The following is a 69920-nucleotide window of genomic DNA, read 5'->3' on the forward strand; positions in this document are numbered from 1 at the left end:
CGTCTCGACTGGAGCCGATCGCTTCCACTGCAGCCCCGGTCATACCGACTCGGGGCTTCACTGCATCCATTCAGATGCAGACCTACAAGGTACAGCGGTCGAAGAGCGCACCACCATCGTCACGGATGCGTTACTCAAGCGCTGGGGACCCATCAGGCAGAAATTCGGCTCGGAAGGAAGCTGCGCTGTCCTTCCCGATGCCCGGACCTCGGCAGCGAGAGATGCGAGAGAACTCGGATTTTATTCGCATTGCAGTTATGGAAATGGCGATGCGGAGGAAGGGAAAGTTGGACGACCAACGGCCAGGTCGTGCGAGATGGGCACTTCCGGCAAGGAAAGTCCCTTCAAAGCCTTACGAAGTCGGCGTGGACGGTGTCCCTACCAGATGGATTGCAGTCACATACTAAATCGCTGAAAGCAACTTGGGGTGAAGTCTACATCTCGAATCGCGGCTGCAATACAGCTTACGGATCGCCTGCGAACGAGTATACCGGAGGCAACTCGACGCATCTCGAACCCTTCTGGGCCTTTTGAAATCCTTCGGCACGCGAACACTACCTGGTGTCCTACTTAGTGTCGAAAACAATCTTGAAGGGCTCAGCGGACCCGCTCATCACATAGAACTTGACGAACGTAAGCCGGTCCAATTTCTACAGTGGAGTTGACTGCTGCCCGATATCGCGGAAAGCCATGTGCGCGATAGGAAATGGCAGCGTCACGCTATCATAATCCATGGACGCGAAAGACCGTTGAAAAGTAGCCTCGCACAGACGGAGGATAAACCCCGCCGAGTTTACTTTGGCCCTTGCAGCAATCGGGACCCTGAATTCACAATCCCCGCACTTATCACCGCTTCGTTCCGATGACGAGACAGGGGCTCTTGATTAGGGCTCGACACAGAGAAGAATTTTCGAAACGAAGAATGGCGAGTGTTTATTCGATGAGATCCCGTTGTCTCGCACAGGAGTGGCAGGGCAATCCACTGGCTCGTCACCAGTTGTTGGGCACTTCCTGGCCGGACAAGGCCAATTTCCTAAAGATCGACCAGCACCCGACTCATTATTTTGTCATGTGAAGGGCTCACGAGACATTTACTGTATACTGCACTTCTGTGTGGGAGAAACATTTGTGGACACCCACGTCCATGCCGTGGGGGTTCATGGGGGTTTATACATCAAGCATGTCACTGGGAGACCGACACTCTTCACTGACTTCACGAAACATGAAACTTTTCTCATGCGCTTTTTTTATTGTTGACGTGGCATATTGTCTGCATAGCGAGGGATTGGGCTTTTTTTGTCGTACGTTCGACAACCAGGTTATTAGTACTACTTCCAGGTCGCAGCACTTGAGCCATTCTTACCTCCATCGATCTGCAAGGTATTTCCCACAGAAGCCCTTATCATTTCTAGCATATCTTCCATTTTTTGTTACACAGTTGTTTTTGGGACATGAGATATGGTAGCATTGCATTGGCCTTGTGTTGAAGCAGGGGTTTGAAATATGGGCATTTTCAGAGAGCATTGGGACATTAGGATACGATGGCGCACCAGGCGGGATAGGGATGGATCACTGAGCGACGCAGAGCCCAGAATGGCCTGTGATTTCGTTTATTCTATGGAAGATGAAGGAATCAATAGTGGACTTTGGAATCCTGGACAGAGACGATTCGGTGCATCGGCGGTTCGGCATGAGGGCGATAGTCCTTTAGACCAGGCGCGGCGCAGTCTCGCCCGCTTAGCCGCTACTATCTCAACCACTCCACCTTGATCGCCAAGTACCAGATCGTTTACGAGAGGAGAGAGAGAGAATTGGGTGCAGCAGTATACGCATCACCGAGAGACCTTAGATGAAGGCATATAGAAGATGATTATATGAGTATGATACCTAGTAATGATGACAGAATACCTTCCGTCTTAATCGCGCCTGTACACTTGTGCTGTTGGTGAAGGGCTATACCTGTTGTCCAACCTACTCTTCAGTATCGTTTGAGGTGTGCAGCTTGTCCTACAAAGCGTCCTGGCGTCTGCACATCACAGTCTGTGCCTTGAGTTGATACGCCTTTGTTCTTTCAGTCAGATTCAGCCACCTTTCTCCTGAGGTCTCAATAAGCGTACTAATCGCGGCCTACCACAGGAGCCTAGGAGGCTTGCAAATTTGTCGCCTTTCGGCTTCGCTAGGCCGGGCCAGTCTAGACTTGGGCTACACCGACAGCGAATTTGGAGAGGTCCTTTTGTTCTTCGTTGTTGCTCCTTCCAGGTCTAGTGCTTGGCGCCTTTACTCCTCCGCCAGGGTAATAAACGTTGATTCTTGAAGGGTAAAGATACTCAATGCTGAGAGTCGTCATACGCATCAAGCTCTCGAATATTCTATTCAATACTATGCATCTATCAACTTCTGCAAATATGATAAATGCCTTATTGAGGAGGTAGTAATACCCTTGGTGAACTAATATTTATTACCCTGGTGGAGGAGTACTTGAGACGAGACCGATGCTGTGGGCCTGGATCAATGAGGCTGGACCCTGATCTTCAACAGCCCCATGCGGCATCCCGCGGCAACCTTGCAATTCAGAGCAGAGCTCACAGTAATGACAGCGCAATCGCCCTTTTCCAATGTATTGTTTTTCAAGAAACTATCTACCTGTAAATGTGATATTGAGCGCACACAGAGGATATGGGACTGCATAAATTTGTTGGAAAGTCATGGCTGCCTCCCTTTCCGCAAATGAGCATTCATTCGCTGCAATTTTTCGAGACGTCAAAGCCTCGCGCTTGCAAGACATGTGCCATGTTGGGCAACCAGCTTCTAGCTCCCTGTGAAATATGACAGAAGCATTAGAGAGGAGCAGCTCCCGTTTCAGGGACGTACAAAGAGGACGATTGAAGCTTGTAATTTGCTTCGCGTCTTATAAAAGGTGGAAGCTTCAACCTACCACCTTTTGGATTTGAAAGTATGAACGGGTGGAATCTAACAGCCTCGATTATTATTGAACTAATTCTATTGGCGAAACTAAACGGACTGCCAGATGGCTCGCACGAAGGTGCTCGGGCGAGGGCTCATCCTGTCTTTCCAATACATCGACGCGGCCTTCTTCATTGAAGAAAATCAGAGAGTCCGAGAAGCTCTCGAGAGGGTGGGATTCGCAGTTAAGGAGCTTTTTGTTGATTCAGATAACTTTGAAAATGATCTGACCAGCTTTCTGGACGGCAAGGATAAGCCTCGATTCATCTATGTCAATGGGCACGGGGAGGACCGTGGGAACGAGCTTGTTCTTTCCAGGTAGGAAAAACGACATCTAATCGGATGTGAGGAGTCTAAAAGCTGACAATCCACAAGCCATAGTACGTATGGCGACCCAAATTGCAGCGAGATTGAATGGGGAGTCATACGGGATATAATAGCAGAAGCGGAGTGTGACGTCCTTGTTGTGCTTGACTGCTGTTTCGCTGGGTTGGCAACGATCACCAACGACGCCGGAAAAGTGGACTATGCAAAGGAACTGATCGCCGCTACCAGCTGGGATACCGACACATCTGACAGATTAGCCCCAGCCTTGTGTCAGGCACTTGCCATATGGAACTCGGACTCCAACACACGAACGGCAGCCAGCCTCTTCGAACGACTGACGATGGAACTTCGCCAAATGCGGATCAAAGCAGACGAGGGAGAGTTGGAGGGTATTGAGGTACTCGAGCGAATGAAACGAGTAGCTGATAGGAACCTCAAGAAATCTCGCAAAGAGCACCACAAGCTTCAGGTACAGGTCCTGGACATTAAGATAGCACAGGCGTTTGTGGAGAGGGAGGTTGAGGATTACGAGCACGAGAGTGATATGTTGCAAGACAAGTTAGACTCTGCAAAAAGACATCGTGCTGCTACCAAAGGTCAATTCCGGCAACCGCATTACAGCACGGCGATGTCGCCTACTGTAACTTGGAACCTCCGTCCTCGGAAGGGGAGAGCATGAGAGCGAGCCAAGGCTTGCTCGTCTTGAGTTTTACTTCGACTGCCTAATTCCAGCTCAGTTGGAAGCGTTGAGAAGCGACAAGGTTATCTTATTAAACAGGGTTAGTCGCCTTGCTGATGCAAACGGCATATACATCGGAGATTTCATAGGATTGTGATCGTGACTCCAAACACAAACCCCTAGAATGGAAAGAGATTTGAATTCCCCTCATCATTATCCTTGTTTAGTCATATACTACAGCATAAGCTCTCTCGTCAGGACTCCAAAGCCAGATGCTTAGTCTATGTCGACCTAATGGAAAGTTGTCGCATCTCGTTGCTCTTTGCACATTGGCATGAAATTGGCTCTGCCACCATCCCGAGGCAAGACTCAATTAGACTCCAAGAGACTACTTTGGCTTTCAAGTCTCCCCCCTTTTATATATATATATATATTTTTCTTTTTTTTGAGCACGTTAAACCTTCGGGCAATCAGAAGAAAACCAGTTCGGAAGTCTCACTGTGAGTGACCAGATAACGACATACGATAAGTCTCCGCAAGACTACCCTCGACTTGTAGTTTCGATTCATCATTCAGAGGGGCGAAACCGGGTGCAGCGTATTCTCATCTAGGCGATATTTGCAAGGCAAGGAGAAAGATGGCGTCTATCGTCACGGTTGCAGAACGGTTCCTCTATTTGTGATAGCGAGGACTCGAGCAACACATTTTAGAACAAATACCCCGGAGTATGAAGATACATTAGGGCCATTGCATCAGAATGCACCTTTATTCAGCTTGCTAGTTTAGGTATGTTTGGTCGGGTATCATAGGGGTAAGTAACGCAGGACCTAGGTAGTCAACACCAGGTAGGCAACACTGGCATCAGCATGCGAGAGGAGTAATTATTTGACAAAGACGCTTAAATTCTGGCCTTTTCAAAAAGTAGATTGAAGAGCTCATCAGTCTAAGGGGGGCATCGGTGTGAGTTGTTAATTTAGAAACTTCTCCGTTCTAATGATTTGATTCCAACGATATGTTCTTCATGCCTCGGATTAATTTGTACATTTGATAGGGTATTTACTCTTCAGCAGCCTGAATGTTCTCTAACCTCTAGGAGACACATGTTGTTCACTCTTCATCATCGGCTTCGCCAGCCTTCTTTCTCGCCTCAGCCTCGCGTGCCCACTCCTTCGCCTTGGCCGAGACCTTCTCGCGGCTCTTTGGGTCGCCATTCTCCTCCTCCCACTTGGCCCAGCGCTGGAACCATGCCTTGGCACGCCTCGCCTTGAGGCTCTTGACCTTGGTGCCACGCTCAAACACATCGCGAACAGTGGCTGGGTCAGCGTCACCAGCATCCTTAGCCTTGTTGGCGGCAAACACGGAGATTTCTAGATCGAGGAGCTGATTCCACAGGTCGAACTTCTTGGGATATGTAGCAAGAAGACCTTCGAAGATGGTGCGGCCGCGCTCGGGGTCGCCGTTTGACGAACGGAATTCAAGTGCAGCAAATTTGGTTGTCAGGGCTAGATGAGTGTGTGATGGCAAGGTCTGAGTTGCGCGCGGCAATAGCGCTCGCGCTCGGTCCGGAGATCCTCTTGTGTTGTGCAGGAAATGTGCGAAGTTGGTCCAGACCTGCGGTGACTTGCCTCCAAACTTCTTGACCATGACCTGGAAGAGATCGTCGGCTTTCTATAACAATAGTCAGTAATATTTCTCATGTTGAGTTGACGGTATTTAACGTACTCGGTGCTTGTTAGTCTGGATGTAGATGCTCGTAAGCCGCTCATAGACCTCCTGTTCGTCATTGTACTGGCAAGCCCTCTTGAAGACCTCGTCGAGAGTCTCGTCGGAGCCGTATGCATTTTCCAAGTTTAGGTACGCGATCCACATGTTGAGCTTCTCGGTCTCTTCCCGGATGTTGATCGTCTTGATGGCTCGCTCGGCGACTTCTCTCGCCTTGGACAGCTCACTGACTTGCAGCTGGAATGCCATGTATGCTCTCCACAGTTCGGATGAGTCTGGCTGACCAAGGAGAAGCCTCTCAAAGTCGCTGGCAGTCTGCGGGCCATGGGCATCAAGCTCTGCCGTACGATCAATCTGGATTTCAGGCTTTCTCTTCTTCTTCTTCTTCTTTTCTGAGCTGTCCGCCCCAGCTTCAGAAGCCGCATCGGCTCCATCATCGGCAGCATCCAGCGCAGCACCAGACCAGTCGAATCCACCGGCGTCCAAACCTGCTCCTCCGGTCGGCTGATCAGCCATCTCAACATCGTCTTCCTCTTCCTCTGATTCCTCCTGGTTGTCCGTGCCGGTGATAACAATATCTCCAGAAGCGTCTATCACGAGATCATCACCGCTATCGTCGTCCTCATCTTCACTATTAGAGAAAAGAGGGGCGCCTTCTTCGTCACCATCGCTATCCATCTCATCATCTTCGTCCTCGAAGTAGGAAACCTTCAATCCGAAGCTGATCCGCTTCTTGGCGGGATCAACCTTCAAGATGCGAGCCTTTACTACATCATCTTTGTTGTAAAGCTTCCTGGCATCCGTAACCTTCTTGTCGGCCATTTCGCTCCGGTGGCACAGACCGCTCACATTGTCGGATTTGTCAATGACAATGAAGGCGCCAAATTCCTCAATAGCACGAACCTTACCAGTTACAACCTGACCAACCTTGAAGTCAGAGTATGTAAGCAGCGGAACGAAATCCTTTTCCACAACGGAAGCCTTGAGGCTCATCTGCACGTGGCCAGTGGTTTCGTCCAGGGATGTAATGCGGCCTTTGACCAATTGATCTACCTGGAAGTGTGCTTTCCAATCCTTGATGAAACTGTCCGACAGGTCCGAGATCCTCACCATGGCAGATACATCACCACCGAGACTGACAAAGACGCCCTTATCAGCGACATTCTTGACAAAGCCACGAACGATGTCTCCAACTTTGAGCTGACTTGCGCTCTTAATTTCACGGTCTTCAACTGGTAATGAGGAGTTGAGAATACGTGATGGCCGGGTGGATAGGCGAACACGCTTGTTGCTCTTGTCTAAGTCCACGATGGATACTCGAACAACACCGTTCTTAGAGAACTTGAGTGTGCTCGCGTGTTCGTAATCGTCTGCAATATCGACAAGATAAATCGGGCCAGATACAATCTCGCTGAGCTTGACCATGACTTGGCGCTCACTGACCTTGGTGATCTTACCGGGTAGCACTAGGTCTTGTGTGATGCTGTCCCAAGTAAGACTCTCGGCTGAGTCGTTGGACCGGGCGGAGAGATCAAGACGATTTTGGGAAGCATCGACGGCGAGGACTCTAACGCGGAGAGCTGATCCAATAGGAAAATTTGCGCCTAACTCACCAAGTAGTGATAAATCGTCAGACGCCTCGATAGCCTCAATTCGTCCTCGAACGTTCGGCGTAATATTGACCCACAGACAATTCTGGCTGACATTGTTGACGAAGGCAATTAGACTTGATCCGACCTCAATATTCTCGAGGCTTAGAGGCTCAGCAAGGATGTCTGCCTTCAAGTCGCTTGGCTTTGCAGAAAGTTCGAGCAGGGAATGTGTCGAACGGTGCGTTATTGGAAGGAATCGATGCTTCTTTGCATCGTGAACACCGAGTACACGCACGTCCACTATGTCGTTTGCTTTAAATTTTCTCAACGGGCTCTTGCGGTTCGAAATTTCATCCCATGTATCAAATACCTCGGAGACATCAATGCGGCCTTGGATGTTGTCGGCCAGCCTCACATTGACCTGTGTCTCCTTAACGGAGACAACCCTGGCCTTGGTAATTTTGCCCGCAGAGATATCCTCTATGCTTTGAATCTTCTCGTCCACCGGATTGGCAGCAGCTGGGCCAGACTTAGATGCCTTAGGTTCCTTTGCGTCAGCAACCGAGGGGATTGCTACGACGGTCCGACTGTGTTCTCTGTCGACTGAGATAATCTTGACAGATAATGATTGCAACTTTCGTAACCCAAAATCAGGTTCAGATTGGGACTCCTGGGCCATCATGGCCTTCGGCAGCAGTGCGGTGACATTGGAAGCGAATTGGACGAAGACAGCAGTAGGTGTAATGTTGCGTACAAAGCCTGCCACCAAATCTCCCGCTTTGGCTTGATCTAAGCTTGCAAGAAGCTTGCCCTCCTTCGCAGCCGTCACGAGACTCGGCTTTTGGCTGAGCGTGACTGCTCGACGGCTTTCGTTCTTTTCTAGAACAACCAGCTCAGACAGAGTTTGGCCAACATGAATCTTCTTCAGTGCAGCTTGGTTCTTGTTGGCGGACTTATCCGTTAGATGACCGCCAGGTAGGATTGCCTTCAGTAGGCTGCCTTCTAATTCAACGAAGACATCGTCTTCCGTCTTTTGGCTAACCTTTCCTGAAACGATATCTCCAACCTGGAGGTTCTTCAAAGCCACTTGCCTCTCCATGCCAAAGGCAGACGGATCCTTGCAGGAAACGACAAGTCGGTTTGAGTCCGCATCAACATCCAAAACATGAACTGTCACGACTTGTCCAACGCGAAAATGCTCCTTAGGGTCTTGAATGAAAGCTTCGCTCATCTCAGAGATTGGCAAGAAACCCCTGAGGGGTCCATAGAACTGCACAATAGCGCCGTTCTTTAGGAATGTGACAATTGTGCCCGGAACCTGCATGCCTAGCGAGACTTCGTCAAAAGACTTGATGGCAGGAGCATCTGAGTTGACCAGTGTCTTCTTCAAGGTAAGACGGAGCTGACGCTTGGTGAGGTCGGTAGACAGGACACGGGCCTTGACCTTCATACCTTCTCTGAACTTCTTCTCCGGATGCTGCAGACGAACATCTGAGAGGTGCATCTCCGACACAAGGCCAGAAATTCCCTCAGAAAGCTTCACAATCATACCATGGACACCATTCTCTCCAATAATGAGCTTCTCAATGGTGCCATTGACCACTTCGCCGATCGGAACATCTTCAAGACGAAGGAAGGGCTGATCCAAAATATTTTGCTCGAAAGACAGATGGAACACGCCGTCCATAGGGTTGTAGCCAACGACTCGTCCACGGTGGACGGACCCGACCTTGAAAGGGCCACTGGACTCGTATAGAGCATCGACCTTTCCATCCTTTACACGAGAAATGTGGACGAAGCCAGGAACATTCTTAATTCCAATGTCAACGAAGAGACCAATATCTGCTTCGACCTTTGTGACGGTGCAGCTCTCGACCAGCGAAGAGATTGGGAGAACGTCCAATGGAGATTTTGATTTGCTCTTTTCGCCCGCGGTCTTCGAGGTGAGTGACGAGACATGTTCCAATATTGAAATACCCAACTTAGGGTCCTTGGCCTCTGGGAATGTGCAGATGACACGTGCCTTGAACTTGGATCCAACCTTGTACTTAGCCTCCAGGTCCGCATTATTTGGGCCGTGACCAGAATGGATGAGATCAGCTGTCACGTCGAGAGACCCTAGTACCTTGCCGACAATACCTCTCCTAGACACATCGGAAACCAAGACATCGACAACAGTGCCAGGTAGAAATGTGTTAATCGTGGTGGCATCGCGTGGGAAATCCTTCAGATTTCCGAGCTTCTCGCTCCTGGTCGTTAATTGCACCACTTTGCCATTCACCGTCTTTCCGGTAACCAAGCACAACTGAACGGCGCCAGCCTCTAGTGTCCCCTTGGCCTCTTTCTTCGACAGAAATCCGCGAAGTTTGGAGCCAGCAATGCCTAGGTCCATAACATATCCATGGTCCTCAACACTGGCGACAGCGGCCATGACGGTGCTGTGCTCCACCACATCTCCTTCCGAAAGCCCAGCATTGGATTGCTCCGGGCGCAGAGACAGTTCAATTCGGCGCTTAGATTTCCCAACGAGGACTGCATCTTCTATCGTTGATACGACATATGCCCGAACGTACTGTCCAACGGTGAAAATATTTCGTAGCTCAACATCTGCATTGCCTTCTTGTTCTTCTTCGCTATCGTCGGCAGCGGCAGCTTCAACTCTTTTCGTTAGGGCAGTCGAGACGGCTGTGAGTGAGACGTGGCCTGTGAGATTGTTAGGCAAGGCGACCACTATGTCGAGGTCGTTGATCTCCCAAACTTGTCCAAGGACCAAGGAGCCTTTCACCAGTCGCTACCAATCGGTCAGTACATTGATCTAATCCTCGCGAGATGCTACGCCCGATGACTAATTTCGTACCTTGTAATTAAGACTCTCAATCTTGACAGCGTCTTCATCCCGAAGCAGTTTATCGAGGCCCTTCCCATCCTTGGAGGTTGATTTCCGCTTCTTCTTCTTTTGTCCTTTCTCTGCCTTGGACGGTGTCTCGGTTTCCTGTTCGAAGAGTGCATCATGCTTTGCCTGAACCTGGATCTGCTTGTGCTCGAGCGGAGATAGAACGCTTCCACCTCCCCGAGGGAACAGAGGCTCCTCCTCTTTCAATTTTGAAATGATTGGCACCGCAGGACTTGCGTTGGATGCTGCTTTGGGTGATTTGGTGGTTCCCTTGGCTTCACCTTTTGGCCTCTTGGACGGCCCTTCCTTGCCTCCAGGGGCGTCTTTCCGCTTGAGGGAGCTCATTTCTGTGGTTGGCGTGTCCAGTTGTCCGAGACAGAGCCGGATGCCTTTTTTGCAGATTGGAGCGTACGGGAGAGACAGACAGTAGGTAGATTTCAATTGCGACCCGCCAAAACTTTTTTTTCTTTCAGTTTGGGCAATTCTCCGCAGTGGCATCCTTATCGATAAGAGAATGGCGGATTTCAGGTGTGTGCCAGAGAGGCAGGCGGTGAGAGCAGCTCATTAGTGCTTGTTTTAGCCGTCGCCCAATGAATGAATCATGCATGCCAGCCCCCTGCAGTGTCGTCACTCCATTGGTGGGGTTCTAGGTTCAGCAGTCCAGCGGCTTGTTATCGCCTGGCCACGCAAGGCTCAAGGCAGCGGAATAACACCTAACATCAATCAACACACGTCAACACCAAAGACCGAAGCCAGAACAGCTTGCCTTTCTGCCCCCGAAGTATCCTCTGATCCTCGTAGGAGCATATTAGAGAGGTATGCCGTAATATGAGCCCCCGAAAGCGTGCACGGCCAAATCCTGCGGAAGCAAGCTCGACCAGCCTTCCCGCAGCGATGACGCCCTCGCAGCCGAGCAGCAGCAGCACAACGTCACAGCCGAAACCTCCAAGCCTCGCACCCTCGCAACCAAGCACAACCTCCCAGACCAGCAACATCTCGTCCCAGGCTACATTTCAGGGACCGTCCTCTTCAAATACGCCGTCGAGTGCAAAGGCAGAGTTCCAGCAACTGGCTGGCGGGGAAGTCCCGAGTACTCCGCAGAAGGGCCTGAAGCAGGTTCGTCTGGATCTGGCATTATATCATACATCACGACAACTAACAAGCAGGTCGGCAGGTCCACAAAGCTCGCAGCTGGTATGGCTCGTTGTCACGGAAGTCCCAGGCGTCTACACAGGTGGCCAAGGAGACCATATTGGGTGGGACTATGAAGCCCAGCTCGACACCCGACTTCAGCCGCTTCGACACCAAGAAGAGCATTGATACAGTGAACTTCGATCCACCCGATCATTCTACTACGACTTTACCAAACATACCCGAAACCGCAACAGATGCACCCAAGGAAGAGAGCAAGGCCAAGTTACCCCAAGAGAGTAGCATGAGTGGCGACTCGCAGAAGAAATCGGATGATGGGAACACTGAAAATGGAAAACCGGCGATGAATTCGGTGCAGGCAGAACATCCATCCGCAGAAGCTTCACAACCGCCGCCGACTGCATCGACGTCATGGCTGACATGGTTTGCTCGACCTTCGACCGCCACGGAAGCGAAGGCTCCAGAAGCCGAGGCTGCACCACAGGAAGCTCCGAAGGAGTCCGTGCAGCCACAACAACCGCCTGCCGAGCCCATGCAGATCGATACACGAACCCCGCCAGCAGTCGAACATCCCGAATCAGCATCCGGATCATACTGGTTCAGTTTCTGGCAAAGTGCAACTGTAGCCGCGACCAATCCATCTCAGGCGCCCGAGCCTACTGAACAGCCAAGTGTCACGAGCGAAGCGCCCAAAGAACCCGAGGACGCCGTGATGCAAGATGCTCCCCCTCCGCCAAAGCCAGACCCGTCTCCACAACCTTCGGCAGGTTCGACATGGGCATTCTGGTCGAGAGATACACCCAAGAAGTCTCCCGGAAAGCCAGACCAAGTTCAGGAGCCTGGCGAGCTAGCCGTCATCGGAGATGGATCTGAGACTCACCCCAAGCGAGCAAGTCAAATTGAGGTTAACGAGCCTTCTTCAAAGGCATCCTCGGTTAAAGATGGCAAGGGGAAGGATATTCAACCCAAGGCTAAAGCGCCAAAGAAGACCAAACGAGTCCGGCCACAATCTATGGAGATTGATGAGGCGTTGCCTATCCGCCCCGAAACGCCCAAATCAGACACCTCTTCCCTCAAGGGAGAATCAAGCACCAAAGCTGGTGCAAAGACGCCGATAGCAACCAAGACTTTGCCGTCAAATCTACTCCTACCATCTTTTGGTAGTACCTATCGTATGAAGGAGAATCCGTCAATACTGAAGCAAATCACACAACTCCTTCTGCGGACGCGACAATCGCCTGCGAAACATGTATTTCTGGCGAGAGAACCGCCCAAACTCAAGAAAGCTGTGGCGATTGGTGTCCATGGTCTATTTCCCGCAACATACCTGCGACCAATGATTGGCCAGCCCACAGGGACATCGATCAAGTTTGCGAACCATTGTGCAGATGCTGTCCGGAGATGGGCCGACTCTCACGGATGTGAGGACTGCGAGATTGAGAAGGTCGCTCTTGAAGGAGAGGGCAAGATAGGGGAGCGAGTAGAGAATCTATGGAAGCTGCTCCTAAATTGGATAGAGCACATACGCAAGGCAGACCTGATCATGCTCGCCTGCCACTCCCAGGGCGTTCCTGTCACGATCATGCTGGTTGCGAAGCTGATCGAGCTGGGCATCATCACCACCGCCAAGATAGGGGTATGCGCGATGGCTGGTGTCTCGCTGGGGCCATTCCCAGACTATAAATCCGGCATGGGTATGCTGATGGGCTCCGCTGCCGAGCTTTGGGACTTCGCCAATTCCGAGAGCGAGGTATCGAAGAGGTACGAGAACTCGCTGAAGGTCATCCTTGGGTACGGAGTCCGGGTCACCTACATTGGGAGCATCGACGATCAGGTCGTCCCGATGGAGTCTGCTGTCTATTCACCAGCCAACCACCCGTACATCTACCGAGCTGTTTTCATTGACGGCCGAATACATGCTCCAGACTTGTATGTGAACCACAGAAGACTTATCATTTCTGTATATTTGCTGACTTTCATATAGCATTGCACACCTTGTCGGATTTGCGCTGAAGTTGCGCAATCTTGGCATCTCAGACCACGGGCTTATACGAGAGCTCTCCATCTCCCTAGCAGGGAGTCTGTATGGAGGGGAAGGGCACTCTCGTTTGTACGATGATGGCCAGGTCTACGAGTGCGTGATACTCCTTTCTTACCTTCACGATATAGTGTGTGCTAACACAATTCCAGTCTTGCCGTGACCCATTGTCTTGAGACAAGCAACGTGGGCAACTTGCCCTGCGACATTCAGAAGTACGAGGGGCTCGCTAACCCCAACCCGTACCACCTGCCGTGGATTATGCGCGGCCTGCTGGAGGAGGACTTTGTCAAGACGGAGCTGACGGCCGAAACGACGGAGCTCGTCAAGCAATTTGATGACTGGAAGCCGGTGACCAAGGCATTGAAAGACGTGAAGTATAGACTAGAGGCTGTACGGTCGAAGCTATGAGTGCACTGCACGAATAACGATATATATGCATACATCAGAAGCGACGGACTAGAGCGCGCATGTATATGGTGTATGGGGATACCCGGGGAACGGCGTATAGAGCTCTGCATTGGTAACACTGGAATATGAATATGAATTGTAGCAACTCACGACATTATTCTTTGTCGTCATTCTTTATACATGGTGAAGAGGCTCTCCGGATATGCTATTCAAGATGCCGAGATTGGCCGGCAGTCTCCCTGGGTGTGTATCTCCCGACTGCAACCGGGGACCATCAGGCTGCATTAGCGCTGTAGCCGTGGCCTGAGTTGTGGGCAGAGTGTGGTGGCTGCCTAGCGGCCTTTTGGAGGCCTTGTTACCGTGCTGTCGGATCCTCAAAGGGGGGACATTTTGCCTCCCCTCGGTCCCCTCCCCAAGCAAGAATCACTAGCGGGGAGTCGGCCTCGTCTAGATGGACCCCCTGCAGCCCAGCCCAGCCCAGCCCAGCCAGCCTAGCAGCCTTTCTTCACCATATCTCACCACCGCATGCGCACGCATTCAACTCGCGCAAACCACTCGGGGATTTTTCTCTTCTCCTTAACGTTATACTCCTGTCAGACGACACTTACCAAGATACCCCCCTTCAAAGTTGCATTGCATTTTGCATATACCGTGAGCGATCACCGCATCACATCACAGCACATCCTTTGTATACTTACTCTACTGGCTTTATTTTCTTTGCATCCACAACCGCCTTTCATTCTTGTTTGCCCCATGTCGCGATAGCTACAAGCCATCAACGCGCGTCCCTCTTTTTTCCACCCCACGTTGAACAAGGCTGCAACCGCCCACCCGGACGCGGCCCCGGTCCCCAGCTCCCTCGAGCCTCGAGCCTCGAGCCTCGAAAACCTCGCACCACAAAAGAGAGAAAGATGCCGCTCTTCTCCAAGAAGCCCATCTTCAAGTCCGTTGCCGTCCAGAAACCTCGCATCGTCGAGGAGAAGGTCGAGGCTCCGAAGCCCCCGCCGCAGAAGCTCAAGACCTCGCTCCCGCACCTCAGCAACGGCGGCGGCGGCAGCAGCCGGCTGCACGCGACCAGCGCCGCCTCGTCGCCCCGCGCATCCCCGAAGCCCAACGGCCACGGCCACGGCCACAGCACGAGCAATGGACATGGACATGGCAGCCGCCTCAGCCCGGCCGTCGCGGCCGCCCGTTTCCGCGGCAAGAGCGCCAGCCCGTTCCCCAGCTCGTCGGACGAGAGGGGCGGCGTCGGCGCCTCGTCGCGCAAGCGCAAGGTGAACGCCGGGGCCCTGCGCAAGTCGCCTGCGAGTGACCGGGTCGAGTTCGGCGAGGACTCGGAGCCGGACGACGACGACGACGACTGGGAGGACAGGCTGGACGCGCGCAAGCGCCGCAAGCAGGCGGCGCGGCAGAACGGCGCCGGTAGGACGGACCCGAAGCGCGAGCTGCGGCACCCCGTGCTGCTGGCTGCCGGAGCAGGGGAGTCGAACGGCGCGAGTAAGGCTGTGGTCGACAAGGAGGATGGCGTGGTCCTGAAGAAGAAGAAGGGCGAGCTACGGTTCATACATGCTGCGGATGTCGCGTCGCTGAAGCACAAGTGCCTCCCGACACTGGGCGCAAGTGAGGACGAGGTCGCGGTCGAGCTGCAGTATCCCGGCTCGCGGCAAGTGGAACGGTACGCTGCGCATTCGAGATGAACGCCTGGTTGGCTTGACTACACGATGCTAACATATATGACAAACAGGTACGAGCTAGTAGAGGGCAAGGACAAGATCGATGCCGTTCGCGATATCATTAGGGTTGTGAAGGCCGTCATCGACACCTACCTGACCGACGACGAGGCCTTAGCCTTCAAGAACACAGTCCGCCAGCTGGAGCGGACATCGGCGCGGAACGTCTGGGACGCAAAGGGCTTCAAAGCCGCGCTAAGAGAGTACAACGATCGCTTGCGCGCACTGCTCGACGACGGCACCATTGCTAGAAATCTAGCTAACATACATGAGATTCCCGCTAATCTCGTGGCGCTCATCCTCAGCCAGGTGTACGACCGCACCGTGGCCCCCGACGTCGAACGCCTGCGGAAATACGAGAACGGTACCGACAATGTCTATGGCGAGCTCAACGCCCCCTTCAGCTCCATGGTCTTGGCAGACCAGTTGAAGATGACTTCGGATCAAGTCTTTGTCGACCTCGGCTCGGGTGTCGGAAATGTCGTTCTGCATGCGGCTTTAGAAATCGGCTGCGAGAGCTGGGGCTGCGAGATGATGGAAGAGCCATGCAACCTGGCCGACCGGCAGCTAAAGGAATTTGAGTCGCGGTGTGAGCTCTGGGGAATTGCCGCAGGCAAAGCAAGTCTCGAGAGAGGCGACTTCCGCAAGAACGATCGCATTCTCCGGGCCCTTGCGCGCGCCGACGTTGTCTTGGTGAACAACCAAGCCTTCACATCTCAGCTGAACGGTGATCTTGTGCAGATGTTTCTAGATCTCAAGCAAGGCTGCAAGATAGTCTCTCTCAAGACGTTCGTCCACGACTTCAAGAACGCCTCATACAACAGCAACGATGTGGCCACCACGATATTGGATGTCGAAAACCATACATACCCCGAGGGGTTCGTCAGTTGGACAGGAGTTGGCGGAACCTATTGCATCTCCACGAGGAAGTGAGGTCTAGAGGTGACGATCAGCAATGGTCGCTGTATATATTATACAAGGTGTATGGGGTTTTATGTATCAGCAGCCTTGGCAACTTTTCGGCTTGCTTTGTATAGACTGTCGGCATTGCATAGAAGCGGATTCGCGTGGAAACGGCATGTTGGAAAAATCGGGAGGGGGATTCTCTGGATGAACACTTACTTTTGAGTAAAAGCATTGGGCTTATAGCAGAATAATGTATATGACAGCATTCTCGCGCCACATACTCCCTTTGCCCAACTGTAGATAGTGTGTTCTTCGGCTTCGGTCATCGTCGCTTTGCAAATAGCGGCTCGTTGGCGAGGTTCATTGCTTCAGCCTCTTGGCCCATTCTCTTCATCCATCTATCGACCAGCTGCTTATTCTCCGCCTGCACCTTGGCCTTTTGCTGCTCGGCGACGTTGAGTTGTAGGTTCAACGCCAAAACCTCATCTTGTAGGTCCTATATCATACCGTAAGCGACTCTTGAGCCCTGTCAGTAGTCGAAACAGCTGCTCTGCCATACCTCTAACAACTTCGTCTTGCCTCGAAGCTCCTCCTCTTTATCCCGGAGCTTCACCCGCAACGTGTTCCTCTCCGCCGTCATCTCTCGGATCGCCCTGTTATCCGTCGTCTTGCCCGAGCGCAGCTGGTCCCGCTCCTCCTCCGCCTTTCGCAGCCTCGACTCTAGCTGGCCTTTTGCCCGCAACGCCTCGGCGAGATCGAGCCTCAGCCGCGCGACACCGGGATCCGCATCCGTCGCCGCAGCCTTGCCTCCAGCTCCCGTATCTTTCGTGGTGGGTGTTGATGTCAGGGGCGAAGACGCCTGCCATGCGGCCTTCTCGGCCTCGAGGGCGGCGATGCGGTCGTTGAGCTGGGAGCCTGGAGGGTAGAGGCGCGGGTGTTAGTCCTCGTGATAGCTTCAACCGGGGTGAAGCGGGGCGGGGCAGCCTACAAGCCAACACCAGATCCCGGTTGACGGGGTTGTTTTTCTCTGCTTCGCGCAGTGATGACAGGTACTCATCTCTCCAGCTTGGGGGCATAGTGGTCGGTTGCAAGATTGAGCTGTCGGGCTGCGAGCAGGACGAGGAAATCGGCGGTCCTAAGATATCGTAGTTGGTGTTGGAGGGGTCAGAAGGGAGGAGGACCTCCCATGAGGTTGAGAGGTCGCGGGGTACTTCTCCTCTGGGAGCGGTGGGGCTATGATGCTGCATGACCGCTAAAGACCTCACCTAAGGTGCGATAGCAGGGGTAGTCGTTAGTGGTCTGTGCTGTGGCTGCATAAGGTGAGGCCGACCTCAGTGAGCTCCAAGCTTCGACAGGCTGCTCCAGCCACCATCCTCTCACTCAACATCCACAGCTCGAACAACCGCTGTTACTTCTCAAAAGCTTAGCGACGAAGAGGGGTGTCTATATTTTCAGACTGATGGGCAACATGAGGGCGAGGTGATCGAAGATGGACGCAACTCATCCCACGGCAGGCTGGGAGAAGGTCGGCGAGGTCTTCTACCGCAAGATCCAGCTCTATACGGCCGTCTTTGACCAGGACCTGGACCTGGACAGCCACGTTGTTGCCGGAGCACTCTATGGGGGTGCTATTGGTATGTTGACTTATCTCATCCCAGCTTCGAATGCCATCCTGAGCGGCTTTCTCCATTGTATCGTCTTTCATATCCAGCCACCTGGTTGCATTCACAGGTGCTTCGTCCGAGCTTCACATCATCTCTCATTGCTCTCCATTTCCACTGCTGGCTCTTCACCTAGCGAGGCAGCTGTTTACTTGTACTCCCAGATAGCATGTACTAACTTGAAGCAGCATTGTTCCGCGACGAGAGCAAGATCGTCGCATACCGAGCAAGCAAGTCATCAAAACCAAGCATAGATATCTATAGCTGCGCTGGGAAGCTGATCCGAAGCATCGCCTGGGAGAAGGGCTCAATCAAGGGTCTTGGCTGGTCAGAGGACGAAAAGCTCCTCGTGGTGACCACCGACGGTTCCGTGCGGTGTTACTACGATCTCCAGGGAGAGTTTACCCAGTTCTCTCTGGGCAACGGCGCCGAAGAATATGGCGTCAAGTCCTGCCGGTACGTAGACCTAGTATATTTCATACCTCACTCCATACAGGAAACCTGAGCCTGACCGTGACAAGATTCTATGACAATGGACTTGTCGCCCTTCTATCTAACAACTCCTTGGTTTCTGTGTCCTCATATGACGAACCACGCCCGAAATTGCTGGCATCCGTCCCTGAGGGCGACGTGCACTCATGGGCAATTATCCCTCCTAACTTTACCCTTTCTCGCTCAGTCGAGGTTCTGCTTAGTATAGGACAGACTATTTATGTGGCCGACTCAACCGAGTGTGAGGACCGTTTCTTAGACATCGGTCCATTTTCCCATATCAGCGTCTCTCCTAATGGAAAATTTGCCGCCTTGTATACGGAGACGGGAAAGGCGCACGTCATCACAAGTGACTTTCAGACTCGTCTGAGCGAGTATGACTCCAAATCAAAAACCCCTCCTAAATATCTGGCATGGTGTGGTAACGATGGCGTCGTCATCGCTTGGGAAGATGAGGTTCACATTGTCGGCCCTGGAGGTGCAGTCACTCAGTTCTTCTATGACGGCAGGATACATGTCGTCCAAGGTAAGAATCCTCGGTGTCAGTATGTCGGGCTGTTGATTGACATGAGACAGATCACGATGGTGTGCGTATCATAACGAATGATGTTTGTGACTACCTACAAAAGGTACCTGAAGTCACAGACAAGGTATTCAGATTTGGGACCGAATCTCCAGCTTCCATCTTGCTGGACGCAGTGGCGCAATTGGAGATTCAGTCCCCCAAAGCAGACGACAATATCCAGCTCATTCGATCAAATCTTGTCGAGGCTGTAGACACATGCGTTAATGCCGCAGGTCATGAGTTCAGTGTTCACTGGCAGAAGCAGTTGCTCAAGGCGGCGTCTTTCGGCAAGTCGGTCCTGGACATATACAACAGCGATGATTTCGTGGATATGTGCGAGACATTGCGCGTTCTCAATGCTGTGCGCTTCTACGAGGTAGGCCTACCGCTGTCGTACGAGCAATATCAGCGACTGACCCCCGAGGGCCTCATCGCTCGGCTCCTCAACCGCCATGAATACCTTCTTGCTCTACGCATTGCAGGCTATCTGCATCTACCCACTGACAAGATTTACGTCCACTGGGCAAGTGCCAAAGTGCGAACAGGCTCTGAGGACGATGACACCATCTGTCGACTCATCGTAGACAAGCTGGGTGGGAGGCCAGGCATTTCCTTTGAGGTTATTGCCAGGGCTGCATATGACGAAGGACGCGGTAGACTGGCCACCGAGCTGCTCAACCACGAGCCACGTGCGGGTCGTCAGGTACCACTTCTACTCAGCATGGAGGAGGATGAGCTCGCCCTCGACAAAGCCATCGAGTCCGGCGATACGGACCTCGTGTACTTTGTGCTGCATCAGCTGCGTCGCAAGCTACCACTGGCCGCATTCTTCCGCACAATCAACACACGACCGGTCGCCACCGCGCTGGTGGAGTCGTCTGCCCTTCACGATGGGGACACGACACTGCTCAAAGATCTCTATTACCAAGACGACAGACGGCTCGATGGCGCATCGGTGTTCATGAATGAGGCTCTCAAACAGCCGGATAGCCGGACAGCGACCGATAAGCTGGCGCTGGCGGCGAAGCTGCTTAGCGACAACAGCAAAGAAAACGCCTTTGAGCTGGCTGCGCTCAAGGAGGCGGCGACCCTCCTCCGCATGCAGGAGGCGTTCGACCGGGACCTCACCGACACGTTTACGGGCCTGAGCGTCAACGAGACGATGTTCAAGCTGATTCGTCTAGGATACAGTGGGCGGGCGAAGAAGATCCAAAGCGAGTTCAGGGTGCCGGAGAAGGTGGCTTGGTGGATACGGTATGTTCTGCGTTTGGTGTTGAACTTTCGACCTCGGGTACGAAACTGACCGCCGTCTACAGACTACGCGCATTTGTAGCGAAGCGCGACTGGAACGAGATTGAGGAAATCTCCAAGCAGCGAAAGAGTCCCATCGGGTGGGAGGTGAGAGCATCATCGAAGTGAATAGTCTTTGACTCATCAGCTAACTCTCTCTCCAAATAGCCTTTCTACAATCTCGTCTTGCAAGCCGGCAACCCACGTCTGGCAGCAACCTTCATCCCCAAGTGCACCAATCTCGAGCACGGCGCCGCCATCACCATGTACGAGAAGTGCGGCATGCGCGTCAAGGCGGCCGAGGAGGCGGTCAAGGCGAAGGACGCGGATGCCTGGACTAGGCTGCTCGACGCGGCTGGCCGAGGCACGCAGGAGGGCAGGGAGATCGAGCGGCTGGGGCAGACTGTTTTCAAGAAGTGAAGTGAGTCGGTGCTGTGACCGACCGTCCATGTGGCGGCGTTTGCTGCCTAGGATCATGGCGCCCAGCAACTCTATCTCCGTACCAAGGTGGTCTCATTCGAACACATGCTCGGCTGTATCGCCTTAGAACCCACGCATATGATGAGATGGATGAGTCGTAGATGAAGAGCTATAGTTATTAATCGAAGCAAGATTTTCTGCCTGCGGGCACACATGGTCAATATGAAAAGATACAGAGATAATCAGCATGGCCCCTGCACTAAGGATGACATGTTCGAATCAAGGAGATGCAAGCCCTTTTTCTTTTCACATAACTTTTCGAGACTTTCTAGGCATATTTAGTGAGATCTGACTTGCTGTCTATTCTCTATATTTTATATACATATATATCTTTTTTAAAAAAAAATTTAATTATAAGTCAAGAATAAAGATGACAGCAAGTCATCCCTGAACAGTGAAATGATAATACTCACCCATATACATATTCCATTTACTCACTCATGCATATATCGAGCTTAGATACTCTTCAACATGATAGATAGATGTTTATACTCTTCTCTCATTGCTATTATTAGATATTTGGTATATAGCCAGCTTTCCAGCCAGGTATAGACGGATAATGTACCATATAGTCACTCATTGGTCTGTCAGTGCCAACATTGTCCTGCTGCAACTGCAACTCATTAGAGTCCCCCGCTCTCCGCTTATCTCAAGCGAAGACAATGCCAATACAAGCGAACGCGTACACACATGTCTTTCGTGACGATGACGATGGTGATGCAAAGTGGACTCGCTCAGGGAGTCCTTCCCTCTCCCCGTGATTCCAGTGTTTGTTGAACCAGTCTGCTTGTTCTCCCTCGGCCATCGTCCATCCATCCAGTCCAGCCAGCCAGCGGGCCATCCATCACCTCTGGAAATCATTTCCTCCGTTCCCTCATACATGTAAATGCCAAGAATGCCGCACCTCCCTTCAACTCCTGGCCGCTGATTTGGCCCGTGTAGTAATGATGTCGTCTCTGACCAACGAAAGAATAGAGGCTTCCTCAAAATGATCGCTTCAGCTGCTGATGCAAATGCAAAGACAACACAACAAAACGCAACATGCCCCCGCCCTCCATTTAACAGTTGTGACTCGACACTTGCCGCCCTTGGGGATTACAGAGAGAAGTTCAGTCAATCTCAGCGCCAGCAACACCGTCCAGGCTCTCCATTCGCGTGATGCCGCCGTCGCTCGCCCGCGCTCGCAACCCGCTGCCGTCAAAGACCCAGGGACCGGCATCGTTCCTAGGGGTGATCGGTCCTTCGGTCCCGTTCAGACCAGGCACGCCGCTGCCGCCGTTCGGGCTCGGCGTCCGCGTACTTCGTCCACCGCCGCTGCCCGACGCCGAGGCGCCGGCGGCTGCGTTCGGTATCGGCACTGGCTGCGAGACGGCGTGCGAGGGCACCTGGCGCGTCGAGTCGATGGTCGAGGGCGTGCTGGCACCCGTGTTGGAGGCCGAGGCAGTCGAGACGGCAGTGTTGATCCGTACGGGCTGGACGGGCGCCGGCTCGTCGAGCTGCATCTGCATCGTGACGTCCATCTCGTCGTCGACCTGCGCGGGGCCGGGGCGCGGGCTGGCCGTTGGCGTCTTGCGTTTCCTCTCTGACGAAGGCCGGGCCCTGTCCGACACCGCTCTGGACCGGTCCGTCGACCGTCTCCCGCTGCCTTCTGCCGACGTCTGCGGAGCCTGTAAGCTGTCCCTCGGAGCCGTCGATGATGGCTCGGCTGTGTCTCCGTTGGTTTTGCCGTCCGCCTCCTGGCCGTCGGCTTCGCTCTCCTCCTGCTCCCACTCCTCTGGGTCCTCCACCTCGGCCTCGAGATCGGCGGCCGCTCTGCAATTTGGACATATGAAGATGGGGTACTGCGGCGACGAGAGCAGGCTGCGTATGCATTTGTAATGCCACGTGTGCGAGCAGGGAGCCACGAAGAGACATTGGCATGGCTGTGAATGAGACGATTAGTTAGATGTGTCTATAGTGATCGGATGGAAGGAATGTTACTCACAGCAATCGAATTTAGACAGATGGAGCAGTCCTGAGAATATGACTGGGCCGAGCCCTCGGTCTTCTCGTTCGACTTGGTTATGTTTCGTAACCTTTTGTGCGCGGTCATGCTGTATCATCTGGTCAGCTCTTCCATCCCACTCACACAGACCTTGGATCGAAAGGGAAGAGAAGCATACTTGAACGTGTTCAGCTTGTTCTGCCACCCCCGGTTCAGCTCCAGCCGCATCTTGACACACCGGAAGATCATCTCCTCGCCGCCCTTGAAGTCGATGCCCAGCTGGACAATGTCGCCGTCGTTGACGGGGAAGGGCTTGCTCTCGGTGCCGGGCGGGCTGAGGCGGATGTGGTTGAGGAACGTGCCCGACGAGCTCTTGACGTCGCGGATGTACCACTTGCCGCCCTCGTACCAGAACTCGCAGTGCCGCCGGCTCACCACCTTGCTCTTGAAGCCCACCGGCGCCGCGCTCGGCACGTTGACCGGCACCGGCGGCTGGCTGTCCCGCTCGCTGTACCGCCCCACCCGGATCACCTCGCTGCCCGTGGGCAGCGTCCGCGCGATCGGCGTGAACGTCAGCGAGGGCCGCGTCGCGCGCGGATCGTAGAAGGTTGAGAACCGGATCGAGGGCAGGATGTCGAGGGGCGAGGTGCTGCCGTTGGCGTGAGTGCCCCCCGCGGCCGTGGTGTTGTTGCCATTCGTGCTGGCTGCTGCCGTTGCTGCTGCCATGGCGTCCCCTGCAGTGGCAGACCTCGTACGCGTCATGCTGGTGCGCCCGGGAGTGCTATCAGCTGCGGAGGCGGTGTATCCAAGCGAGGTCGAGTCTGTATTTCTGCCTGCAATTCCCGAAGTTGCATTCGACGACGAAGACTGGGATGCAGTCGGGTTGGAGGGCCGTTCGGCGGCTGAGGAGGAGCCCAGCGGATGGGACAGCGTGGGCACGAGCGAGAAACGATGTGAGTGCGATGCGGTATTCGAGGTGGTCGTGGTCAGGGTCTGGGTGGTGGTCTGAGTGGTGGTCGTGGTTGAGGTTGTAGTGGGCGAGTAGGAAAGCGAGCGGGTGAGGCTGGCGGTGGGTCGTCCCGCCTGCTGGGCAGCTACAGAAGCAGAAGGCGGAGAGGAGGTGCTGGGCGAGGTGCTGCCGCCGTTGCTGTGCTCGCGTGACAGCAGATGGTTCTGTGTATAACTGCGGAGATAGCTGAGGCCCCGTAATCGGCTGGTCCGTGAAGGCGATGCAGGTGAGACGTGGGAGGAGGAAGAAGGGCCTGCTGATGCTGATGCTGATGCTGGGGATGTAAGGCCCGCGGGTGAGGGCGCGGGCGCAGGCTGGGTGAACATTTAATCTGCCTTATTAGCGACCTCCCTAGCTGATCGAATGCCAGACCAGATCAGACCAGGCCAGGTGAGAGGAAAGCGAGGCTTGGGCTTATTAATAAAATGAAACAAAAGAGGGCAAGCCCTTTTGGACTGCGTAGGTATTATCTAAGACCGCTGTCCTTAGGAGACGCCTTTAACAAGGGAGGTAAGGCAAGTAAAATAAACGCAGGCGGGATCGGGGTGGGAGTGGCTCGGCTCCTCTTTCGATGCCCCGGAATTGGCTGTTTCTTTCTTCTTTCATGCGAGTCCAAGTCGTCCCAGAGTCAGTAATCAGGATGAGACAGGCAAGGTAGTAATAATAACGAGGGTAAGGCAGAGTAAAAGTCAAAAGGCCCAGGCCACTGTGGAAACGATCCTCCTCCACTAAGAACGGCGGCGGCGACGTTCAGCTGCGGGCTGGAATGATGAAATCTGACGCGGACAGACAGCTACCTGCTGGACAGAAAGCGTAGGCGCCGCAGCTCTTCTTATTAATTGACTGAGTGACACCTCCAAAGGCACACTCAGCCGAAGAAGTCTTTTGGTGAAGAGCTTAGGTGAAGAGATGCAAAATGACGGAACCAACCCCTCAGAACGTCAAATGAGAGAAGCTGCTTTTCAAGGCTTGGTGAGGAGAACGGTGGTCTATGTTCTATGCCGTAGTCGAAGCACTAAACAGTGTAGATGTCGATGCGCAAAGTCAAAGCTGATGATGCGGCGGCGCAGCTTTTCACTTTTTCAATGCAGTCGAGAGAGTTCGTGCATGAGTAACTCTGGGCGTGGGGCTATGCTATGCTCTCCCCCTCGGTCTCGTCTTGTCTTGTGTTGATTCAGTGATGCGCATGCAAGCAGGCAGGCAATTAGAGATGGAGTAAACGAGGTGTTTCAAGCCGTAGTCGTGCTGCCGTATCAAAAAAGACACCGCCCTTAACGCAAGCTTGCAGGTCGTAGAATCCTGAGGGCCTAGAACAAGCTGCTGAACAAGCTCGCGTCAGGTCGGGACTGTCGAGTCCTGAACAACAAGGCGCAATGAAGTCGTCAAGACACGAGACGACAGGCTCAAGATAGCCCGTGCTTGGGAGTAGAGGGACGAAACAAAACAATGCCGGGAGGTCGACGACGACGACAATTGCTGGGAAACGAATAACGAATAACGAATAACCCGGAGATGGGCCTGGCCTGGCCTGGCCTGGCTACTCGTTCGTCCGTCCCAGGTAAGTAAAGCCGGGGCAGCGAGCCAACAACAACAAGCAGTCTATCGATCCAATAACACAAGCAGCCCGCCCGCTAGCAACTTTGGGCCAAGTGCAGGAGATGGCGGCGGGGGCCTTCTCTCTTAAACGAAATGGACAAGATGCAGGAGCTGCTAATTCTGTCAAGGTCTGTGATAACAGGGAAGGGGAAGGGATCGTGTGCCTCTTGTGGAAATCCTTCCCGAGGTTATTGATGTTGTTTGCTGCAGACAGAAATCTGCATTTCAAGCGTCGTCCGGATTATGCTTGATCAACAACCCCGATATCTACTCATATATCTACCGTACTAGATCTATCAGATGGTCTAGTAGCCGTTGCGGAAAGCCTGGCTGGTTGGTAATGAGAGGTTGGTCTGCCCCGTCTTTTACCGTAGTCTCGTCAATCAGTCAATTAGCAGTAGTCATTCATGCCAGTTGTGTGGCAGCCGTCAGCGTCTCATGCCCTCTTGATCTTTCTCTGTCTTGATTCAGTCAGTCCAGTAATAAGCCCAGACCCAGACCGCCGCAGATGCATGTCGGGCAGGCGGTTCGATGCTTGCCACAGGGCGCGTCTGTCTCTCTGCACCATTACTAAACCAGAATAATCCAAGCTTGACCTGCACTCGGCGATCCCTCGTGGCGTGCATCAGACCCAAACGTTGATGTTCCTATTCCTATTCCCCGTCCTCATCTTTGCCTCCGTCTCTTCACCTTAGCAGGTTAGAGAGAAAGGCAATTACTGTCATCCAGATTTCCATCCTCTCATCCCTTGAAATATTGGAGCAATCCGCATGACGCTTTGGTTTCCCCAGGGTCTCAGCCCGGTGCAGGACAAGCGCGGCGGATCTGAGCCAGCTAGACTATTAGACCCTTTCTTAGGGGAGCAAGATGATACGACAATGAAGATGACAGCAGCGCAGTGGGTGGCCCGTGGGCAACCACTGGAGAGGGAGACCTTTGCGACTCTCTGATAGGCCCCGGCTGTCCCTACCGTCCCCGATCCCACCACATTATGTTACATACTGCGTATACGCGGCGGGAATCCTGCTGCTACAAGAAAAGCCCTGAGGACCCCGTGGACTTGCCCCTACTGCCGCTTCAGCCGGGGGGGATTGAAGGGAAGCTGGACTTACACCGAGGAGGTCTCTTCCTCACCTTAACTCCGGATTCCTCGGGGTGGTGATGAAATGGAATTGTTGGCTCTGGACGACACTCTCGAAATCGCACGAAGTAGTAGATAAGTTCCTTTCTTCCGTCCATTATGTTGCTCTCATAACTAGGCATCTCGCATAGAGTAACACCCAGGTTTTCTAGCATGTGACCAGCCAGGGGGGCTATTATTATCCCTGCTTGGCCTGTAGGCTGTCAGCCTATCTCAGCACCTGGAACCCTATTGAAGAACCATCGTGACCTAAATGCGCGCATCTTAGAAGAATTGTGAGAGATAACATGGGTATGAGATAGATCAAGTATCCGCAGAAAAAAATGGTATTATATGCTATGCAGATTCCGCTAGATGCAGTTTTGGGTACAAATACAAATAGGTACATGGCTCAATCGTAACATGATCAACAGCATATCAACACTCTTGCTCCGACATCACTCATCACTGCTCTCCGCATCCGTTACGGTTGGTTCTGTAGAGAAAATGTTAGCAATGGGCTCAAACAGCTGGTGTAGGCAACGTCAGAACGTACTCCGTGAGATCCCCGGCTCCGGCGGCTCTAGGGGATCCGGCTTGCTGCGTCCTGCTGCTGCTGGCGTCTTGCCCTTGCTCTTGGAAGACAATTCCTCTTTTTCGCTATCAAGCTCATCTGGGCCCGGATCAGTGACGGTTGCTTTCTTTGGCGAAATCTCCTTCTGGCGTCTCTTGACAGCTTCGAGCTCTGCATCGACTTCCTTCTCTGCCTCCTCGAGGTCCTCTTCTAGTTGCCTAACTTTGGTTGAGTCTGAGACCGTAGAAGGTCCCGGTTTAGAGCTGGTTGCAGACTTCCTGGGAGTAGCCTCCTCCTGATCTTGCGGTGGTACAGACGTTGGCGCTGCAATCTTTACATCACTCAGTGGACGTCTTGATCGAGATCGAGATCGCGATATCCGCCCGTGTGCTTCCCTGTCAAGCTCACCCGCGCTATCACTATCAGTTGCGAGACGAGGCTGTTCAACGCGCACTCGGACATGGCGCCGCCCATCCTCATCAAGAGCCTGGCTTCTCATCGATCCCTCAACCTTCTCTCGTCGTGTCAGGCGCCTGTCGCCGGGCTTTGGATCGTTGTGTTTGTGGATGATAACCGGGGGTACAGCTGGGCGCCCGGTCGAGTCAACATAAGGCTCGCGATATGATTCACGGCGGGTAATGCCCTTCTTCGCGGGTTTCTTCCTCACATCATCCCACTGGTCCCAGACACCAGTCGAGTCCGCATCGGCTGGGTAAGTCGGCGTGTCTGCTCCAGTGCTGGATCGACGGGCTTGGCGGGCTTGCTCTCGTTCAGCAAGCTGTACCCAGGGATCATGAGCCGACCGTTCCTTTTCAGTTGCACTAGGCTTGCCACCTTCAGCAGGCGTTGAGGCGCCATCTCGGCTTGTCTTTGAGATAGGAGGTCGCTTAGCAATACGCTCGTTCTGAGCGGCAGTCTCTTGCACCTCGTGCCACTTCTCCTTCTTGGTTTGCTTGAACGTGTCGAAGTTGCCGAGAATATCAGCCTCTTCTTTGTCAGTGATTGGGGCTGGTATTGTTGTCTCAGCTGGCTTCGGATCCTGGGTGGTGACCGTCGTCCTCTTTGATACTTTCTTCGATTTGGACGGAATTTCCCATTCATCATCGAGGACTTCGGGCTCAGCTTCGATACCTTCGGGCCCGCCGAAGTAGTATGATGTGCTGGTAGCCGGCTTCTTGACCTTGTGCCTACTAATACCTGGCACTTTGGATGCAACATGTTCAGCTCTCCCTGTATCGTCGCTTCGAGATCTCAACGGCTCCGTGTCTACAATTACAGAAGTGCGAACAGACTTGGGCTTGGGCTTCAACGTATCCGAAGCTATGGGCTCGGAGAGTAGATCGCCATCAGTGTCAAATATTCTCTCCCTCAATCTGTCAGCTTCGGATACATCCAAAGCCTTGCTCTTCTTTCTGCGGTGTCTTGATGACGTGGAGTTATACGAATACCACTCTTCAGTCTGATCATGTGGTTCGTTAGCTCCAGTGGCACCTTTGTGAGGGCCTTTGCTAGTTGCTCGAGCTGGAGAAGATGTGCGGTCATATCGTGTAGAAGGTCCGTCAACTCCAGGAAAATCTGATGAGTCAGGTACCTGAGTAGAATGTGCCTCTTCCGTTCTCGATCGTCTTTCTTCAGATGCCACTTTACCTTTTCTCTTTTTGCCCTTCTTCGTGGCAAAGCCTCCCCATCCATCATCGTCGCCCACGACTTCGGGAGGTGGTGAGCGATATTCTCGCTCATCATCCGCATCCCTTTCAGTGAAAAGCTTCCCCCTGGAAATAGAAGCGCGTCTGATGTTGCGGATAGTCTCAGTTTCGGCAGTCCTTTCATCCCTACGCGCTTCCATCTCCTCTTGACTTTTCTTCAACTTCGCAATTTCCTCTTCGCGCTTGAGGAGCTCTTCTTCTCGCTCTTTCGCTTGCTTCGCTGCCAGTTCCCGCTCCTTCGCTTGAGCTTCCGCAGCTGCCTGTAAATCTTTCAGCTCTCTTCGTTGCTTCTCAAGTTCAAATTTCTCGCGTTCGAGTTGAAACCTCTGTCTTTCCAATTCTAGCGCTTCCCTGTCTCTCTGTAATTGTGCCTGATGACCGGAGAAATCTGGCGGCGGTGGAAAGAATTGAAATGATGAGCCATTGGGTTGATATGGATGAGGAACCTCAGGATGATCATCCTCGGCATCTGGTTGATCGCCTCGCCACGTAAACCGTGTTTCCGCCTCTTCACCGTCCCGTCTAAGATGAACGGGTTCTTGGGCCCAATCATCGTAGTAAGGAGTCTCCCCGGCTAAAACCGGATCATCATATTCGTGTACATCATCGTTAAAGCCATGATCGTGATATTCATCGTGCATCGGCATCCGCTGGGGTGCACTATGGCGACGCATCCATTCATCCCAATATCCTCCCTCAAACACCACAATATCTCGAACCATGTTTGGAGGTTGACTTGAACGACGGCTATTCACCTGACTTCCGTCATCCACGTGTGAGGTCCCATCTGCGGACGTGCTGTTACGTTTGTCTCGCTGCTTGCGGTGTATACTGTGAGAAACAAATCCGCCCTCACGCTTCCAGTTGACGACAGTCTCTTCTCCCGGTTTCTTATCATCCTGAATGGTAAGAGTTATCGTTGCATTATCGCTCATATCTTTATCATCTATGTTGAACTTTAAGCCATCCGGAAATCTCAGCTTGAAATTATCGGGATTCGACTCCTCATCACTGATATACGATGTAGCACTTTGAGACTCGGCATCAGGAGTGTTTTCTTTGAAGCCTACAGCTTTGGGGACTCGTCTGACGGGATTTCCATTTGCATTCCCGATCTGAGGGGTTTCTGGGGCTGGAAGTTGATGCTGCCGGGGAACCAGGGCATTATCCTCACTATTATTTCGCTGAAAAGCTCCCGGAGGCGGCGGTCTCGGAGGCATCGACATTGAGCCATTAGACATCCATGAATTTTGAGATTGGATTGCATTGGGACGTGGAGGAGCAGCAGGAGGTGGACCCACAGGACCTGTAGGACCTGGTCGTCGTCCTGGGCCATACGAATCCCAGTCATCATCGGGCCCTCCTCTCCTTGGGTGTCGACTTGGCCGCGGAGGAGGAACAATTATCCCCGGTCCTGCATGTTGTCGGATGAAATGCTGGACGTGATCAGGAAGGTACCGAAAGTAGACCTGTGGCGATTCTCGCAGGGGCACAACGGAGTTCCGTCCTTCTAGCTGACGCTCGAGGGCTCGCTGAACGAAGTCTCGTGCCCAATAGATTTCAGGATCTCTGAGAACTCCCTCCTTGGTCCAATCTTTTGACTGCTTAATTTCGTTGAGGAGATGTTGACGTTCAGTCATGTCTTTGCATGTTAGGTATCTTGATAGAGAATTGTGCAGGTGGCTTTCATTGTCTCCTTGGACTGTCTTCTGCAAATAAGCGAGCTCATCAAAGTACTTCTGCGGCTCTTGAGAACCCAAGATGAGCAGTTTATAGCACATCACCTGGGTAGGATAGTCTTGTAACTGCCTTGCAACCTTTAAGGTCATTAGAACAGGAATATTGGCCTCTGGCGGTAGATCAGGAATTGTCCAGCGCGGGTCTTCAGAGCCTTGTGGCACATAGACTGGAAGTTTGATCCACTCCCGACGATAGAACGCAAGGCCAGCAAAGTTACCCAGATACTCAAAAAGCTCCCGGAACGAGTCTGTCAGGTTGTTGACTTCTTTGCACCTCGTCTCGGCTGACTTGGCAATGACCCACCGCAGGAAAGGCCGAGTTTTCATGGCGTTCGGGTGCAGCTGCTGTATCCGTTCTGCAAGAGCTTTCGCATCTGCGAGCGACGCCTGCATACTGCTGAGATTGTCCTTAGTCAACTCAACCTCGAGAATCATATACATAAGTATATCGAGATGTGCCAGAACAGTTGACTCGTCATATTCATCGTTCACCCAGTCTTGAATGATTTGGTCTCGGCAATTTTGGGTTCCAAAGAACTCATCACAAGCTTGTTCGCTGCCGAAGGCGGAGAAGGCTGCTGTGAAGATATCTCTGAAGTCCCATATGCGTCCATGTGCCAGTAGATATCTGTAAAGCTCAGGCCAGTCGATCCATTCTTCCGCATAACCAGAAATTTCTTTGTCGAATATACTAGGAAGAAACAATCGGATATGAGCAAATATCTTCAGCGAAAGGGCGACAATTTGAATCTCGGTAGAACCCATCATCGGACCAAAGTCGAGATCATCTAATGCTGCTGTGGCCTCGTCCAGGGCCTCGTGTATCGTTCCCTTTCGACGAATTATGCAAAGGGCCTTCAGGAGTCGCCAATTCCAACGCAAAAGGAACATCTCATCATAGTCCGGATCAAAGACTGAACTCCGTGACCGCGATCTCGATCGTGATCTTGACCTCGATCTTGACAATGACCGTCCTCTTTCTCGTATAATCTCTCTTTCAATTACAACTCTGCGAGGAGGGCTCACTGAGCGGTCCCTTCGCTCAATCACCCGTCGGTTTGATCTTCTTGGTGGTGATGGGCTTGGCCTCTCTATTATTCTTTCGCGAATGGTCACTGGGTCACGGGACGGTTCTGTGTCTGATCGCCGTATAATGAAATCCTCTCGTTCTCTTTCCCGGAGAGGTGGATCTCTCTCCCTCTCAACTATCCTTGTCTCGACAGAGCGGTATTCCGGAGAGTCACGCCGTTCCCGAACAATCGGCCTGGAGTCTCTTTCCCTCCTTCCTATGACGACAGGGGGCGGTGGAGGTGGAGGGCTGATGCTCCGAGTAATTGTACTAGAGCTTGACCAGGATCCTGATCGTGGTCTCCGGCGACGGGATATAGGCACCCGTCGTCGGGGCGGAGCTCCATTGATGTCTGGAGGGGTTATCTCAGGACCAAAGATAGTTTCGGGATTCAGCGAGTCAAAGGTATTATAATCACCCATCTCCAGTAGCATCTCGGCGTACTGAACAAACACGTAGGGATGGCTGAGATGGGACTCAAGATGCTCTTTGAAGTAGTCCTTGGCGGCTTTGAAATGTCCCATTCTCTTCAGCTGAGCAAAATCTTCCAACTCATCGTCAAAGTTATCGGCGATCGGAAGCTCGAGATGAACTGTGACATCTTGCGGGTCTCCAACATCGTATAGGGTCTGGAAGAGGCCTGGCACATGCTCATCATGAACAGAGCTTGAGCGCCTACGATGAATGATAACCTCCGGGCTCCTAGGCCTAGGAGGCGGTATGTCTATCGGAGGTCCTTTTGATGGAGGAGGTCCCCCCATTCGACCCCCATTATGGCGGACTAATGGTGCAGAAGTATTTCGCCAGTCATCCGGCACATTAGAAGGTGGTCTTTGCCTGACTACAATAGGTCCATCTGGTTCGGGTGGCGGATCTCTGAGAAAGGCGGGCTGACGACGGGATTGAAGCTGATCGTCATAGTAATCTCCTCGTTGTCGATTACCCATGTGTGCGCGGTCCCGACGATATGGCTCATCCGAACGTCTTCTCACTCGGATGTCGATCTCGTCGTCGCTAGAGTAGTAATCGGCGTATCGGTCGCGCTCGCGGTCAAGCTCACGGCGCCGCTCATAGTCCCGGCGCCGCTCGCGGTCGATGCGGTCCCATCGATCTAGGTCTCGGTCTCGATCATTCCTGAACGACGATGAGCGCCGCCGGATAGGCCTTGGCGGCGGCGCCCTGTCATAGTAGACATCCTCTTCGTAATAACGGTCCCCAGAGCCGCGCCCGATGTCGATCGTGGAGCCGGATGCTCTCTGGTCCTTTGAAGAGCTATCGGCTTCACGTCTAATTCGATGCGCCATCGAGCATATCAGGGAAACCAAGAAGCGACTGTAAACCAAAACTATGCTAGGTGAGGCATCCTACAGAGAGACAGACTCGAGCGCATGTTAAAAGATTAAAGAGCTTGGCTTTGCGCCGTCACCCTCGGGACGGCTCGAGGAGCTCGAGTCCAGTTCTGAGGCATTGTTCCTTCGGCTACCTTGCAAGCGCATGCAAGCCTTTGTGGAGCTACCCTCGTGTAGTACCAAATTAAGGCAAGGAGGGGCTTGAGGGGGTTGGTGATGGCGCAACAGCGCCTCAGCTTTGGGGGCGCGATCGGTCTGATTGGCGAAGCTGATCGGCAGGATGCATCATAGAGCGAGCGGCTGGCCCAAGTTTGGGGGCGGTGCAGCCCCCATGCCATGCACGAGATCGCAGGTCTGCGCAGCTTCACAGCCCTCCTCTGACGACCATAATTTCTAATCCACACCTTGTTCATCGTTGTTGCCGTCGGTCTACTCAATAACTTCAAGACGTTTCGCCGCAGAGCTCTGGGCGTTTAAGTCCTGTAGCAGCAGCTGTTTGTGAGCGTCATGGCGACAACTACGGCGACAACCCCCGTCTTACAGAGCGGAAAGTGGGATCGAAGAGCTGGACGTTACGACTTCAAGCGTTTCGACCATGCATCCTCGACTGCCGTTTCCATCGCAAACGAAACAATCGGCAAGGTGACTGTCGACATCAAGTTCCTCTTCAGGCGCTCTCAATGGGGCACCCTGGGCCAGGACGAGAACCCCGCGGGGATCCTCTATATGGATCTCAACTTCACCCAGCCGGTAGGCCACAAGCTTACGTCCGCAACAATCCAGGTGACTTTGGACGACGATGATGTCGCCTTGGATCACTACCGCGATCCAGCACTTCTGGACTCGGGCCGTCCCGTCCAGATCACCGAATGGTATGGCCCCAAACAATTCGGTGGGCCGACGAAGATGGCGCATAAGCAGAGAACAATCAATCTGACGCCAGAAGCGAACGTGCTCGGAAATGGAGGCGGAGGTCTTGGAGTAAACTTCAATAAGTCGTTTGTGCATACCAGCAAGTGGACATTTCAGGGCAGCTTGCACCCTGGCCCGACTGGCCCCAGCTGGGCATATCGAAGGCTGAAGTGGGACATGACTGAAAATGACCTCGAGAAGCACCCGGACCATGCGAACAAGGTCCACACGGCATTTGCCTTTGAGAACAGCGGCCAACCTTTTCTGATGAAAGTTCAAATTGATGGAGAATTGGAGAAGATTGGCAGCAGGTTGAAAGATAAAGTGAAGAAAAAATTTGGGCCACGGCCTCGGAAGGAGCAGGACATATCCTCCACGCTGGTTGGTGCCTTCTACGGAAGGCGGCGACCTCTAGATGAACTAGCCAAAGGCTTGGAAAGAGCGATGGAGCTGGAGAACCGCAACTCGGTCCCTCTGGAAATGCCTGCTTCTCAGCAAGCAACATTTCAGCAGCTGCCCTACGAGCCCGCCGCCTCAAATAACCCCGCTACCGTCGGTTCATCGGCTGCACCTGGAGGTATGCTGGCATCAAACCCACCACCACAGATTCAAATCGAAGACGGCGAACCGATAGGGTTGCTGGAAGATAGGTCATTGTCGGCCGATCGCACTGAGCCAACACTCGACAACCTTGCAAGAGTTGGTGACTTCTTCAGTATGCCGATTCGCCGGCAGCCACCCGTCAGACGAGATATAGTTCGTGAAGACGTGTCTGAGATATCCGAGTTCACGTCTGCCACAACACTGGTCAACAGCCATGTTGGAGAAGGAGATCAAGAGGAGGAAGAACAGGAAGCGGAATCGGAGCCAGAACGGGCGGTGCAGATCAAGAACAAGAAACAACAAAAAGTAACAAACTCAAATAAGCTCAACGACCAGGAGGCGATGGCAAAAGCCTTTGAGGTTGCCTTTGTGCGAGTATTTGTACAATGTGTGATGTATCTGATGAGCTTGTGGGAGGCAGCGACTTCAACCAAGAGCTATGATGAAGAGTACGATGATGATGATGAGGTGGATGACGAAGACGATGAAGAGGAGGGAGAAGAGCATCTACCAAAGCCAAGAACAAAGCCAAAATCAAAGCCAAAGCCAAAATTGAAACAGAAACAGATACACAGCAAACAAGGCTCTCATGTGGGAAGTGTCATAAAGACTACTCCAGTAAAGAAGAAGGTAGCCAGGCGAAGGCGGGTGTCTGATGCATCGGAGTAACAAAACGGACTTCTGAATATCAAATTATATGCATGCAAGCATTCTGGCGTTTTGATTTTGCATGATGGACACTGGTGCATCAAGATACCAGTATGCATTAAGGTGGAAAGAGCCTAGATGTAAAGTCGTGAATTGTATATAGGTCGGCCGCTCATTGACTCTCGCATAAATCATTGGGAATTCATGATTTGCTGCCATGTGAGAATGAGGTGATTGACTTTAGCCAGACACTACCTCGAGATATATACTTTGCACCTGATTATATTTTATACATATCATTGGACCCCAAAACTCGATGACTATTCATATTGAAAGTATCTATATGCTATGTTCACCTGGAGAACTCGAGACTCTTGATGTGAATATGTGGACCATTTTCACCAAGCAACCTCCATCACGCTGAGGGCCTTACTATATGAGGTAAGTGCATTGAAATGGGATATAAGAATAATACTTTTATAACAACAATTATGCGCTTTACAAGGTAGAGTGTCCTCTTATTGTGGGGACTGATTAGATATGCTCTAAAATGGGCGCTCCGATCCGACGGCCCTGAGTTGTGCCCAGGGCCTGTGGCGGCAGGCAAATCGTCATTTTCAGAAGAAGCTGCAAAAGTCGCGACACCCAACTCTACACCACGACAACGAGATTTACAGCGTTGCGTGAGCCCAACACAGCACCATGCTGCGCTCTTGCTCTTCTCGGTTCGCAGCCCAGGCTCGCCCCTCCCTGAGACTGGGTAAGAATCGTCCGCTGCCCCAATTCCTGCACACAAGGCGGTCGTTCGCCAGTGTCGTAAACCCATCACCTCGAGTAAGTTCTGTCATTTGACGCCTGCGACTCTCGAGGAGAATGAACTAACACCAGCCAAGGAGCCAACCGAACGCGATAATATCACGACTCTGTCGAACGGTATCCGTGTGGCGTCCGAAGATCTTCCCGATGCTTTCTCCGGCGTAGGTGTCTATATCGATGCAGGCTCGCGATATGAGAACGAATATCTGCGTGGCGCAAGCCACATTATGGACCGATTGGCTTTCAAGTCAACGTCCAAGCATTCAGCGGACGAGATTCTAGAGACTGTGGAGGGTCTTGGCGGAAACATACAATGTGCTTCGTCAAGAGAATCCATGATGTACCAGGCGGCTACCTTCAATGCTGCGATCCCCACTACCGTCGGCCTGCTGGCCGAGACGATTCGAGACCCACAACTCACAGAAGACGAGATTCTACAACAGCTGGAGACCGCAGAATACGAGATCAAGGAGATTTGGTCCAAGCCCGAACTCATCCTACCAGAACTTGTTCACATGGCTGCATTCAAGGACAACACGCTTGGCAACCCGTTATTATGCCCTCAAGAACGCCTGGGAGCTATCGACAAAAATGTCATTACGGCATACAGAGATGCTTTCTTCCGGCCAGAGAGGATAGTAGTCGCTTACGCAGGAATCCCTCACGCCGAGGCTGTGAAGCTGACCGAGCAGCATTTCGGTGACATGAAAGGTGCTGAAACACAGGCCCTGTCCCGAACTGGTTCAGAGACGTCGATAGACTCACAGATCTCCGAGAGTTCTGATGCATCCTCGCAAGCATCATCTTCCACCTCTACACCTCCACAACAGCCTTCTAAACTATTATCCAAGATACCCTTCTTCAAGAACCTCTCTACTTCAGCACCAAACAATGCCTCTGTTCTAAATACGAATCCCATCTCAATCTCCGACGATGATCTCTATCGCCCTGCTCACTACACCGGAGGCTTCCTATCGCTTCCTCCTCAGCCACCACCACTAAACCCGAATCTGCCCACTTTCACCCATATCCATTTAGCATTCGAAGGCTTACCTATCTCTTCTGAGGATATTTACGCCCTCGCGACACTGCAAACACTACTGGGCGGCGGCGGCTCATTTTCTGCCGGCGGTCCTGGTAAGGGCATGTATTCACGACTCTACACCAACGTGCTCAATCAGCACGGCTGGGTTGAATCCTGTATCGCATTCAACCACTCATACACTGATTCCGGATTGTTCGGCATTTCAGCCTCGTGCTATCCCGGGCGGACTGCCAGGATGCTCGATGTCATGTGTCGTGAGCTCCGCGCCTTGACTCTTGACACGGGCTTCTCGGCCCTGGGCGAGGTCGAGGTCAACCGCGCAAAGAACCAGCTTCGCTCGAGCCTGCTAATGAACCTCGAGAGCCGAATGGTCGAACTAGAGGATCTCGGCAGGCAAGTGCAAGTCCACGGCCGCAAGGTGCCGGTGCATGAGATGACTCGTAAGATCAACGACCTGACCGTGGCGGACTTGCGCCGCGTGGCGAAGATGGTTGTAAGCGGAATGGTGGACAACCCCGGAAAAGGTAGTGGCGCACCGACGGTTGTCTTGCAGGAAGCCCAAGCAGCCGGTGTCTCCACGAGACAGCTTGCATGGGATGAGATCCAAGACATGATCTATCGGTGGCAACTAGGGAAGCGGTGAAATGACTGTAACTACTTACTCACGGGTCAGGTGTAATCGGACAAGATCGGGCGGGACATATTGCATGCATCCATGTACAATACTACTCCTATGTATAGAACCGGCGTTATCGCAAGGATTTTCAAACAAAACAGCTGTCGTGTCTCGTGTCCACTGCCTCCTGCCGCTTGTACAGATCTATATCTTTTAAACATGGAACGAAGTGCTCACTACTGTTGGTACAACTTGTATGTCATTAATGCCAAGGGACTAGGTAATCAACATCTAACAACAAACCACGCTGCCATTGCCGGGCGGGTGGTATCAAACGGTGATTACTAAGGTATAACCGGTAAGGAACAGTCACAGCGGAGAGTACATGTCATTATACGACCAATTACATAAACGCAGCGTCTTGCCTCCGAGATGGCCGCGAGTTAGGCTTTACATAGGTTATAATCCGGATACAAAACACTTATGGTCTTCTTCCTTCAACAAGTCAGTGATGAGTTGGCCGCCCCGGCAGCGGCTAAAGCCTTGTTAGGCAAACATAGTGCTGCTCTGATAATTGTCCTCCTATCCATGGCTGTCACTTCATCAACATCTGCTGAGAGTATTGCCGCCAGCTCGCTCCTGACATTCGATATTTACCAGACATACTGGAACCCGAAAGCTGAAACAAAAACATTATTGTTGGCCTCCATCGCTGGTCTCTTCCGTAAGTGATATTCTCAGCCTTATATGCATCTGCAGCACTAATGACCGTTCTCGTAGTATATGGTGCAGCCCTCGCTGCTATATGCTGCATATTCCACGCAGTTGGTATCTCGTTGGGTTTTCTCGTGAAGATTTTCGGCTGCCTTATGGGGGGCGGCTCATTTCCGATGGCCTCCATAGTGCTCTGGGACGGCACAAGCACGCTTGCTGCTCGATGGAGTCCAATCTTGGCGCTTTGTAGTGGTCTTATCACTTAGATAGTAACAACAAAAGCTCGGTCTGGCGTAATAACCGTAACCAGCCTCGGGGACTCCTACAATTCGCTTGCAGGCGACGCTGTGGCGCTTGGTGTCGGGCTTTTACCGTTGTATTGCTCTCTCTAATATTTCCAGATAAGAAGCCTTTTACCATCGACGGCGTTGCTTGTGAAGATGAGAACACCAATGCCAAAGAGCTTGACAAGGAGGAGAATGACCCAGAGAAGCTTCAGCAAGACACTTCCAGACCTTACAATATCGAGGAGTCTGCAGATGACGCCATCACGTCACATTTCGCTCGCAAGAGAGAGCCGGTCGTGCCAGTTTCAGCACTCACCCCTCAACAAATTCGCTCCCAAAGAACTCTTGCTTGGTCAGTGCTTGCCGTCGGTGTTTCTTGATCATTCTGCCTTTCACCCTGTATGGCACTGGGTATACCTTCAGTCTTGGCTTCTTCAAGGCGTACGCCGTCATTGCTTCATCTGGATCTGAAGTAGCGCTATCATTTGCCTAGGTCTACCTTTGTGGGAATCTCGTCATGTTCTTGCTATGACTGCAAATTCAGCGATTCGGGACACGAGTGTCAAAAGCGCAGAGCATCATAGATAAGTTTGGGTTGACGGAGATAAAGAATATTTGTGGTGTTCTAGATGGTGCCCGTTTTCTATATCATTTTCAGATACAGTGTTGGGAAGCGGTTTCGACCGATCATGATATATCACTTGAAGATGGCAGCAGGCTGTAGGCACTCAGCTAATCTTAATTGCCTATAACACTAGCAAGGGACGATTTGAATGTTGCAAGACTCTGTGAACAATCTCAAAGGATGGCCTTCACGCAACCAGGCTTGGCAATCTCCAACTCCTGTGCAATTGCTTCCCAAAAGTCTTTTTGCTCCTTCTTGGCATACTCACTGGTAATCCAGCTAGGAACTCTGTCCCTTGAATCACAAACATGTTAGCACAGCGACTCAACAAGGCGGTAGAGAAAGCCGACTTACTCGCTAATTTCACAGGAGTCAAGAGAGCAGCCGTGGCTCTCTTTACCTGCGACAGCGGCATGTAGCAGAGTCCGGCTACCGTCTTCAGCAGTTCGCCCGTACTTCTCTTGCATATCCACAAGCCGCTCCCGGAAGGCTGCCGGAGCATTGCGACTGAGGCTAGTTTTGCAGAGACCGGGGGATACTAGATTTAGCACAACTCCCGTGCGAGATACGGGAACTAGGGTTGCTAGATGGCGAACAGCTAGAACCTCTAGTAGCTTAGAAAGGGGATAACTGCAAGATGGGTATTAGTGAGATTACACATGATTTAAGAGAATGGCATGCCAGCCATACGTACCCCTTAACGGTTGGAATCGCTTCATCATCCATCTTCTTTAGTGGGTCATCTTTGATGCTGTTCCACTCAGCCTCGCAGTCAAACGCACGATCACTTGTGACAATAACAAGATGCGGCAGAGTGTTGAATTTCTTGGCAGTCTCGCTCATCTTGGGCAGCAGCAAGACGGCAAGGAGTAACGTGCTCATTACGTTAACAGTGTTGCCGATCCAATGTCCCTCGACATAAGTCCTCACGTGAGCAGCAACACCAGCGTTCTCGATTAACGCATCAATGCGTTCCAGTTCAGTGACAGCCTTCTCGGCAAATGCCTTCACGGAATCATAGCTTGCCAGGTCTAGAGCCCAGACATCGGCTACATTCGATTTCCCCGTTGCTTTTTCAATCTCAGACTTGGCAGTCTCGCCTGAGCTGACATTCCTGACAGCTATGATGACTTTGGCAGCACCAAGCTCAACCAAGTGTTTGGCCGCCTCGTAGCCCAAGCCAGTATTGGCACCTGTCACGGTGTAGGTTTTGCCAGAGACATTCTCAGTTGTGGCAAGGAGAGGGAGGTTGCGACGTTGCGTAAGTACAGAATCCATTTTGTGAGGTTGTAACTTAGAGTAGGGAAATCCAATAGCTTGTGAATTGTGAGTTAAAGTCTAGAATAGAGTTTATATGATAACATATAAAATGAAGAACTGAACGTCACTTGGCTTGAGAGCTCCATTGTTATTTATATTTCCACAGCAATGCGTGGTCTTGACTGATTAACTTTCATGAGTAGCGGACTTTGGTTAAAACCGGATCGATTGTCGTCTACTTGGGGACACATGAAGCTTGAAGACCGATGCCCGACAAAAGAAGACCAAGTGGCGATGCGGTTTCTTAACAAATGAGAGGTGATTTCCTAAACCGGATTAGCACTACTTAACAGAAGAGGTTGTGGATTAGTCTGTCGCCCGACTCAAGGCTAGCACTAGGCCATTTGCAGTTGAAGTGCATTTTACCCAATCAGAAAGTGGTTTCTTGAAGAGGCTTAGTGCTTTATCTGCTGGACACCCATCGGACATAACGGTTGCTCTTTCATTCGCGTCATTCGGCTTCTCAGCTCTCGGAACTAGCCAGGTGGAGGTTTTCGACAGACTGTTGCTTTTCGACTTATGGTTGGTTGATGTGTGTCGAAATTATCAAACGCTGGACGGATGTGCCCTGGCTGTGAAGACGGGAATGAGGCTGAGTCGTGGACATCAGCAAGGCTCGCTTTCCCACTGGGCATCTTCCGACACTCCCACCACAGGAGCAAATATTCAAGGTTGAGTCAATATTATTTATGTCTGTGTGGTCATTAGATGAAGCACATTTCGTCATTCAGTATATCTATCGCTAGAATTGTGCATCTGCGCACCAAATACCACTCGAAGATGACGGACACGAGACGCAGTCTGAGTGGTCCAGGCGCCCTTTGGTCCGGGCGGGCCGCTTTAGCACTAATTTTTCTGACCAATTATATTATACCGCCATCAGCACCACCGCAGCGGTTTAGGGGTTGAAACAAGGCAGCCGCGATTATCATGGCAATTCTAGACCTCTGAGACCACCGCGCCAGCATGGATTTAAAGCTCGTATGATGTGGGAATCACGTTTACTACTGTCGGGAGAAGTGAAATATTCCAGGTGACCAGTGATCAATCTGTTCTTGTACCTTGGCCAGCGCGCAGTCTTCGATCCCGAGAGGTAGCGACCGTCCGCATCCGTGTATACGGCAAAAGCCAAACCGATAGCTCATACGATTCTAAAAGTCCAAGCCCCTGGTCACCAGCCTCAACTGTTGAAGCTGCTCTTCTTGACCCGGCTGATCTACGAGCACATTTTATTACATCGGCCACACGCATCGGCCAAAATGGCCCATTGCAGCCGATTTGTTTCCGCAAAGACTTTACCCTACCAGCAGATATTGTCTCAGGATTCAGCGCTCGACTATACAAAACTGCACTTGGTATTTTCGAAGCTTGGATCAATAGGCAGCGCGTAACCGACGAGTGCATGGCACCTGGATGGCAGAGCTACAAGCACCGACTAGTATACCGAATACTGGATGTGACATCCCTATTACGGCCCGGACAGAAGAACACTATTGCTGCTGAGGTTGGCGAGGGTTGGTATGCTGGACGACTCGGCTTCAACGGCGGTATTCGCTTCAGATATGGCGAGGAGATTGGCCTCTTTGCGCAGCTCGAAGTGGCTGGAGCATCACTTACCGCTGCCAAAGCCCTCGATAGGCTTTGTTCGAACAGCTCGATTCCATATAAGCACAGGATTTGCAGGAACGCCGGTGATTACGCACGCACTCACTACTGTGAGGCGTCCTCGATTGGCATACCGTGTGTTACTCGAGACCACATGTCCGAGTTGGCTCTACCCTGTGGTCGCCATGGGTGCTGCTACGATCTGGGAACGCTGGGATAGTATGATGCCCGATGGCCGAATCAACCCAGGGACCATGACAAGTTTCAACCATTATGCTCTAGGAGCTGTTGCCGATTAGTTGCATGCCTCTGTCGGCGGCATCTTACTCCTTGAGCCCGGATGGCGCGTCATTCGAGTTCGCCCAGTACCTGGAGGCAATATAACAAGTGCTAATGTGCACTTCAACGGGCCGTATGGATTGGTCGCTTGCAACTGGACACTGAGTGACGATGGCAAGTTCTACATGCAGCTGACGGTTCCTCCAAACTGCTCTGCTGTGGTGACACTACCGTCACAACTCAGAAGTGACTTCGGTGATGAAGAAAAAGTCACGCAGTTTGTGCAATCTGGGGTTCATACGCTTGAATGTCTCTTTGACGCTGGCGAATGGCCCCCTAAGCCGATGATTGCCGCCAACCAACCCATGCCTGCAGACACTATTGCACAGTAATAGCCTCACTCTCGATCATGTTAACATCAGACATGTGGTCAAGTTTGTATTGTTTAGCAGAATGTGTACGATATCACGACTCCTACATTGGGGTTGACTAAGTAATTATAGAACATATAGACCTTCAGAGACAGAGACTACTGCTTGTGAAACGGACATTTGAAAGTCGTGGAAGAATACTACAATTCAATTCGTCTTTTCAGACAGCAACTCTTTCTTTGAACATTGAAACAGGGCAGCAGTGTCTACTGTAGATCAATACCTTCTCAAGATATCACATAGCACACACACAAAAAGAAGCCCTCAGGATAAGAGGACGTACTGGGAATGAATTGTAGCCATCCTTGTATTGTAAGTAATTATAGTTGAGTCAAACGAGTGAGAATGAAGTAAGATAACCCCCCTCCCATTAAACCACTAACCTCTCTTGACATTACTAAGGAGCAGAGATGGTAATGTCACCTATCGAGCATCGGCCAAACAACAATGATTACAGTGGGGACTCGGGGATGGAGTTGAATGTGAAACGAGAACAAGACGTTTTAAGCCGAAACGCACAGAATCTGTCGGACCCTGAATAATTCCAGACCGATTGCTATTGAGTATGCCGTATACTCCCATTACTAGCCGCGCAGGGACAATAGCTAGCTATCCGGCCTTAACAAATGGTCATTGTCTCGCCTCATTTATCAGCAGCACACAAAGCATCTCTAATTATATCAGTCTGCCAATGTTCTGCAACATCCAGCAATCCAATCAAGCGGACGACGGCCCCGGTGAACACCAAGACATGCATCCAGTTATGACTTTGGCCAACAAGATCAAATGTACCAGGAAACCAGCGCTCAGGAATTCGTGCTGCGTACAGGGCAGCACCTGAGAAGTTGATAACTGCCAGTCCAAGAAAAGATGAGAGGTTCATCATCTCTTCGAGATTCTTCCCGAAACTCCAGAGTCCATGTACTACCGGGGCAAAGAGACTGGCCCCGAGAAAGACGTACATTAAGAATCGAGTCGTTCTGTAGGCAGGCTGTCTGAACTTCGGCCGCAATGTAAACACTGCACAACCCAATGCTGTACCAGTGAGCAAGACAAAGTAGGTATTTCGAAGAGATTCACGACAGTAAAAGGCAAAATGTGTGCCGGATATGCCAGTTCCCCACATCACGAGCACGATGCCAAGGTGGTCGAGCTCGTTGCCAAATTTATGCATGCCGGGGCTGTGATCCGAGAAGGCATGGAAAATCGTCGAGAGTACAAAGCATACGACAACACAAATATAGTAGAGTCCCACAGCTATGGCGTCTTGCCACTCGATCCAATGGGCTAACTTCTCAAGCTGTATGAACTGAATGAACATCAAGAGAAACCAAACAGCCCCAAGCAAGTGAGACCATATATTCGCTATACACGATTAGTGTCCAAGTGACAGAGTGTCTGGGGGCAAATAGCTGTATACTCGTTTCATTATGAATTTTGAATACTGTGCGCAATGACCTAATATATGAAAACGATGCGATGCTAATGACGTCGTCAGCTCTTCTGTGAACGCTAACCAATAATGTAGCAATACTAACCGATAGCCAGTCAGGATGAACTCGTTGTCTCTGTTCTAGTAAGTATTGCTATCTCACTCACGTACCAAACAACTTACTTCTGCCAGGGTACTGTGCGTAAAGGTCTTGGTTAGCATGGCGATGCCACAGGTGTGTTTTCAGGCCTACAGATATCTTTCCAGGTTAATGTGCCGTCTCGAGGCTCACCGCTTACAGCCTTTTGTGCCATCCGAATAGACGATAAAATCACAATTTTTACGATGAATAGAAAATCAAAGGTGAGACGAGATAAACTCTTCCGACCGCTATGCGCCGCTTCAAATTGAAAAATGACGCTCGAACGTGATTCGAGTTTGGTGGGTGACAGATCTGTCACTGAACCCCCGCGTTTTAAGCGCCCGTGGCTGTCAAACACACTGGCCAACTTGATCGTAACCAATTCAATCTAGGTATACTCTAGCACATTTTGCGCATTCAACTCTCAATACAAAGATGCATGTCACCAAATGACCTACGGCCACTAACATCCAGTCTTGGCAGGCCACACACGGGCCTCGGCCATAACTCTACTTGGATTGTTCGCAGCCGCCAGCGAACGAGGCGAGACGTCGGGATAACCATGCAACCAACATACATAAAGCTGAAACTCGCTTATTTATAACTGACAATGTGCTAGATTTATTTAATGTGACTTGCCGCATCGCCATAATCTTGACACTGTGATTTTATGTACGACTGGGAATGTTTGCGATTCTAGTTCCCTGTTCCCCATGAATTGGTTCTAGGTGCCGTTACTGAGAATATGGCAAGCTCTAATCTTACAGCCAAGCAGATAACGTCCACGACGAATCGTTTTGTAGGCTACATCGATGATCCGAACGGGCGAGGAACTCCGTCGTTAATTATATCCTGTGTTTTAACCTTGATCTTGTGTGTTTGGTCGGCTCTGCACCTCAATGTTCCACCACAGAATCAAACGAAGGCTCGGACAATCTGGCTGAATGCGCGGTGGATCGTCACCGGTATCTACGCTCCCGAGCTTGTTGTTTTTACTGCTTGGAGACAGTGGTCCTCCGCCAAAATCTTACAGAAATTAGTCGAGGACATCTTGAAAAATGACGATAATAGTTTTCGTATGGGCAAGCGTCGCCTCGAGTGGACTATGGCGCATAGTTTCTTTGCATGCACTGGCGGCTTTGCTTTCGAGCTTGAAGGAATGAAAAAAGCAATTTCTGGGGTCCCGGACAGTGAATCACAGAAAGCCCAAAGGCTTACAATTACAGGGCGAGGGATCGCCTTTCTGGCAAAATATGGAAGCCTTCCATATGTCGAAAAAGAGGAAATTGAGGACAAGAGTAAAGCAAACGACCTGGCAAAAGCGACCGTAATTGTGCAAGCCACATGGATGCTTATACAGGTTATTGGGCGCCTTGCTTTCAAACTTCCAGTCACTGTACTCGAAGTGAATACGGTGGCACACATCTGAGTTTCTGAGACCATTGGTTATTGATATACTAATACTTATTCATGTATATGGTATAGCCTATGTGCCTTTGCGATGTATGTTTTCTGGTGGAACAAGCCTCTGCTTCCAAATGAACCGATCGTGATCCGCGACGAAAATCAGTCTGCACTTGCTGCTCTTATGTATTCCAGCAGTGAGGCAAGTGGATACATTAGTCCAGATAGGATGAAGTCACAGACAATAGTCAAGACCTTGATCGCACATCTCAGTCTCTACTCGAAGGTTCCCGAAGTCGAAACAATATGCCTACGAGCGTCTTTTCCAAACTTGATTCAGCCTCGAAATACATTCGGGAAGCAGGGAGTCGGTATGAAGAGCTCTCTAGTCACGCAGGAAGAGCAAGTAAGGACAAATCTCATTATGGATCGATCCATAGTTATTCAACAGGCACCCTCCTCTTGTGCGGTTGAGCTGCAGGCAAAGAGAGAAAAGGAACAGGGGACTGCGTTCTTCGAGAGAAAACCTCGCGTCGTGGACCAACGGGCTGTCGAAGATGAGCCTTCTAAGACAGAGGAGACACGATGGTCCCTCATCAAGAAGGCTCTTGGGAATGATCATGGGCTCTTCACAGACCGCGTGATGTTAGTGCATCCTGTAGATGGAAAAAGATGCATCCACCTCAAGTCGGAACAGCTAATAGCGGATCACATTCAAAATTGGCCCTCAAACGATCTTCTTCGAAATGTTGACGGCCTCATTGTAGGCATGGTGCTGTGGTTAGCGAACTTTTGTTATGGTGGCATTCATGCTGCTGCATGGAATGACCATTTTCCGACCAGTGTCGAGAAATGGTTTTGGCGTGCATCGTCCTCCTACATTGGCTTCTGCGGTGGATTATGGGTGATCTTAAACTTCGTGGTCACAAGATATCCCCGGCTGAATGATTTCTGGGAGCATTGGATGGATGGCGAGAAGAATTGGTTTGAGAGTGTCGGGCTCGGCATTGTCGTTTTCATCTGCGGATTCAGCTTGTTATTGGCGCGCGTTTTTATTGTCGTGGAGGCATTTATTAGTATTAGGGAGCTACCAGAGATGGCATACCAGACACCCCAGTGGACAAATGTGTTTCCGCATTTCTAGATAAGACAATTGTAGTAGACACATGACTTCCCGGGTTTGGGCAAATCAACATCAAGTTTACATGGGCTTGAAGTGTATGTATGACGCCTAGAGGTATGTCTCACAAGTATTGAAGAACATAGGATCTCGTCTATAGGTCAATCTATCCTGGATTGTACGCATTGTCTTGCAGCACAAATGCAAGAACAACAGAGTTCTCATGGACTTAACCTAACCTATTTCAAAGTTGTATCAACCTATACCACCATCGGTAGATCATTGTGCTTCATAACCAACTCCTTTTCTAACTATTGGAACGGTGTGTATGATCATTCGGCAATTGTAGTAGATGGCATGGGCTGGTTGCCGGCAACCTTTGACTTGAACGGCCACTCCCCAGCACCAAGAAAGACGTTCATGCGCAGATAGCGGACCTATACATCATCCTTAACAACACAGGGATTTGTTGGACATCTGAGCTATCTGACGAGCATTTACTGTACAGATTTTCTTAATTTGGGAATGGCTGCTGCTGTAGCGGATGTATCGTGTCATCGTTGCATTGTTACTTTGGCGTCTCCTGTTACTAATAACGGCTCTTATTTCGGCTTACACAGCACATCAGTTGTAGCCCTCGCTGTCCAAACATTGTTGAACCTTGCTTAGATTTCTACGTTTCCCCTGTTCTGCCAACATCCTACGAGAAATCTTTCAAGTCGCGTTCTTTCCACGTCGGGAAACAGTTGATGTAGCTTTGTTCCCTGTATGTCGAAAACCCCGGCATCCATGCCCACCATCTGCGTGCAGATTATTGTGTCAAGGTCATCCTTCCCATTAGGGAAATGACCATAACAAGAAATGTTCGACGGTAATTCTGTTGTGACATTATTCTTCACGTCTTGGATCGAGTCGTAGGTTCTGGAGAATTTTCTGCCTGAACAATTTCGGGTTTGTGAGTGAGCATACTTATATCATGATTACAGAATAAGACATCTGGTGCCAGTAAACATAACATACCAGTAACCTTCTCCACAAGATCGACTAATTCGTTTAATGTAACTCTTTCTCCTACAATTGCAGACTCCAGAGGCCACTGACTGGCTGGCAGATCGACTAACATAGCAAGAAAGCTGCCTACGTCTCGTGAGTGGGTGAAAATAACAGGCTGGGTCCCATCGCCAGGTATTACTGCCTTGGCAGACCGCAAGTCCAACACACAATAAAGGGGGTGAAGGTTTGTTTCTGTGTATGGCAGCCCGAGGTAATCCATAAAGAAGCCGTTGCGTATTAGTGTATACGTCAGCGTTGGGTGACGTTTCAATTCCTCAACCGCGCGTAAGTGATCTTGTCTTGGAGGGTACGGCATCTTCCTACATATTCTATTAGCATAGCTACTCCCTCGAAGACGTTTGTCTTTCAGAAATCATCACTCTTCAGGACTATTGTAGTCAATATTAAATTCACTAGGAATGAACTTTGTTACTGTGCCCGAGAGCGCCGCTGCCTGGATAAGACTGATCTGAGCGGCAGCTGCCCCAGGCCAGAAAAGGTTCAAGGCCGAGATCGCAGTGTCGACCTTGAGATCGCGTAAGGTATTGCAGATTGACTGAGGCTTGTTGTATTGAACTTCAATGACTGCCTGCACACCCTTTGGCGTATGGCGTGATACAGAGTATGGGTCCACCTATAATCCTCATCAAGGTTCGTTTTTTCCCATATTAGATATTCTGCACCTACTCGTCTTGTGAGAATATACACTTGATGCTTTGAGTTTCTAGCAATTTCTTCTGCAATTGTTCGACCAAGGTCTCCTAAACCACCAGCGACTGCGATGATGGCCATAATCTCGGTATAGGTAATCAAATACAGTGGAATCAGTCTAATCAAGACATTAATGTCAATCACGGGGGGTGATGAGAAGTACCAGTGGATTTTATGCTCTGAGAATAGAGCCGGAGCAGACGGACACCGAGCACGGGACCGAAAATCGGCCGCACCGAGCACATCCGAACAGGGTTCATGTTTACTCTATCTTATTACCGTTGCTTACATTGCATAGAATCACAGCCTAGTTCTACTGTTACTTTTATCACGCATAGTTAAGACACATCCAGAGCATGGGAATGATTCCTTCAGAGAAAGCCTTTCAAGAAAGGCTTACTTACAACGCTATCAGCATGAGCTTCATTCGAATCTTCTTCAATCTCTGCAGTGAGTTCGTTATTTATGCAGAGTCCAATAATCTACATGTAATAATGAAAATGACATGTTCCCAGATTCTCAGTTCAGATCAAATTACACCATCATAAGGCCACCGTTTACCATGATATACTCTCCATTGACCCATTTTGACCGATCTTCCGCGAGCCAGGCGACAGTCCATGCAACATCAGCCGGTTCGGCGAGGCAGCCTTCGCATGGGGTCTCTTTATCGAATTCGTCCATGATCTGTTGTAACGCGCCTCCTGCCCCTCGTTGGAATGTTTCTGTATTGACAGGACCAGGTGCAACGCCGTTTACTGTACAGCCATATACAGGTGGTAGTTCCTTTGCCCATACCCTGATCATTGAGTCCAATGCTCCCTTGGTAGCCGAGTAGACTAGTAAGTCTGGTTGAGGCTGTCGACTAGTACCAGAGCCAATACAGATAATTCTGGATCCATTTTTCACGCCTGCTAGCGAGGGTGGTGTCGATGCTTTGTATGGGCGTAGATGAGGGAGGACAGCCTGGGTCAGGAGGAATGTGCCTCGTGTGTTGAGATTGAATGTGTTATCCCACGTCTCTGCTGTTACAGACCAGGTCGCTCCATGTGGGACTACAGCAGCATTGTTGACAAGTATATCGATATGGCCAAAGCGAGCTACGGCAGCTCCAACTAACTGTGCCGGCCCTTGAACGGTTGACAGGTCGGCGCACACCGCAATCCATGGAGTCATTAACCTCGAGCCAACATCATTGCACTCTTCTGCCAAATGTTCAAATGGATAGTTTAGGACTATATTTGCACCGCGTTGTGACAGTTCGACTGCAATAGCTGCTCCTATGCCAGTTGAGGACCCGGAAATCAAAGCTGTCCTACCCTCAAGGCTCCGTAACGTGGCTTGCATAATGAATGTCAGAGTTGTCCATTGATTTTGGCGAGTAGGTTTCGATTTGAAGGGGGATGAGACTGGGTCCAACAACCAACCCTCTCGGCGCTAAAACAGAACAGAGATTGGGACTTTCAAGTGTATTACAATGGATGGATGAGTGAAATATGCACACTTCGCGAATCGAATGCAAACCATTAGTTCAAACCAAATCGGAACTTTCCATCGAACGTGACGTTTAGATTTGTAATCTACTCCTATCATCAATGCTCGAAGGTGTCGGTGGAGGACTGCTAGGGCCCTTATACCCCGGCCCGGCGGACCCCGGGCTCCATCCCGGAGACCCACGAGCTAATTGAGATAAGGAAAATGGAAACATTGTTCGTCATTATTGTGTGTAAGGGCAAAGTGCCTACCTCGCGTCTGAGAATTGACAACAATATCAAAATGCTCAGCGTGATGTGCTTGAAGAAGTCGATCACGAGGTATTCTTTTTCTCGTAATTTCGACACTGACCTTTCAGCCATAGCATATGTCCGGGTATCATGGTATTGAACGCAACAGCGAGGTGTAGGCCAGGGCTCTTCAACGAGGTGATGGCAATATGGATCGATACAACAGGATTTTTTTCGACATGGACATATATTGGCATTCTCTGCTCAGTTTTGATGATGTTCGCGGCTCATTTGAAGTTTCGACGAAAGCTCAACGTTCCAATATTGTTGGCGAATGAGATGCAGAGTGCAAGGGCTCGTGCATTAGCATACTGCTACCGACCGAGAGAAGTAATGGCTAAAGGACACGCCCAGGTACGATCCTTCACCGAATGAGGCACTTTGCACTAACAACTTTTGGAGTTTCCTGATCGGGTTTTTGGTATTGATACAAGAGACGGCAAGTAAACAATTTCTATGTTGCAGAATCAGCAACTAATAGAGTTTTAGGAGTGAAAGTTGTACTGCCACCGCAATATCTTGACGATCTAAAAAACCATCCTCATTTAAGCTTCAAAGCATCGATAGACAATGTATGTCTACTTCTCGAGCTATTTTGCGGATTAAGACTCAAACGTCATAGGATATGCAAATGAAATACACGTACTTCGGTGGACCTCCAGAATACGTGATTCATGCCATAAGAGGTGGCATGACACCATCTCTTCGTGGGTGACTTTTGTTCAGTGGATTGTCTCTAGATGCTGACGAGATTAGCTTCATTTACACCAATATTGCATAAAATAGTACAAGAACACATGCCCAACTTGCTAGGAGTGCATAAGGGTCTGTATTCAATCCATTCTCCTCCGCCAACTAGGACGTTGATACTAACATCTAAGAGGCAGACTGGATAAGTCTTAACGTTCATGACAGGATTCTGAAATTGGTCGGTATCAATAATTCACGGGTCTTCCAAAGCACTGCTGCAAGTCTCGACGAAGAATGGGTCACAGCTTCTACAAGCTATGTTTTATCCGTGTTCGACTGCATCCGGGCGCTCAAAGAATGGCATCCATACTTACGACCATTTGTCTATCGATTTATTCCGGAAAGATCTGCAATTCAAGACCAATGGCGGATTGCTCGAAAGAGGGTGGTTTTATCGATTCGCGAAAGGCATAAAAGGGGGTCTGATTTGGAGGATCCGCCTTCTATGCTAGACCACCTGAGCTCAGGCAAGAACAGCATCCTGGCTGACGACGTTGAAAAGCAATTATTATATCAAATGACTTTGGTTGCTGTTGGCACTGTCACTACATTTGCTTCCATTACCCAAGCAATATACGACTTAGCTACATACCCGGAGTATTTGCCCATATTGCGAGACGAGATCGAATCAGTCCCTCGAAATGCAGACCAGTCTTTTTCAAAAGAGTCTATCTCGGCACTGAAGAAACTAGACAGCTTTATCAAAGAGAGTCAGCGTCTTTCTGCTCCAGATCTAAGTTAGTGAAACACCTACTAAATGCACAACTTATCACTAATAAGTTTGTGATAGCCACTTTTCAACGTGCAGCGACAGCGGATCTCGTTCTTCCAGATGGCACTTTCATCCCCAGGGGAACTAAGCTAGAAACCAACACATGTTCAATACACGTAGACGAAAAATACTACGACAATCCCAAAACATTTGACGGTCTCAGATTCTATAAACAGAGACAAAATCTAGGCGAGGAAAACAAGCATCTCTACGTCAGTGTATCGAAGACGGATCTTTCTTTTGGTTATGGCAGACATGCCTGCCCAGGACGATATCTGGGCCATCTCAACATCAAGCTGATTCTTGCAGAGCTCATTCTGAATTATGACCTTCAGCTTCAACCAGGAAAAGATAGGCCTAAGAGTGTAGAGTTTGAAGCAATTGTGAGTCTTGTAGCTGCCTTAGCGTTCCGGTGTAAGCTGACAAAGTATTAGGTCTCGCCTGATCCAGATTATGAGATCTTGATAAAGAGTAGGACTAGTATATAGCATGTTGAATTGTTTTCACTTCGTTGGGGGCAATAGGAGCCATTACTTGAGTGGCGTAATGGCCTTTAATCCCCAGTCACAGACATGCAGCTTGTTTGTCTGTGGCATATAGCCAATCTGTAGTCGATGGAGTAATAAAAACTCATTACTACAATCTGTGATTGACTGTCTCCTTTATCCAGCATCTGAAGGACCATTTCTTGTTGGAATCCTGATATGTGCATCGTAGTGCATCCTTTCCAAGTAGATCTCGGTGCAGTCATCAAATTTAATTCTGGCAGTGAAAGGCAAGCCTTGAAGACACCGCAGAATCTCTTGAACTCAACTGGCTTTGATTCAATTAGTCAGTCGTAATTGTCTGCCACTATAGACTTACGAGTACCAAATTATTCAGCCACCCTGGCTTAGTCTAAAATAGCCCGGCCATCCGGATTCCAGAGTCCGCGTCTCTTCCTGGCAGCGGACCTCGGGACCCGTCGAAACCGAAATCCACATTCGTAGCGAACGGAGAGTGGTGGAGGCGGGCCTTCGGCGCCCTAATTGTCGTACTATGGACAACGATGGCAAATGGTCTGTCCATTTTCAATAGTAGTGCTTTGATCGCGCACTTATGGCTATTATCATGATGTTGGCGTGAGGCCATCTAAATAATATGCGTTGCAATGCTTCCAACAGTCATCACTGTAAAGCAAAATTCCTAGCAGTAAATCACCTCAATCACGTATCATTTGTGTGGCCACAATGAACCATACAGAATATGATACGCACCGCATTTTTTGTGTCATTGTTGGCGCAGGAATGTGCGGTGTCTCACTTGGCGATAGGCTCATTGCATCCGGTACGCTGCAGCACGATGAATTCATTATATTCGACAAGAACGAGGACTTTGGTGGTGTCTGGGAAAGCAATAAATATCCTGGTGCGGCTTGCGATATACCCAGTCACGCCTATGTTATGAGATGCTGTCTAAACCCTGGTATAGCTATGCCATTTTGGATACTTAATACTTCTGATTTCTGATTGAACAAAATCTAGATTGGTCGAAGAAATTCTCGGAAGGCAAAGAAATCCAACAATATTATGCTAAGTTTGCGAAACGGTCCAGCCTCAATCAAAATACCAGATTCAACACATATGTGCATGAAGCTCGATGGAACGACGAGACTCTTCTATGGGAGATATTAGTGGAAGATCGTGCCACAGGTCGAAAGTCAAGATGGATCGCAAATGTCCTCTTTGACAACGGCGGTGGATTTCACCGGCCAAAATTTGCCAACATTCCCGGCCGAGAGAACTTTACCGGCGAACAGTGGCATACGGCAGATTGGCGAACAGATTATGATTTGACTGGTAAACGTGTTGCTATTATTGGTACTGGACCAAGCGCTGCACAGGTCGGTCCGAAGATTCAACCGATTGTCGACAAGCTCTACATGTATCAACGGAGCTCTGGGCATGTGCTGCCAAGAAATAATCACCAGGTTCCACAATGGAAAAAAATAATCTTTCGCTGGTGTTATCCAGTGCTTTGGATATATCATGTGTGGTGGTTCATATTCGTAAGTTATACTTTTGTCAAATACAGTCTGCTGAAATTTCTGATGCAATGCCTGAACTGACCATTACCCAAAGTTCGATCGCACCAAGGCAATGTGGATGAGCGGAACAAAGAAAAATCAAGATATGCACAATGCCTGCATTGAATTCCTCGAAAGAGAAGTTAAAGATCCTATCACTCGCGAAAAACTCAAGCCCACAACCGAATTCGGCTGCAAGCGCGTACTCTTCCTCGATGACTGGTATTCCATGTACAACCAGCCGAATGTAGAGTTGGTAGCCGAAAAGCCCGTCCGAATCACTCGGAAGGGGATCATTTCCAAATTACCTCACGCTCTCACAGAAAAAGAACTTTCTGCAGAACCAGTTGGCTCTTACGTAGAGAAGGCACCGGAAATTGACGATGACGAAGTTGAACGCGAATTTGATGTGTTGATCTGGGGGACAGGTTTCGACATGAATGACTCCGGTGGCCATTTTCAGATTTATGGTAGGAATGGCGTCAATCTATCCCAGACATGGAAAGACTACCCTGAAACATATTGGAGTATGTGCTTCCTTATCATCGTATGACCTGCCTTTACTCACTTTACTAGGTGTCGCAGTCACAGATTTCCCAAACTTACTCCTTACGCTGGGACCCAACTCTACTAATTACTGGTCTAATATCACGACAGTTGTGGAGATACAAGTGAATTACCACTGCAAACTAATCGAACAAATTAAGAAGAAATCACAAAACTCACCTTGGGCCATCTATCCGAAAACCGAAATTCAGATGCGTTTCAATGATTGGCTTAGAGAGAATCGTGGGAAACCATCATTCTTATCAGACCATTGCGCGACATATCACAAGGTATGGAAGCATCCACGTTCAATTTCCCATAATCTTGAATTTTGTGACTGATTAACGTTGCTTGCAGACTCCGGCAGGCGCAACTCCCATGTATAATCATTTTCGCATCTGGACGTACTATTGGAAGATGCTTTGGCCAACATGGAATGAATTTGTGGAGCTTCGAACACCAACAATTAGCTAAGTGCATTCATAGAAGTGTTTGAGGAGACCTAAGGAAATATACGGCCTAGCGGAGCATAATAACAAGTATCTGTTTTGTACCAAACCTGCGTTATCCATGTTCATTTGAAAGAAAAGATTGTTGGTTATTAGGTGGTCATTAGCCTTCCTTAGCTTCCTGTAGTGGTGACAGCCTAACTGTCACCTACCTACAATCATAATACCATCACCTATGATCCTACAAAGATCACTTGCACTTCATGGCCAAGCAGATGAGAGATAAAGTTGATGCGCGGAGTTTGGCATTGATAGAGGTTGGGCGGACTATAGGCCGTTGTCCAACAAACGAGGAAATGTGCACATACTTAACTTGTGCCTCGCCTGAGAGCACGCGGACCAGTTCAGACCTCACTGGTTTGTCAGACCTTCAGAAATGCAGCCATCATATCCAGTAGAGTATCCAAACCGCCAACCATCTTTGCCAGATCGAAGAACCGTAGGTCTCTGTCGGTTATTTCATTGTCCAAATTGGTAACCTCGCTTGAGCGACCTTTGTCACTCGGGCCATACAGAGTGACGAGCTTTTTTTTCTCATCAAAGACGGGTAGATTATCTCTCTCAGAAATGAAAGAGATGACATCCTCAGCCATAGCTCTACCAACTGCCCAGTTCTCCCGCGTGTATTTGGGGTTATAATTACCCCACAAATATGCCGTGTCTAAGAGATGGCTCGCGCGACCTTTGTATATTCCATCCCAGGGGTTTTTTTCGTTGAAAAGACCAACGTGATACTTCCCAGGCCAGAGTTGGCTTAATTTCACTGCAGGAGCAAAGAAACTGATGTCCGTGATATAGTTGATGACTGCAGCTAATGTCTCGGCATCTGAAGCGTCAGGCTTGATTTTGTAATACTCTAGGAATTGATCACCGGCGTTGTGTCCGAGGCTAGATATCGTGAAGTTTTTGAAGAGTTGTGTAATGCCTGATTCTCGAGCGTTAAGATTGACCAAAGCAAATATAGATCCCTAGAATATGATTAGATACATTGTCAATTGGTTATCATGCATGACTGACATCAAATTGGCTTTCGATTGCAAAAACACGCTGACACCATTGCTTTCCGGGCAAATCAACTGCATCATTATCGAGATCAGCGAAGGTTTGCATAGCTGGGATCAAACCATTGTCGACGACTGGCCCAAGTGAGGCCATGGTTGGCGTGATCGTAGAAACAAAGGCCTCAACTGGCATGGTAAGCAACGCCCTCAAGCGAGCCTCTACTGTCATATTCTCCAAACCAAGGTGTCTGATAATTGCTTGGTATGTTTCCTCTGCGCTCGAGGTACTTGCTGGTCGCATCATCAAAGATGAACCGCCAAGAAGGATGGCCTGCTGGAACAAAGGGTCATTTGAGTGCATGAGGAAGTTGATTGAAGCTTGTCCCCGACTGAAGTTAGCATTATTCACTTTGAATCTATGGCTGGGTATTTACCTGCGCCTGCACTTTGTCCGACGACTGTAATTTTGCTAGGATCTCCACCAAACCCCGATATATACTTTTGGACCCATTTCAGGGCAGCTATTTGATCGAGAAGGCCTCTGTTAGAGACATACCCTGCTTCACGAAGCTCAGTTGAGGTCATGAATCCAGTGATCCCGAGTCGGTAACTTGGAGTGTCAGAAACAGGCTATCCAGGTTCACGCATACCCCAGCTGACTTACTTTATATTCACCGCAACTATGCGTTGATTCATCATGGCCGAGAGCTCGACGACTTTGCTTTGGTCATAATGAGGATACGAATTGGAGCCGAAAATGAAGCCACCCCCATGAATGTAGATCAGAACCGGCATGTTGCTCCCACCCGACAGTGGGACTGTAACGTTCAGATTCAAACCATCAAGGTCCGACATAGGAGGAGTATCGAATTTGGGAAGATGCTGCTGAATGAAGCTCATTTCCATGTCGGCGGAATTGGAAGGAGAAATGACTGGCGGACTAAACAGCGACGTTAGTGACCACTCTGAGACCATTGTGAGTGATGTGCTACCCATGCTTAGTTGCAACAATATTCTCGTTGCCACTGTATTCTATAATCGTTGCTTCTGCAAATCGATCGTTCACCGTTGCATATTTCATCCCCAAGTATTGGACCACCCCTTTCCCATATCGACCTTGAATCTTCCCGATTGAGTGATGGTGTAAAGGAGGGGGAACATTTGCACCTCCTTGTTTCTCCATGATGATGCCTACTCCAAAAATGATAAAGTAAACAGGGATGATAAAAAGGCAAAATACCGACTTGACAATATAATCGTAACCTCTACTGCAGCTCAAGCGCGATATTACGCACTTTTGCTACCTGCCCTGCTAAGTCTTCCCGTATCCTTTAGTCTAGTGCTATGGAAGACCCCCAAAAGCTCCGTACTCACTAATATCAAAAAGAAGGCGGGTAGGTACCCCAACGGCTTCGTGAACCTGGTTAGTGGGTAAGCCACAAGTGTTTCCGGAACGGACTCCGACCATGGGTCGGCTTCCGTGACCCACCCCACCGCTAACTGAGAACTAACTTGTTAATATATGTAACCCAAGTCGAAGGTACTACATGAGACTCCTGGGGTGTCATTCGCAATCACATCCAGATTTCCTTGTGAAAAGTGTTAAGATTATACCTTGAACATCTCTCATCACGGGACATTCAATTGAAATCACAGACATGAATGCTTCTGTGATCGACCCAGCTACATGGACCGAGTTTGGGATCATCGATCCTGACCTTGAAAAGGTGAGTACAGATACAAATCTAGAGGCAGAAACGAGCTGTCGATGGGCTAAATGCCTAGGAAGTTAATCCAAAATGACCCGAACCCACTCTTTGCCAAAGATACCAGCATTGCCAACATTGTAGCTACGCGCAATTCATGGATTCCTCTGTATAAAGCGGCAGCCGATCGGACACTGGCTGCGACCGATGGGACCGTATTGAGAGAAGAAATTTGGATTCCACGGCGAGATGGAAACACCATGCGAGCGTTACTTTACAAACCTGCGGGGCATTCGACGTCGAAACAAGCAATTGAGAGCAAGCCGTTGCTTGTACTTGTACATGGCGGTGGATTCTGTTTTGGATCTCCTGAGATGGAAGGTCCAAACTGTATAAGGGCAGTCCAGGCGTATAATTGCGTTGCTCTCAGCCTTAGCTATAGGCTGGCGCCCGAGCATCAATTTCCGTCCGCCACGGATGATTGCTGGGACGCATTGCAATGGGTGTGTTGCTGTACACCGTCTCATGAACGTGGTATTGACGAAATCGCAGATCTCAAAAAATGCGAGTAGCTTGGGAGCCGACCTAGCTAAGGCCTTTATTCTAGGTGGAACATCCGCTGGCGGCAATATTGCTGCTGTTTTGTCGCATCTTGCGCGAGATGCATCCCTCAGCCCACCTCTCACTGGCTTATACTTGAATGTACCCTTGCTTTTAGCACCAGAAGCAGTGCCAGACAGGTATAAACCTCTGTATCGCAGCAGGGAACAAAACGCTCTTGCACCTGTTCTCAACAAGGCATTTATGGATATGTATACTGAAGCATACGCGCCGAATGATTTCAAGTCGTACATATGGAGTCCTCTTAATTGGCCCAGCGGTCATCGTGGGTTGCCACCAACTTACTTCCAAATTTGTGGTTTGGACGTGCTCCGTGACGAAGGTTTGATCTATGAACGAATACTTCGTGAAGAGCATGGAATTCCTACGAAGATAGATGTCTATTCAGGCCTCCCTCACATGTTCGTCCCCAATTACCCTAGGCATCCCGTTTCCAAGAAATACCCAGAAGACACGCTTCAAGGTATCGGGTGGCTCTTGGGAATGTATAATAAGAAAAAGGATCATTAGCTATCACGCTGATATAGCCAGTAACATTAGGTAAAAAAAAAGTATATTGTTTAGTCGACCACTAAACTTCGCCTATCGTCTTAAATTGAGGATTGCCAATTCATGGAAATTATCTGCTATCCTGATTAGAGACCTGTTGAAGATTACTACACGTGTACGGACTTCGGAGAGTCCCCCATGGTTGACCATGCTCTTGAAAATTAGCCTGCCGCCGGAGGGTTGAGAGTCCGGGAACGATTTCCTATTCTCCGAGAGGCTCCGCACACAGCCGCTAGAAGTGATGTAAGTGACAAGCTTCACACTATTTGTTGACGATGCAGAACGTATTGTTCAAGGCCTCATGAACAACAATCTTATATCGAGTGTCTTCAAAATACCTATCACGCAATGGTGCAGAATAAAGCTCTTGTGTTTGCCAAGGTCCCTTCTTTCGCTCCCGTAGCGGGAGAACACCTACGACTCACGTCAAGTAATTTTGATATTGGGGCAACACCTCCCACTGGTGGCTTCACTGGCCAAGTTCTCTACGCATCATTTGATCCATACCTCCGCCACCGAATGGTGGCTCCAGAGAATGCGAGGGACGGGTTCGAACCATTGACAGTTGGGAGTATCATCCCGAATGCTGTAATTCTGAGAATCATACGATCTGATGTGGCCAACTTTAAGGCAGGCGACAACGTCATTGGCATGGCACCTATTCAGGAGTACGTGACAATCGAAGCTGGTCCTGCGACTCACTTTTCGAAGGTCGAGAATCCGTACAAGCTGGATCTTAAGCTCTTCCTAGGAGCTCTGGGTATGCCAGGATTGACAGCTTATTCTGCCCTGTACGAGATTGGACAGCCTAAAAGCGGCGAAACAATTTTCATATCAGCAGCAAGTGGTGCAGTTGGACAACTTGTTGGACAGCTTGCAAAGCGCGAAGGACTCAAAGTCATTGGCAGTGTTGGAAGTGATGAGAAGTTGCAAATTTTGACCAAGGTTTTCAAATTTGACGGAGGCTTCAATTATCGCAAAGGTGATATACGCAGCCAGCTCAAGCGACTTGCGCCTGACGGTATTGACAGTAAGTCGGAGACACACAGAAATTAAATTCCAGATTATCTGATGCCTTGTACAGTTTACTATGACAACGTAGGAGGGGAACAGCTCGAAGCAGCAATTTATTCATTGAAGGACTGGGGTAGAATTGGTGAGACATTTCCCAAAATCAGTCTCTTCTCTGATCGCTGACACAGTCTTGCACCCTGTAGTTGCATGTGGCTATGCATCACAATACAATATTCCACCAAAAGAACAATATGGTATTCGCAATACAGGAGAGGTTATTGGGAAACGATTGACATGGCGGGGACTGAGCGTTTTCGACAGTAATATGGCAGCCTATCACCCCAAGCTCCAGGAGAATGTTGGTCGGTGGATATCTGATGGAAGTTTTAGCGTGATTATGAGCGAAACAAAAGGGATAGATAACGCACCTCAAGGGCTGGTTGATTTGCTCGAAGGCAAAAATGTCGGCAAGTCTATTCTGAGCTTTGGTACTCTATGAAATATTCCCGTCGTCCATCTCACTCCTTGGTGGCATAAGATATAGCCATACAATGGCAATAGCCAGGTCTTTGAATATACACCTTGTTGAATCAAGACAGATGATGGTCTAGAAATAGTCCAAAGGCGGCTGCGAGCAGAATAGTTGCCAATCTACTTGCTGGTCAAAAAAGGTGCCTTCCATCGATGAGTCTGTGCAAAGCATAGTATCTCGAGCAGCTTCCGATAAGACTTCTAAGCCATTACGGTAAACTTGATCGTTGATTGCGGCCTGAGAAGATCCCTGCGCTATTGAATTGCTTGATATTGCTTCATCGGATCGGTAATTATTTTGTGCGTGGCTTGATGACTGACCCCGATTCAGACTTGATGAAACATTAGGTTCAGGTTGGTGATATTCAGAGGAATACATAATTTTCTCGGCGAAATCGGTATATAGATCGATCATAGCTTTGCAAAGATTTCGAACTTCCCCGATAGAATGATGAGACTGGGCTGCGGCCTCCAACCCCTGAGCCACATCCTGCAAGATTTTGAGGTCGAGTGCGTTGGACGTCTCGATAATGTTACTGAAGACAAAATATAGCGGTCGCAAAGGGAAAAGAGGAATTACCCTATCAATGACCTAATTTAGTCAAGTGTACTTCAATCCGATCATAACGGGTTTTACTCACCAAGCTAACGAGCTGAGATACCTATCCGGATTGGAGACACGCGACATGGCGTCTAGGAGTGATCTCAGGGTGAATAGACATTTGCGGGCATTCTCAAGACATTGGAAATGTGCTTCTGCGTCGTCAGTAGCTGTGCTTAGTCTTGTGATGGTTGTCATCATGGAAAAGAACATGAAGTCGATTGTCAGCCATTCGAATCGCAAGAACTCATCACTGGACGAATCGGATCTAGTTCGAGACTTAATGCTGTTAGCAAGAATCATCGTCTGAAGCTGAGCAACACTCACATCATTAAGCCGACTACGAATTTGTTTCATCTCATGCCTTAGATTGCCTACTCGTGCCGTGTCCATTTGATACATCTGATGAGGTGACACACAATTGCGCGTTTCTTGGATTATAACTTCCTGAACAGCGGCAAATGAGAGTAAGATACTAAGCATTGCATGCCCTGGTTCTTTTATATTCAGAACTGATGGGTCGATATCCATTGTCGTAAGACACGCTGGTTGATACATGTTGGCTGACAGAGCTGTATCGAAGATGTACGATTTGATATATGCAAGTCGCAATCCGCTTATTTCGTCGGATGATGTAAGCCCCAAATCAGCCATGGACATTTCCTTCAAAGACGCTGCAACGCGACATGCTAACGAATTCATCTTCCAGCAGCTTCTCATGTTGCCCAAATCTTGCATCAGCATAGCCTAAACCAAAATCTATGTTAGCAGTGAGTGTGTAATCTGCCGGTCATTTTCACAAGTCTTACGCTGGACTGAAACGCATAGAACAAAGATACCTCAGCTCGCACCTCAGTTTCAAGGCAATTTAACGCGCTCACAATGTTTTCGCGGTATCTTTGGCGCGAAGCCTGGAGCTGTCGACGCATTGATGGGCTCTGGGTAGAGTCAAGTGCACCTAGAAAACCATAGGCGATATGATTGACACAAATGAGATAGTGAAGCCGACGCTGCCCGTGAATAGTACAGTCTATAAGGGCAAACCCCATGTGTTCCAATAAGCAAAGAGGTATGCTTGAGAAGTGGGTTAAGCAGTAGGCTGCTGAAATGCTATTCGAACTTTCTGATACGTGCGTCAGTTGTCCGCAGGCGACAAAGCATTTTTATGTTACCTACCTCTCATCAAAAGGTAGAGAAACTCTGAAGTTGGATACATTGAGCTCTCGTAGAAATTTGGTTTATGCGGCCGTTCCCGCTCAACAGGGGATTCAGTCATGGCGACGTGTTTGGCCAACGTTATGGCTGATTCCAGAACCCTTTGGCGTTCGACATCAATTCGCTGGTTCTTTTGAGACCCAAGTCGCAGGTAGCGTTGCAAATCAAGAGATCCTAAAGCCTTATCTTGAGGACTATGGCCCTCCTCGTTGGCCCTGTTCGAAGGCCTTTTATGCCGTTCACCATCGTTATGACTCTCAACTAATGACTCGACTCCTCGCTTACGAGTCTGCTGAATGTTTGACGGCTGTTCAGCTTCAGAACCTAACCCCAACGTTCTCTCTTGTGCTGTAGAGGAGTACTGAGTAGTAGCGTCAGACAAGGAATTGGCCCTTGAGCGCCGCTGCCTGGGGGATTCAGCTCGAGGACTCGATGTTGGACGCCGAAGCGTCTCTTCTAGTCGTGACATACGTTCTAGCACCGCATCAAGCCGGTCGTTTCTAGAAAGTGTTGGTCGAGTCTGAAATCGTGTGCAAATATCTTTTCTTACCCATTTCGATTTTGAGACACCTGTCTAGGTCGGTGTCGGAGGCAGGCAACATTAGCCGTGGCGCAACCACTACAAGGGTTCCTTCTATCGCACCGCGTCTGAACATCAGCATTAGTTAGCCGAGAACAGATCAAATCACAACATGTTCGGGAGATAAAGAAACTCGCTTTCTTCACGTAGCATAAGTCGCACTAGTCATGACGAACGTCGAAATTAGCTCAGGTTTTTGAGCACTCTGGGAACATCGATCCAAGTTGTCACTTACAGCAGGCAACATTCTAGGTGGCTGGATAAAATCCATTGTGGCACGGCATGTGAGCATCAACGCCTGACCTGGTCAAGGAAGCCAATGTTTCGAGATCAAAGTTTACGGCTCAATGTCCCGGTCTCGATGATATTTTACGTCAAGTTGGGGTCTTGGAGCGCTTTCCTTATCTGACCCACACCTTATCTCTACGCTAGCATACCTACGCTGCTAGTAGCTTGGATAGGGTACTTTGAAATCGTTACTGATTGGATCGGAAAAATCACCATCCGCGAAATTGAGATGGAGGCGTCGTGAAAGAAGACAGAACTCTGGGCAGCTATCGATATTGGTAAAAGATACAATGGATTGGTTCGCCTGGTCTTCAAAACCAACGCACGCATTGGCGGGCGTTATCGAAGCAAAGCTCAGGATACAAAAAGCAGTGCGTGCTGCTTTCGGGGTCCTTGACCCTAGTCATCTCACTTCTCTAGAGAACAGTCAAAACAACGACTTGAACGATTTCGTGGATGTTTATCTGATCGGTGATGTCATCCACAAACAATTGACCCTAGGTGAGCGACGCTGGAACAAAAAGATCCCATGCTGGCTAACCCAATTTCTTACTCTCAGGGACCAAAAGTCCTGGTGAACGAGACTTCTGGAACCATTTTGTTGCACAATATAGCGCAGTGAAGTGTGTGCACACACATTATCTCTACCTTGGGGTTGATAGACACCCTCAAGCTCTAATGTCGCAAGGCTATTCCGTATCTCGCTGGGTGCCTGTGTCCGGCGCTAGGAAATCCGGGCCCCGGAATCCGCCCCACTTTAATGAGGTTTTAGTTAGATTCGCTTTTAGATGTAGCAGTCGTCCTTGTCACCGGTAGGATCACATATCGGTGTGATGGCTATCCGACTCACAAGGATCCCAATTTGAACGGTAGCGTCCTAGTGCTGGACCTGTTCAAATGGTATCATGTTCAGGCACGTCCTCTATCATTGATATCCGTGCTGCCTATTCACGTTATTAGAAACTATCAGAATGTTCTCATTCCTGCGAGCGCCTCTTCCTCCAAGGACTTATCGAGCTGAAAGCAATCCGATAATATACGAAGATGGAGCATCATCATTAGAATTCAGGGAGGCTGGCTCGGATTACCTGCTGAGGAATGTTCATCCTCCTTTCAACCCAGACAGCCCGTCAATCATGGTGCCTCCTTTCCACTATCATATAAAGCAAGCTGAACATTTCCGCATTGTGTCCGGAACGTGTCATTTGTTCAAAGATTCAGAAAAAGAGCCATGGATAACACTCTCGTCTACGAGTCCAGAAACGCCGAAGACAGCAGTAATCCCGAAAAAGATATACCACACTATCAACAATGCCTCTACCACTGAACCCTTGGTCTTAGACGTCAATCTGACTCCCGAGGAGTATGATAACGAGCAGCGCTTTTTCCGCAACTTCTTCGGCTATTTGGACGACTGCAGAAAGGCAGGGCAACAGCCAAGTCTCATTCAATTGCTAGTTTTCCTTGATAGCTCTGACACTCCACTCGGATTGACAATGCCAACAAAATGGCTGGGGATTGTGGCCAGCAGACTCTTCATGGTCGTCATTTCTTGGTGGGGAAGATGGGTTTTGGGATACAAATCATCCTACGAGGAATACTTCATCGATAAGAAGCATTCATAAGGCGCTATGCACACTTCGATTGAAGTCAGCTCGCATCCAAAAGCTATACAAGTTCTTGTATTCATACATAGACTAAATATACAATCTTGTTTCATATCGCCGTGTCTTCTGGCCACCGATCTCTCTTTCTAGACTTGCACACGAAATCGTCCCCACACAGTTGTCATTTTCATGCTTTACAATTCAAATAATTTCGTAACACTTCGTCGTAGACGGCACTCACACGTGCAAGAGACCTGCCTGCAGCACGAGGTGGGTTCAGGAAAATTCGAGAACAGCTATATCGGTCCTCTCCCGCGACAATGTTAACTCCTCCAGGTCGTTTTGCTTTCACGGGGGTTATCAAAGAGTTAGGAGATCAATTAAGCTGTTTGATACAGAACGATAAAATTAACGATAACAAATCGGGTCATGACTCGAGATACGCCGTAGAATATGCTGTCCGGCACGGTGGATTCCTGGATCCGTGTGGGCCGGGGTGGGTTCTCCACTGGCGCCGAGTCGTTATCAATTAGCGCCACAGTGCCTGGACTCAGATCAACTGCCCGCGTTCCTTTGACCATAAATCATCGCAGTCAGAGAGCTGTGAGTAGCCGGTCAACATGAGGACCAATGCTCTGTCAGGGAGGTTACTCTGCACCCTATTTTAGATACTGCTGATTCTTGAACTTTCATATCTGACAACAGAATGGCTGCAGTTGAAAGCGGCAACACGAAGTCGAAATTTGAGGACAAAGATATGGGGATCGATTCGAACATTCGTATGTAAACTCCTATCCCAATGTCATATCCTGGGTCAATTTGACCAGGCTTCTAGTCCATCCATCAACTCAGCTTACCTGCTTGTCAGAAAATCGTAGCTCCATCAGTAACGGCCACTCCATACGAGAAGGTGACAATCACCAATTTGTCCACCATGCTAGCGATAGTGTAGTGAAAAAGGATTTGGGGTGGATAGGAATTCTGGCCGCTGGTTTCAATGTCAGCAACAGCTGGCTTGTCGTGGCGGCCACTCTCACAATCTCACTTGCCTATGGCCCCATGGTCACGATCTGGGGTGTGATTGTTGTCACGTTGATCTATGCTTGCATTGGCCTGACTCTGGCGGAACTCATCTCGGCATACCCAACCACTGGCGGCCAGTACCATTGGACTTCGATCCTGGCTCCGAACAGCATCAAAAACATCGCTGTAAGATCAAAAGCTATGTTCCGCATTTGACACCTGCAATAACTGACCTGGGCCGATAAGAGCTATTATTGTGGCTTCATCAGCTGGTTCTCATGGCTGGCGATGTCTGCATCCAGTATGGGAGCCATATCATTGTGTGTATTCGCCTTGATATTCAATTCTCACGCGGACTTTGAGCCAAAGCCATGGCAAAGCTTCATTCTATATGAAGCCGTCAATGTCTTAAGTCTTCTCTTCAACCTGTTTGGAAAGAAGATTATCTCTCCTTTTTATACATTTGGCTGTCAGTCATCTTGCCATCATTTCTCTCATCAAACGTTCTGCCACTGACAACTGCTTCCTTCTAGTTATTCTAAGCTTAGCAGCCTTCTTGGTGTTCATGATCACAAGCTTGACCATGCAGAAGACGAAACAAGATAGCAAGACATTATGGACAAGCTACTCCGACTTTTCAGGCTGGGCACCTGGAGTGCAATTCCTCATAGCGCTAGCAGCCCCTGTTGTTGCATTCTGCCCTGTTGATGGGGCTGTTCACCTCGTGGAAGAAGTGAACAACGCATCGCGAGTAGTCCCAAGAACTGTGATTACTGCGTTGGTCATTTCTTTTGTTACCTCACTGGCGTTTGTCCTCTCTGTTCTCTATTGTGTCTCTGATTTCGATAGTGTAATGGCCACACCATCCGGGTTTCCCCTTTTCGAGATCTGGCATCAGGCAACATCAACACTTACTGTGCCGGTCGTGTTCACCGTTGTTACCATTATACTTCTACCAATAGGGAGTATTGCATGCTGTCAAGTTGCATCCATGATGACCTTGAGCCTGGGCCGAGACGGTGCCTTTCTCTTCAGCCGTTATCTCTCTCAAGTACATGCAGGACTCAATGTCCCTGTCTGGGGGCTGCTGATGAACTTCACGGTTATTTTCTTGATTGGGATTCTTTACTTATTTTCGGCTTTAGGTGAGACCTTTCCTTGATTTGTTGGATTATATGTGGCGGCTTTCTTGTGTCGATTCGTGTGAACATCAGACTGACAATCGGCATCAGCTTTCAACTCCATTGTCGGAGTTGCGGTTATCTTACAGCAAATCACCATGGCTGTGCCAGCTGCGCTTCTCTTGTACCGCAGACGTTCGGAATCAGTACTACCACTCACCAGGTCGTTCCGGCTGCCCCAATGGCTGGGATGGTTTTGCAACATTGTTACAGTTGCCTTTACCGTTATAACAACGACGTTCTTTCAGTTTCCTGCGGCGACTAACCCAGATAGTAATACAATGAGTGAGTGACTTATCCTAACAGTCTCACCCATTCGCTAACAAGTATTCCACTCGACAGATTATGCTTGTGTAGTGGTAGGAGGTGCTTTATTGGTGGCCACCATCAACTGGATCCTGCTTGCGAGATCCCGTTATGATGGTCCAACACTGGTCAAGTTTCATGCCTGAGTTATCACTTGTAGGGTTGTACCAGAAAGCTGGAACGCTAAGGCTGCCAATGCGGCGACGGATAATTCTATTCACTCGCGATCCTTACAAGGGTAGGATGAGCGTTCAGTCGAAGGAAATGTATGTTACTGGGTACTCATCAGAAAGCAGCTTAAACTAGAATGCTATCACCTGAGGTCGTCGTGTTCATTACGTATTATTGTTACTGAAGAATTATTATCATTGCATCAATGGACTCTAAGCGACTTGAGTCTTCTTCGCCAATAAGTCTGCAGCTGATTCCGTCGATTTTTAAAGAGAAAAAGCATAGAAAGCTTTCTGTGCCCGTTGAAACTACGCGTCTGACACCCGACCTTTCCCTTGGTATACCCTTATATAAACACGCATAATAGACGCTACGATTCATCCGAAATACATCAAGCCCTGATAAGCCGAAGCCAGACGGCCAGAGCTAGCACGCCTACAGCCCCCAAGATCCAAGGCTGAGCGACACGATAAGCGGTCCAGACAATGTCCTTCACCTCTTCTATCTGCCTCGCCCGTTGCTCAGCTTTGTCATTAACCCTGGGAAACGGCACGTCAGGCACATCTTTCCCAAGGAAGTCACATAACGGACCCCAGCCATCTCCTAATTGGAACTCTAGTCTCCTTTCCGACGGCACCAATGTTCTGATCCTCTCGTAGTATGCATCATACGTTTCCCTGGCGTGCGCCTCAATCTCCGCAGCGTTCCGCGCATGGAATGTCCCAAGTATCATCTTCTGCATCGCCTTGGAGCCTCTCAAACCAGTCAGAGCTAAGAATGGTGCAAATAATACTTGTCCCACAGGATGGAACAACCCATCGACTATTCCTCCTTTGAAGCTTGACCACCATTGATCGAAGTCCCGTTGCACGATTACAACCTTCGCATCTGGGTACGCCTGAATCAACTGGTCGGCGAAGAATGATCCGACGTCCGTAATGGCATCGTACTCGCCGAATAGCTTGTCCCAGTCATTCCTAGTAAACCGTGGCACCTGCTTACGGGCTCCTGGCGCTTCCGGCCAGGTGCTCTCGGCGGCCTTTTCCAACAAAGCCCATTGGACCCAACCACCGTGATCAGGAATCTCGGGCAAATTGAAGCCATGGTGGGCGCGAATATCGAGTATATCGTAGGCTCGCGCCATGGATAGAGTGCCCGTTCGCACAAGGCCCGCATTGATCACGCTCGGCGGACCGTGTTTGCGAGAGGGGACCATTGCTTTCGTATACATCTTAGGCTGCATTGTTTGATAAATTTGAGCTCTTTGATCGATCACTGTTGTGGGTGCGGAAACAAGGTTCGCAAGCCAAGAATGGCTGCTGCCCACGATAAGCAATCACGGTAAAAATTTCGGGCCGTTGAATCCTTCCTGGATCCTGAGGCTAAGCACTTAGTTAACATGATGGCTGACGGGCTGCAAAGAAGACTTGCTCATAGAACACTCGAAATGCAGAGAATTCGCTCGTGAGAGACGAATAACAGAAGATGTAATTGGGAACGAACCTCGATGGGAAAGCATCGTTGGCCACTAAGTCTCAAGCCTTGCTAGCATGGTAGTGAGTAGGCGGCCCGGGCGAGGAAGTTGCCCACAGCTAGAGCATTGACCATTTAGCACTCGAGCTAACTACCAGCGTATTAGCATCCACCCCAACATCAAGATATCGTCGTTCATGGGGAAATTTGGACGATTTATCACCGTACTCAGTGGCCTTTATCAAGGCTGATTTCTTCCGGCTTATGCAAGCTTGCCCAAGACTAGCATTCTTTTTGACTCTTTTCACCGGGAATCACCTCTACAAGTCACGTCGGTCAATGCTACCGAGATTATACGTATCATCATCTAGAGCCCCCAAGAAACAGCGTAAACCTGTCACTACCATTTTCTCGAAGTAAATAATCATCCACCGCCGTTCTAGGTAATCTGTTGGCTTCCCCGCACGTTCAGTGCAGGCTAAGCTTGCCCAGGTGGAGTTTCAAGTCTTGGCTGTTTGATTACCCCAGACTCAATATATGGGAAGCCGAACATACCAGAAAGATTTTCATTCTCATAGCTGAAAGAGGTTTGACGTCGCTTATTAGTGCTGCCCAGCCGCGAAGACCTGTACCGATTCTTGGACAAGTTCTTGTACCCGCAAATATTCCACCTATTACAATGCCATACAGCTCAACAATAGCAGAAGTGTGTCCCATGACTTCGTCGAGTTGTTGTGCCGATGCAAATAACTGTTTTAATGAGACATTCTTATTCAAATAAGCAGCATCGACAGCTGCATTGTTTCCAATGGGCCT

General features: G+C 49.9%; 11 protein-coding genes across 11 annotated transcripts; 6 read left to right on the forward strand and 5 right to left on the reverse strand.

Annotated features, from left to right (window-relative positions):
- Window positions 1–5077: 5077 nt before the first annotated feature.
- On the reverse strand, window positions 5078–10522 carry UCRPA7_5320 (putative rrna biogenesis protein rrp5 protein; the record flags this gene model as incomplete). The annotated part of the gene is made up of 3 exons (XM_007917867.1): window positions 5078–5638; window positions 5693–10075; window positions 10142–10522. The coding sequence occupies 3 exons, from the start codon at window positions 10520–10522 to the stop codon at window positions 5078–5080; spliced, it is 5325 nt and encodes a 1774-aa protein (XP_007916058.1).
- Window positions 10523–10691: 169 nt separating this feature from the next.
- UCRPA7_5321 (hypothetical protein) lies at window positions 10692–13778 on the forward strand (the record flags this gene model as incomplete). The annotated part of the gene is made up of 5 exons (XM_007917868.1): window positions 10692–10705; window positions 11070–11293; window positions 11344–13258; window positions 13314–13439; window positions 13520–13778. 5 exons carry the CDS (start codon window positions 10692–10694, stop codon window positions 13776–13778), a joined length of 2538 nt encoding a protein of 845 aa, XP_007916059.1.
- Window positions 13779–14689: 911 nt separating this feature from the next.
- UCRPA7_5322 (putative histone-lysine n-methyltransferase protein) lies at window positions 14690–16441 on the forward strand (the record flags this gene model as incomplete). The annotated part of the gene is made up of 2 exons (XM_007917869.1): window positions 14690–15453; window positions 15523–16441. The coding sequence occupies 2 exons, from the start codon at window positions 14690–14692 to the stop codon at window positions 16439–16441; spliced, it is 1683 nt and encodes a 560-aa protein (XP_007916060.1).
- A 295-nt stretch (window positions 16442–16736) lies between these two features.
- UCRPA7_5323 (putative autophagy protein 16 protein) lies at window positions 16737–17490 on the reverse strand (the record flags this gene model as incomplete). The annotated part of the gene is made up of 3 exons (XM_007917870.1): window positions 16737–16910; window positions 16974–17329; window positions 17403–17490. The coding sequence occupies 3 exons, from the start codon at window positions 17488–17490 to the stop codon at window positions 16737–16739; spliced, it is 618 nt and encodes a 205-aa protein (XP_007916061.1).
- Window positions 17491–17903: 413 nt separating this feature from the next.
- UCRPA7_5324 (putative vacuolar protein sorting-associated protein) lies at window positions 17904–20842 on the forward strand (the record flags this gene model as incomplete). The annotated part of the gene is made up of 6 exons (XM_007917871.1): window positions 17904–18048; window positions 18264–18531; window positions 18852–19093; window positions 19144–20386; window positions 20449–20530; window positions 20591–20842. The coding sequence occupies 6 exons, from the start codon at window positions 17904–17906 to the stop codon at window positions 20840–20842; spliced, it is 2232 nt and encodes a 743-aa protein (XP_007916062.1).
- Window positions 20843–22011: 1169 nt separating this feature from the next.
- UCRPA7_5325 (putative ring finger protein) lies at window positions 22012–23648 on the reverse strand (the record flags this gene model as incomplete). Its single annotated transcript, XM_007917872.1, has 3 exons — window positions 22012–22824; window positions 22887–22995; window positions 23065–23648. The coding sequence occupies 3 exons, from the start codon at window positions 23646–23648 to the stop codon at window positions 22012–22014; spliced, it is 1506 nt and encodes a 501-aa protein (XP_007916063.1).
- A 3421-nt stretch (window positions 23649–27069) lies between these two features.
- On the reverse strand, window positions 27070–28727 carry UCRPA7_5326 (hypothetical protein; the record flags this gene model as incomplete). Its single annotated transcript, XM_007917873.1, has 4 exons — window positions 27070–27107; window positions 27168–27419; window positions 27594–28388; window positions 28616–28727. 4 exons carry the CDS (start codon window positions 28725–28727, stop codon window positions 27070–27072), a joined length of 1197 nt encoding a protein of 398 aa, XP_007916064.1.
- Window positions 28728–33555: 4828 nt separating this feature from the next.
- On the forward strand, window positions 33556–35232 carry UCRPA7_5327 (hypothetical protein; the record flags this gene model as incomplete). The annotated part of the gene is made up of 1 exon (XM_007917874.1): window positions 33556–35232. The coding sequence occupies one exon, from the start codon at window positions 33556–33558 to the stop codon at window positions 35230–35232; it is 1677 nt and encodes a 558-aa protein (XP_007916065.1).
- Window positions 35233–35913: 681 nt separating this feature from the next.
- UCRPA7_5328 (putative mitochondrial-processing peptidase subunit alpha protein) lies at window positions 35914–37715 on the forward strand (the record flags this gene model as incomplete). The annotated part of the gene is made up of 2 exons (XM_007917875.1): window positions 35914–36045; window positions 36105–37715. The coding sequence occupies 2 exons, from the start codon at window positions 35914–35916 to the stop codon at window positions 37713–37715; spliced, it is 1743 nt and encodes a 580-aa protein (XP_007916066.1).
- A 1772-nt stretch (window positions 37716–39487) lies between these two features.
- UCRPA7_5329 (putative short-chain dehydrogenase reductase family protein) lies at window positions 39488–40592 on the reverse strand (the record flags this gene model as incomplete). The annotated part of the gene is made up of 3 exons (XM_007917876.1): window positions 39488–39608; window positions 39669–39944; window positions 40009–40592. 3 exons carry the CDS (start codon window positions 40590–40592, stop codon window positions 39488–39490), a joined length of 981 nt encoding a protein of 326 aa, XP_007916067.1.
- A 19041-nt stretch (window positions 40593–59633) lies between these two features.
- On the forward strand, window positions 59634–60170 carry UCRPA7_5330 (putative zinc-binding dehydrogenase protein; the record flags this gene model as incomplete). Its single annotated transcript, XM_007917877.1, has 1 exon — window positions 59634–60170. One exon carries the CDS (start codon window positions 59634–59636, stop codon window positions 60168–60170), a length of 537 nt encoding a protein of 178 aa, XP_007916068.1.
- Window positions 60171–69920: the final 9750 nt, after the last annotated feature.

The sequence above is a fragment of the Phaeoacremonium minimum genome (genome assembly GCF_000392275.1).
Source record: "Phaeoacremonium minimum UCRPA7 unplaced genomic scaffold PA7_03_scaffold_410, whole genome shotgun sequence".
Classification (NCBI taxonomy): domain Eukaryota; kingdom Fungi; phylum Ascomycota; class Sordariomycetes; order Togniniales; family Togniniaceae; genus Phaeoacremonium; species Phaeoacremonium minimum.